This window comes from Hemitrygon akajei, chromosome 2 (assembly GCF_048418815.1).
Source record: "Hemitrygon akajei chromosome 2, sHemAka1.3, whole genome shotgun sequence".
NCBI classification, from domain to species: domain Eukaryota; kingdom Metazoa; phylum Chordata; class Chondrichthyes; order Myliobatiformes; family Dasyatidae; genus Hemitrygon; species Hemitrygon akajei.
The window spans coordinates 133650397-133722485 of NC_133125.1; positions in this window are offsets into that span (position 1 = coordinate 133650397).

Here is a 72089-nt window from a genome sequence, read left to right on the forward strand (position 1 = left end):
GAGAGAGGAGCACCAGAGGGAGATGATGATGGGCATGTAAAGAGATAAGGTGAGAGAGGGAAACTGGAATGGGGAATGGTGAAGGAGGGGCAATTATTAGAAGTTCGAGAAATCAACGTTCATGCCATCGGGTTGGAGGCCACCCAGACAGAATATAAGGTGTTGCTCCTCCAACCTGAGTGTGGCCTCATCGTGGCAGTAGAGGAGCCAATGGATTGATATGTCGGAATGGGAATGGGAAGTATAGAATTGAAGTGGGTGGCCACTGGGAGATCCTGCTTTTCTTGACTGACAGAGCATAGGTACTCAGTGAAGCAGTCACCCAATCTATATCACGTCTCACCGATATACAGGTGGACTCACCTGGAGCACTGGACACACTAGATGACCCCAACAGACTCACAGGTAAAGTGTTGCCTCACCTGGAAGGACTGTTTAGGGCCCTGAATGGTGGTGACAGAAGAAGTGAAGGGGCAGGTATAGCACTTGTTCTGCTTGCAAAAGTAAGTGCCAGGAGAGAGATCAGTGGGGAGGGATGAATGCACGAGGGAGTCGCATGGGAAGAGATAGCTGCGGAAAGTGTAAGGTTGGGGGGGGGGGGGTGAGGAAAAGATGTGCTTGATGGCTGGATCCCGTTTGACATGGCCGATGTTATGGAGAATTACACTTTGGATGCAGAGGCTCTTAGGGTTATAGGTGAGGTCAAAATGAACCCTATCCCTGGGAGGGTGGCAGAAGGATGGGGTGATGGCAGACAGGTGCAAAATAGAAGAGGTGTGGATGAGGGCAGCATTGAAGGTGGAGAAAGGGAAGCCCCTTTCTTTGAAGAAGGAGGACATCTCATTAGCTACCCTCACCTGTATCTCTTCCATTTCATGCACATCTGCCTTCAACACATCCTCACGCCACCCCACCGGGGATAGAGCCCACCAGCCTCCATGTCCAGTACTCAATTCTCCATAACTTCCATCATCTCCAATGGTATCCCACCACCAGTCACATCTTTCCGCTTTCCACAGAGATCACTCCCTACGTGACTCCCTTGGCCATTCATCCTTCTCCACTGATCTCTGCCCTGGTACTAATTCTTGCAAGCAGAACAAGTGCCATACCTGCCACTACACTTCCTCCCTCACTACCATTCAAGCTGCAAACAGTCCTTCCAGGTGAGGCAGCACTTCATCTGTGAGTCTGGTGGCATCATCTCCTGTACCCGGTGCTCTTGCTGTGGCCTCCTGTATATCAGTTAGACTTAACAAAGATTGGGAGACTGCTTTGGGAGAACCTACATCCTGTCCAGCTGGAAATGCAGCATCTCCCAGTGGCTACCCAATTCAATTCTTCTTCCCATTTCCATAATGTCATATCAGTCAATGGCCTCCTCTACTGCCATGATGCGGCCACACTCAGGTTGGAGGAGCAACACCTTATATTCTTTCTAGGTAGCCTTGAACTGGATGGCATGAACATTGATTTCTCATCTCTGGTAATAACTCTCTCTCTTCACCATTCCCATTCTCATTTCCCTCTCTCACCTCATCTCCTCACCTGCCCATCACCTCCCTCTGGTGCTCCTCCCCCTTCCCTTTCTTCCACGGTCTTCTACCCTCTCCTATCAGAATCCTTTTCTCCATCCCTTTATCTCTTACGTTTATCAGCTTCCCAGCTCTTTACTTCACCATTCCCCCCTCCCAGTTTTACCAATCGCCCACCACTTTGTATTTCTTCCTTCCCTCCCCCCCTCCCACTTTAGCCCTAACTTCTCATCTTTTTTTTTGAGACCTGATGCAGGATCTCAGCCCGAAACATTGACTGTTTACTCTTTCCCACAGATGCTGCCTGGCCTGCTGAGTTCCTCCAGCATTTTGTGTGTGCTGCTTGGAATTCCAGCACTGTAGAACTTCTCACATTTAATTAAAATGGAATTGGACACTAGATCATCTCTTTCAGTCACTGAACAAAATGACTTTGAACAGCATGTCAGTGATGCTATACTGAAGCCTACAGATATTGAATTAAAAACTTATACTGGAGAAAAGATAATTCCTGTGGGAATGACATACGTGGCAGTGAAATACAACAACCAACAAGCCAGCGTTGTGGGGGCATGATTGGCAGAGACAGCTACAACTTGATTGGAGATCCATCTACCATTTGCATGCCACATCCCTTGCAATAGAGTCAAGTGAAAAGTACTGGATGATGTTGCAGTAGTGTTCAAGGAAAGTATTGGAAAACTCAAATACATCAAAGGTAAATAGAGTTAAATGAAAATATCACGTCCTAGTTTTATATAGCCGGTTCAGTTCCTTATACCATCCATGATAAAGAAACCAGAAGCCACTGACATGGAGTTTGAAGAAATTATTTCTAAGATTGACTGGAGCCCTTGGCCAATGTCAGTGGTCCCAGTAGTCTAGAAGGATGGGTCTGTCAGGATCTGTGATGATTTTAAAGTCACCATTACCCAGTACTGGAAGCAGATCAATATCCTCTGGCCAGGATAGAGGACATCTTTGCAAACCTTTACGGAGGGAAACACTTCAGCAAAGTGGACTTAGCTGAGGCTTACTTATAGATGGAGATGGAAGAAGAGTCTGAAGTGTTTCTCACCATAAACTCTTACAAGAGCTTTATTGCTAAAATGGGCTTATTTTTGGAGTCGCATCTGCACTTGCACTCTGTAAGAAAATTATGGACTAAATGCTGCAAGGCCGTCCTGTTACTCAGTGTTACCTGAATGACATCACTGTTACCAGTGAGGATTACAAGGAGGATCTCCAAAATCTCAAAACAGTATGAAAAAGAATTAAAGATTATGGGCTCAGAGCATGATGCAACAAGTGTGAATTTTTAATCCAAGCATCACTTACTGTGATCATACCATTGACACACAAGGTTTATACAAGTGTGATGAGATAATTCAAGCAGTGGTGGATGCCCCAAGGCTGTCACAGTTGTGGTCATTTTTAGGATTTGTCTATTACGATAACAGGTTCCTGCCAAACTGCCATAGGTTTCACCTGCCAAGCAAAGCGACCACTCTTGTCAGGAAATGCATTATCCCACAAGAGAAAGAAACCTTCCACAGCAATTAAGTCTTTAGTTCTGAATGGGACAATTTAATATTTGTATATATATAGTACTAATCGGGGGGGGGTGTGAAGGAGGGGCTTGGCAATGGAACAGGAGGCTTCAAGCACTAACTCTTGGTAGACAAGGCAGTCAAGTGAGATTCCAAGACCAGGCAAACCAACCTAAACTCAGCCTGGATCACCTATTAAAAAGCATTCAACTTCATGCCCCACACATGGATACTGGAATGCCTTTCTCTGTACAAGGTCATCAAGACACTAAGGACCTTCATCAAAAACTCAATGGGCTGTTGGAGGACAATGCTAAATGTTAACTCAAAGCTAATAGCATAAGTGTCCATCAGATATGGAATATACCAGGGTAATGCTCTATCCCCACTGCTGTTCTGCATAGGCTTGAACCCCCTCAGCAGATCATCTCAAAGTGTGGATATGGGTACAGGATCAAGAGTAGAGTGGCCATCAGCCACCTCCTGTATGTGAATAACATCAAGCTGTATGCCAGAACTGAAAGAGACATTGACTCACTAGTCCACCTGACAAGGGTGCACAGCAGAGTCATCAGGATGTCATTTGGACTGGAAAAGTGCAGCCAGATGGTAGTGAAGAGAGGCAACCTCATCGAGACTGAAGGAGTCAAGTTACCTGAAGGCCACACACCAGATGTACAGGACAGCTACAGATACCTGGGGATCCTGCAGGCACATGGAAGCCCCAATGAGGACACAAGGAAGGATGCAACGTCCAAGTACCTGCAAAGAGTGTTTTTACTTTATTGCAATTTTGTACGCTGATACAATTGTATTTCTATGTTATATTGACTGTCCTGTTGTACATACTATTTACTATAATTTGCATGTGGCACTTTTAGACGGAGACATAACATAAAGATTTTTACTCCTCATGTATATGAAGTATGTAAGTAATAAAGTCAATTTAATTTAATTATATTTATACGATGGGTCCAGGACAGGTCTTCTGAGATAGTGACACCCAGGAATTTAAAGTTATTGCTCCTTGCCGCCTCTGATCCTCTGCTGATTATTCCCTCATGGACCTCTGGTTTCCCTCTCCTAAGTCTGAAATGTGTGTACATATACAAGTTGAGATGCATTCTTTATTGTGCTGGAGTTTTCTGGCTATGCAGGGAAGATTGTTGTATATTTAATATTTGAGTAATATTGAAAAAATTTTGTTTGATTAAGCATTCTTATTCGCTTTAATCATTCACCTACAGGTGAATGATTTAAAGGTAAAGGTACGTGAATGGCACAGCTCACCATGCCACCACATCACATGTGCACACCTCGCTTAAATTAAAAATAAAACCAGTCACATTATCTCTGAGCTCCTGTCTTTTCCTTTCAATTCGACTTATGATTTAGAGATACAACACCTAGCACTGAGGGTAGAAGAGGGGGAAGAGAACAGGAACGGAGGCCAGAGGAATAAGGGAAATCAAAGTGGGGATGGATGTGGAGGGTAATGGTTATCAGAAGTTAGAGAAATTGATGTTGATTCCATCAGATTGGAGACAACCAGGATGGAATATGAGCTTTTATTCCTCCATTCTATACCTGTCTTAATTTTGGCAGTAGATGAGGCTGCGGACAAACATGTCAGTGTGGGAATGGGAAATGAAATTAAAAAGACTGACCACTGTGAGATCCTGGCTATTTCAGCAGACAGAGTGATGAACAGCCGGAGAGCTGCAAACATCGGAGAGGGAGAGCAGTGAAAGAGGACCTCACAGTACAGATCTCACTGAGTGTCAAGAATTGATCTGAATTTTCTAGTCCCTCTTTGTTTACAGGCTCAAAATCTCTTGTTGCCTAACTTATCCTTTTGTCAGTGCATTAGCAACACACGGCTTTCTGTGGCCCAGGGAAAGGATCACCAAGCTCGTCTGTGGCTTTGCCATTAAATCAGACCTTGCAAGTGTACTCATGTCTCAGAGACAACCAAAAGGAAAGAAAGACACTTTCCTCTGAGAAGCCCCTGAAACAAATAAAAAACAAATGAACATCTAAGTTAAATGGTTCTGTGCACTGGAGCCATTTATCTTGTTGATATCTGAAAGAAGCAGGTTATCTGATAAAGACAGAGATGAAAGAATGGTGCAGTTGAAAAGAATGAAACAAGGCCCGTTGACTGAAATGTATACAGTCCTAAGGGGCTTGACAGGATGGATATGGAGAGGATGCTTCCTTTTGTGGGAGAGTTCAGAACTGAGAGTCATTATTGAAAAATATTAACTGTAGAAATGTTTCAAGATTCAAGTTTATTTGTCATGTGCACATTGAAACACACAGTGAAATGTGTCATTTGTGTTAAAGGGGCGGATTGGGGGACAGACTGTAAGTGTTGCCACACGTTCTGGCACCAAAATAGTGTGCCTACCATTTTCGGCAGAACAACACAGAATGCAGCAAGGAACAAATAACAACAGATTAAACAGGGTCCATTCCTCCAGGGAAGGCAAAATTAATGTCTACCGGAGGCTCACAGTTCTTTGGGTCTCTTCCTCAAAGGCCAGTGGAATCAGTGATGGAACACTGTAGATAGATTCTTTGTAAAAGGGAATAAATCATTACTGTGGATAGATGGGAATGTGGAAATGAGGTTACCACATGAAAAGCCATGATCATATTAAATGGAAAATCACATTTGAAGGACCAAGAGGCTTATTTCTGCTACTAATTTGTTTGTTTCTAAGAAACAGAAGCAGAAGTGGATTATTTAGCATTTTGTAACTTCTCTTGCATTCAAAAAGATGAAAGATAGTACTTTACTGCAGCCCACTTTATAGTATCCCTTGATTCTCTTAATATCTAAAAAGATATCAGTCTCTGTCTGGAACATCATCAATGACAGAGCCTCCACAGCCTCCAGGATGGATAAATCTGGAGATTTACCATCCTCTGGATGATAAAATCTCTCTTCAAAATCGTCCTCAATAGCTAACTCCTTATTTTCAAACTGTTACCCCTCCCCATCCCCAGTTTCCAGACAGGGCAACCCAGGGGAAACTTTGTATCTACTTTTACCTTGTTCAGGCCCTTGAGAAACTTTGCAATTTGTACTTGGTCTTTGCACTGAATAACAAATTTGGTCTAAAGTTAAAAATAGAACTGCATTACTATTTTGCCATGACATTCCTTGGGATTTGTAAGGTTTTGATTAGTATACAGGGACTTTTTTTGTCTGTTTTCAATACATTTATCCCTCTGGCTGCAATTCCAAAATTTATGTACGAGCAAATGTTGAAAGCTTCGGCAGAATACCTAAGCACAGATCAGTTGTTATTTTTTTTAAAGATCTGTTATTACTCTGGTGTCATTGGCTGCATTAGGGGTCAAAGAAATGGTGCATGAATTTAATGAGTACTTTGCATCAGCCTTCATTGTGGAAGAAACTAGCAGTGTGCCAGAGGTCCATGGGTGTCAGGGAGCAGGAGTGAGTGCCACTGCTATTACAAAGGAAAAAGTGCTAGGCAAACTGAAAGGTCTTAGTCACATGGACCAGATGGACTACATCCCAGAGTCCTCAGAGAAGTTGCTGAAGAGATAAAGGATACATTGGTCATGATCTTTCAGGAATCACTTGATTCTGGCATGATCCCAGAGCACTGTCATTGGCATCTTTCCTGTTCAAAAGTGACTGGTTGCACCTGAACCCGAGTGGCACCAGTATTTCCGCGGGCAGGTTTGTTAGAGCTGTTGGGGATAGTTTAAATTTATTTGGCAGGGGGTTTGAACTGGAGTGAAGGGACTCAGGATGGGATGGATGGTGAAAAAGTAAAGATAGCATGCAGTCAGATTGTTAGGAAGGGCAGGCAGGTGATAGGACTTAGTTGCAGCCAACAGGCTGAGTATCAAAACACTAGGGACACAGAATCAGAAAGGATAGCAAATACAGTACTCAAGGTGTTGTATCTAAATGTGCGTAGTAGAAGAAATAAGGTGGGTGTTCTTGTTGCACTATTACAGATTGCCAGGTGTGATGTTGTGGCCATCACTGAATCGTGGCTGAAGGATTGTTGTAGTTGGGAGCTGAATGTTCATGGTTACACATTATATCAGAAGGATAGGAAGGTAGGGTGGCATCTGGTAAAGAATGACATCAACTCAGTGGAAAGATGTGACATACTATCAAAAGATGTTAAATCCTTGTGGGTTGAATTAAAAAACTGCAAGGGTAAAAAGATTTTGATGGCATTTATATACAAGCCTCCCAATACTGGCTGGGAGCTGGATTACAGATTACCACAGGATATAGAAAAGGCATTTCAAAAGGGCAATGTTCTGTTAGTCATGGGAGATTTTAACCTGCAGGTCAACTGGGAAAATCAGGTTGGTAATGGATCTCAAGAAAGTGAGTTTGTTCAATGTCTTTGAGATGGCTTTTTAGAGCAGTTTGTCATTCAGTCTACTAGGGGATCAGCTATACAGGATTGGGTGTTATGTAATGAACCAGAGGGCGAATAGGGAGCTTAAGTTAAAGGAACCCTTAGGAGACAGTGATCACAAAATGATTGAGTTCAACTTGAAATTTGATAGGGAGAAAGTAATGTCTGACATAGCAGTGTTTCAGTGGAGTAAGGGAAATTACAGTGGTATGAGAGAGGAGTTGGCCAAAGTAAATTGGAAGGAGCTGCTGGCAGGGATGTCAGCAGAGCAGCAATGGTGAGCGTTTCTGGGAAAAATGAGGAAGGTGCAGGACATGTGTATTCCAACAGTGAAGAAATACTCAAGTGGCAAAATAGTACAACCGTGGCTGACAAGGGAAGTCAAAGCAAATGTAAAAACAAAAGAGAGGGAATACACAAAGCAAAAATTAGTCAGTAGATAGAGGATTGGGTATTTTTTAAAAACCTATAAAGAGCAACTAAAAGAATCATCAGAAGGGAAACAATGAAATACTGGTATGAAAGCAAGCTAGCAAATATTATCAAAGTGGATAGTAAAAGCTTTTCCAAGCATGTAAAAATTAAAAGAGAGATGAAAGTGGATATAGGACCACTAGAAAATGAGGCAGGAGAAATAATAACGGGGGACAAGGAGATGGCAGATGAACTAAATGAGTATTTTGTATCAGTCTTCACTATGGAAGACATTAACAGTGTGTCAGATGTTGTAGTGTATGTAGGAAGAGAAGTGAGTGCAGTTACTATTACAAGGGAGAAGGTGCTCAAATAGCTGAAAGACCTGAAAGTGCATAAGTCACCCAGACCAGATAAACTGTACCCTAGGGTTCTGAAAGTGATAGCGATAGAGAATGTGTTGGCATTAGAAATGATCTTTCAAAAATCATTGGACTCTGGCATGGGGCCAAAGACTGAAAAATTGCAAATGTTACTCCACTCTTAAGAAAGGAGGAAGGCAGCAGAAAGGAAATTATAGACCAGTTAGCCTGACCTCAGTGTTTGGGAAGATGTTAGAGTCAATTGTTAAGGATGAGGTAATGGAGTACTTGGTGACACAGGACAAGATAGTACAAAGTCGGCATGGTTTCCTTCAGGGAAATCCTGCTTGACAAACCTGTTGGAATTCTTTGCGGAGATTGCAAGTAGAATAGATAAGGTGAAGCAGTGGATATTGTATATTTGAACTTTCAGAAGACCTTTGACAAGGTGCCACACATGAAGCTGCTTACCAAGTTAAGAGCCCATGATATAACAGGAAAGTTACTAACATGGTTAGAGTATTGGCTTTAATAGTAGGAGACAGTGAGCGGGAATAAAAGGATACATTTCTGGTTGGCTGCCAGTGACTAGTGATGTTCCACAGGGGTTGGTGTTGGGATCACTTCTTTTTATGCTGTATATAAATGATTTAGATGATGGAATTGATGGCTTTGTTGCCAAGTTTGCAGATGATACAAAGATTGGTGGAGGGGCAGGTAGTTTTGAGGAAAGAGGTAGGATGCAGAAGGACTTAGACAGATTAGGAGAACGGGCAAGAAAGTGGCAAATGAAATACAATGTTGGAAAATGCATGGTCTTGCACTTTGGTAGTAGAAATAAATGTGAGGATTATTTTCTATTCAGGGAGAAAATCCAAAATATTGAGATACAAAAGGGTTTGAGCCTCCTTGTGCATAACACCTGAAAGGCTAGCTTGCAGGTTGAGTCAGTGGTAAGGAAGACAAATGTCACGTTAGTATTAATTTCAAGAAGTCTAGAATACAAGAGCAAGGATGTAATGATGAGGCCTCACCTTGAGTATTGTGAACAATTTTGGGCCCCTTATCTTAGAAAACATGTGCTGGCATTGGAGAAGGTCCAGAGGAGGTTCATAAGGAGGATACCGGGAATGAAAGGATTGCCATATGAGGAACATTTGATGGCTCTGGGTCTGTACTCACTGGAATTCAGAAGGATGAGGGGGAATCTCATTGAAACCTTTTGAATGTTGAAAGGCCTAGACAGAGTAGACGTGGAAAGGATGTTTCCCATGTTGGGAGAGTCTACAACAAGAGGGCACAGTTTCAGGATAGAGGTGTGCCCTTTCAAAACAGAGATGCGGAGAAATTTCTTTAACCAAAGAGTGCTGAATTTGTGGAATTTGTTGCCACTTGCAGCTTTGGAGGCCAGGTCATTAGGTGTATTTAAGGCAAAGGTTCTAGATTGGACATGGCATCAAAGGTTACGGGAGAACTGGGGTTGAGGAGGCGAAAAAAAGTTGCAGCCATGATTGAATGGCGGAGCAGACTCGATGAGCCAGATGGTCTAATTCATCCCCTATGTCTTACGGTCTTATGGACAGAAAAATTGCAAATGTCACTGCACTCTTTAAGAAGGGAGGAAGGCAAAATAAAGGAAACTAGAGGCCAGTTAGCCTGATCTCAGTGGCTGGAAAAGCATTGGAGTCTACTATTAAGGAAGAGGTTTTGAGGTACTTGGAGACTAATGATAAAATAAGTCAAAGTCAGCATAGTTTCTGTAGAGGAAAATCTTACCTGACAACATCTGTTAGAGTTCTTCGAGGATGTAACAAGCAGGGTGGACAAAGGAGAGGCAGTGGATGTCATTTACTTCGAATTTCAGAAAGCATTTGCTAAAGTGCCACACATCAGGCTGCTTAACAAGTTAAAATCCTATGGCATTACAGGAAAGATACTGGCATGGATAGAGGAATGGCTGACAGGCAGGAGGCAGTGAATGGGATTGATGGACCTTTTCTAGCTGGCTGCTGTTTGCTAGTGTTGTTCCTCAGGGGTCAGTATTGGGACTGCTATTTTCCACATTGTTGGTCAATGATTTAGATAAGGGAATTGATGGCTTTGTGGCAAAGTTTGTGGATGCTATGAAGATAGGCTGAATGGTAGGTAGTACTGAGGAAGCAATGTGATTACAATTGGCATTTATTTGAAGGGAAATAGAATATAAAAGCAAGAATATAATTCTGAAGCTTTATATGACACTAGTCAGGCCTCACTTGAACTATTGGCAACCGTTTTGGGCCTCATGTCTCAGAAAGAACATGCTGTCATTGGAGAGAATCCAGAGGAGTTCATGAGGATAATTCCAAGAATGAATGGGTTAACTTATGAGGAGCATTTGGCAGCTTTGGGCCTGTGCTCACTTGGAATTTAGAAGAATGTGGGGGGGATCTCATTGAAACCTACCGAATGTTAAAAGGACTAGATAAGCTGGATGAGGAGAGGATGTTTCCTGTGGTGGGGGTATCTAGAACTAGACGGCACAGCCTCAAAATTGAAGGGCGATCTTTTAAAACAGAGGAAAGGACAATTTTTTTTATCCAGAGAGTGGTGAATCTGTAGAATGCTCTGCCACAGGCTGCAGTGGAGGCAAGTCCGTGGGTATATTTAAAGCAGAAGTTGATTGTTTCTTGATTAGTCAGGGCGTCAGAATATGTCAAGAGGGTAGGTGTACGGGGTTGAGTGGGCTCCAGGATTGCATTGTTGGAAAGGTGGAGCAGACTGCGCCAGCATCCCTAACTCAGTCTCCGTGCCTGTGTCCTGCACTTGGGTTCTCCTCAGTCACTCCATACAACAGAACGAACTGGCCATAATGAACTCAGCAGACACAAATCCCCTGCAACAAGCCCTCACCAGCCAGGGCTCCCTACTGGGCCTGCACGATCAGCTGCTCCAGGATGTCATGGAGAACCTCCGTTCCCTGTCAGTGAATGTGAAAAAGGTCAGTGAACAGGTCGACCGAGTACCCGCTCATCTTACCACTCCGGGAACTCTGCCTGACCAGCCCAGAGAGCCTGCAGTGGCAACGCCCTATGTGTCGACAACACGACCGCTAAGAGAGCCGCACGTACCTGAACCAGAACCCTACGCTGGGGAAGTGCCGGGCCTTTCTGCTGCAAGGCCCCTTGGTGTTGGAGCAGCAGTCATCCATGTACGCCACGGACAGATCAAAGGTATCTTACATCATGAGGTTGTTGCGAGGAAGTGCCTTAGCGTGGGCCACTGCGATTTGGGATAATCAGCCAGAGACCTGCTCGTCATTCCCCACCTTCATCTCAGAAATGAGGAAGATTTTTGACCATCCTGTCCATGGTAAAGATGCTGCTAAGTGTCTACTCACCCTCCATCAGGGCTCACGCAGTGTTGCCCAATACTCCGTGGAGTTCCGGACCCTAGTGGCCGACTTGGGGTGGAATGATGAGGCACTCCAGGAGGCATTTCGGCAAGGCCTCTGTGACATGGTAAAGGATGAGTTGGCGGCTAGGGATGATACTAACAGCCTGGATTTCATTGATCTCCCTAGCCACCAGGCTGGACAATCGACTCCGAGAACGTCAGAAAGAGAGGACGAGTCATCCTACGCCTTTGGTCACCGTACATCACGCTTTACCATCTTCTCCCAGCTCTAACCTCTCTCCTCCTCCCGCTCCTAGAATAGCTCCCAGTCCAGCCATTTTCACCACCCCTGGAGAGGAACCAATACAGCTGGGACGGAACCATCTTTCTACCACAGAGCGACTCCGGAGATTCAGAGCCGGGGATTGTCTCTATTGTGGTCAGTCTGGCCATTTTTGTGCTACCTGTTCCCTTCGGCCAAAAGGGAGGGCTCACCAATAGAAAGGGGGATCCTGGTGAGTCAGACAACATTCCCTTCTGTCCCCCAAACCCGGATGTAGATCCAAGCTACTCTAAGCTACCACCCACAGTCCCTGTCTCTGTCTGCCTTGGTGGACTCCGGTGCTGAGGGGAATCTGTTGGATGAGGACATAACTTCCCAGGCCGGAGTTCCTCTGGGGCCAGTGAATACCCCTCTGAAAGCCCGGGCACTGGATGGAAGACTTCTGGCCCGAGTCACTCACTGTACACCACCACTGTCTTTGATTCTCTCTGGGAACCATCGGAAGCAGGTATAATTTAACCTAATTTCCTCTCCTTAAGCTCCTATAATTCTTGGGTACCTCTGGTTAAGCTGCCATAATCCCCACATTGATCAGTCCATGGGGAAGATAACCAGCTGGAGTCCATTTTGTCACTCCACTTGTCTACAGTCGGCCCTTTCCCCTGTAAAAGCCACCAAGATCTCGTCTGTCATTGAACCCCCTCCCCGACTTGTCCAGGGTTCCAACAGAGTACAACGACCTGGGACAAGTGTTTAGTAAGCAATGGGTCCTTTCCCCACACCTCCACACCGACCATACGATTGTGCTATTGACCTTCTCCCCAGAGCTCCTCTACCCACCAGTCGGCTGTATAACTTGTCCCAACCAGAAAGGGAAGCAATGGAGAGTTACATCAGTGAATCTCTTGCAAAGGGCATTATTCAACCCTCATCCTCCCTGATGGGCACAGGGTTCTTTGTGGGGAAGAAGGATGGTTCATTACCTTCCTGCATCGACTACCAAGGCCTAAATCATATAACCATAAAGAACAAGCCCTACCCCTCTACCCCTCATTCCCCTACCCCTCCACTACCCCTCATAAACTCCACTTTCGAACCACTTCACGGAGCCACCATCTTCTCCAAGTTGGACCTACGAAGCGCCTACCATCTGGTCAGAATAAGGGAGGGAGACAAATGGAAAACAACATTCAATACCCATCTAGGCCACTTTGACTACCTGGTCATGCCATTCGGCCTCACCAATGCCCCTGCCATCTTCCAAGCCCGGATTAACGATGTTCTAAGAAACTTTATTAACCATTTTGTGTTTGTTGATCTGGATGACATCCTAATCTTTTCCAGCAGTTCCAGGAAAACACCCATCATGTCCATCAGGTTCTACAGAGGCTTTGGGAGAACAAATTACTCATTAAAGCTGAGAAGTGTGGGTTCCATGTCCCCTCAGTCAGCTTCTTAGGGTACATCATCGAGAACAGGCAAGTGAGAGCGGATCCTGAGAAGATCCGGGCAGTGGTGGAGTGACCAAGACCCACAGCACACAAGCAGCTCCAGCGATTTCTGGGGTTTGCATACTTCTATCGTTGTTTCATCAGGGATTACCGTTGGGTAGTGGTGCCCCTTACCCAACTCACCTCACCTACAACCCCTTTTCATTGGGATCCCGAAGCTGACTCCACGTTCTCAGAGCTAAAGAGGTGTTTCATGTCTGCTCCCATCCTGGTCCAACCAGACCCCTCTTGTCAATTCATTGTGGAGGTCGACAGCTCTGGGGTGGGAGTGTTCCTCTCCCAATGTTCAGGCCTTAATCAGAAACTTCATCCCTGTGCCTTCTTTTCTCGCCTGCTGTCCCCTGCCGAATGAAATTATGATGTAGGGAACCAGGAATTACTGGCAGTCAATCTTGCTTTGGAGGAGTGGAGGCACTGGCTGGAGGGAGTGGGACATCCGTTTATCATCTGGACCGATCACAAGAACCTTGAATATATCCAAACTGCCAAACGCCTGAATTCCCGCCAGGCCCGTTGGGCGTTATTTTTTGGCTGATTCAGGTTTACACTCACCTATTGTCCGGGGTCCAAAAATGGGAAGCCCAATGCTCTCTCCCATTAACACTTTTCAGAGGAGGGCCTTCCCAAACCTGAGACCATCCTTCCACCATCCTGTGTAGTGGCTGCCCTCACTTGGGAGATCGAGGCCATAATCAAAGATGCCCAATGGGCCCAACCTGACCCAGGCGAAAGACCCTCCAATTGCCTTTTTGTGCCCAATTCCATTCAATCTCAGGTTCTCCAATGGGAGCACATGTCTCTTTTCGCCTGCCATCCCAGGATTGATCGGAAACTGTCCCTTCTGAAGAAGCACTTATGGTGGCTCTCCATGGACACTGACATCCATTCCTTTGTCTCTGCTTTTTCTGTTTGTGCCTGTGGAAAAGTCTCCCACCAACCACCTGCTGGATTGCTTCATCCCCTACCAGTTCCTAGCCGTCCTTGGTCTCACATAGCACTGGATTTTGTTTTGGGACTACCCATGTCACATGAGAACAATACCGTACTCACCGTGATGGACTGCTTCTATAAAGCTGTGCACTTCGTAGCCCTTCCCAAACTCCCTACAGCTCGGGAAACAGCCGACCTTCTCATCCATCACGTCTTCCGCCTTCACAGGATTCCTTCGGACATTATTTCTGACTGGGGTCCCCAATTCATCTTTCAAGTCTGGAGATCTTTTTGTCAAGCCCTTGGTGCCTCAGTGAGTCTGTCGTCCAGCTTTCATCCAGAGACGAACAGGCAAACAGAGCGAGCTAACCAGGATTTGGAAGCAGCACTGTGCTGCATAACGGCCAACAATCCGTCTACCTGGAGCACACATCCCGCTTGGGTAGAGTACGCCCACAACTCCCTGGTCAGCACTGCCACCGGAAGGTCTCCCTTCGAATGCTCCCTCGGTTACCAAGCCCATCTGTTCTCCGCTCATGAAGAGGACATTCTTGTGCCTTCTGTTCAAGATCTGGGAAAGCACATGCGCGGCCCTGCTCCACTCAGCCGATGCAACCGGAAGCTTGCCGATCGCCATCAGATTCCTGCACCTGAAATACCAACCTGGGCAGAAGATTTGGCTCTCTTCTAAAGACATCCCCCTCAAGAGTGAGCCCAAGAAACTCACCCCTCGCTTCCTGGGATCTTTTGAGATTGAGAGTATTATCAACCCCTCAGCGGTCCGACTCAAACTGCCTAGATCTATGCACATCCATCCTACATTCCACGTTTCCCAACTGAAACCGGTATCTGTCAGCCCTTTGTGCCCTCAGGCCAAACCCCCTCCACCCGCCCAGACCATTGACGACCACGCGGCGTACACCGTCCGGCAATTACTGGATGTGCTCCGCTGAGGCAGGTGCCTCCAATACTTGGTTGATTGGGAAGGAAACGGCCTGGAGGGACATTCCTGGATTCCCCTCTCCTTCATTTTGGACCCTTCCCTTATCCGTGATTTCCATCAGGACCATTCGGACAGGCCTGGTGATCGCCTGGATGCTTCCGTTTGGGGTGGGGGGGGGGGCGTACTGTCATGGCCCCAATTGTTAATCCCCTAACTTGTCCCTAATCTCCTTTGATTATGCCTTGATTCCAATCATTAATGTCCCATTTACTGCTAATTCGCTTGATGACAGCACACCTAGTCTCCATCAAGAACTGCAGTATAAGACCCTGGCGTCACAACCACTGGTCACCAGTTCGTTGGTCTATTCTCATGTGATAACTTTGTTTCCTGACCGATTAGAACCATTTGTTCTAAATTCAGCTCCAGTTTCAAGATATTCCATGAAAATCCTGTCTCCATGTCAAGACTCCACATCAAAGCTCCGTGTCAAGATTCCTCCTGTTTGCTGTTCAACGTTCACGTCTGCGCCAGCATCACCAACTCAGTCTCTGTGCCTGTATCCTGCACTTGGGTTCTCCTCAGTCGCTCTGTGCAACATCCCTACCATCAGGAACATCTTCAAAATTCAGTACCTCAAGAAGGCTGCACCAATCATTAAGGACAGCGTTATCCTCTATACCATCAGATTTGGGAATGATCCACAAAACAATAAACAGTACCTCACTATTTATCTCTCTTTTTGCATTATTTATTTATGTTTTAATATTTCTTGCTATAACCTATAATAATTGTTATGTATTGCACACTGTGGCAGCTGCAAAACAATTTTCACAATGTGTCAGTGATAATAAACCTAATTTTGATTTTGGCAAGCATTGTTTAGGGAAGATGAATATTGGTTTCACCTTCTCTTCTATTTCCTACAGATCAAATTGGCATTCCCTGTTGGAGAAAGGAGGGAAAAACTGCAGATCTCTCTTTCATCCGTCCTCCTCCTGTTTGGCACATAGGGTATTTCATGGACTGTTTTCCCTTTGAAGCCACATCCCATACATCAAAGTACAGGAGGGGTTAGTTCTGGTTTCCTGGCTCTTCTTTCTGATGCTGTTTGCTCAGCTGCCAGTTCAGACCTGTCCAATGGAATTGGTAGCATGCATACTGCTCCGAGTCAACTAAGAGCATGAGAACCCCAATATCCAGCTAAAGTATTAACGAAAAGAGATTGCATTCTCTCATGTAAAGTGCATGGGCAGGTGACAGTTTGTAGCTGTTCACTTCTGTTCAATGGAACTGAATATGTGGGCAGCTATGGTTGCATAGCGATTAGCAAGATGCTTTTGCAGCTTAGAGTCTTCCAGAGTTCAGAGTTCAATTACGACGCCATTTGGTAAGGAGTTTGTACGTTCTTCCTGTGGGATGGAAAGGTTTTCCCTGGGTGCTCTGGCTCCATCCCACAGTCTAAGAGATGTACCAGATAGTAGGTTAATGGGTTGTTTGAATTGTCCTGTGGTTAGGTTAGAGTTAATCGGGATTGTCGGGGGTTGCTGGGACAGCGTGGCTCATAGAGCCAGAAGAGGGAAAAGCTGACTCTGCACTCTGTCACTAAATTTTAAAAAAAGAAATAAATGTGAGCACACCAGCATCTGATATTCCTCTTCAAATTTGGCACTAGCTAACCATGATGAATTTCACTTCCTAGACCAAAATATTTGATCATCTCCCTCTCTGAGGGCCAGCATTGGGTCTAGCTGGATCCCACACAGAAGACAGGTCAGTGGCTATCTCCTCAAAGACACGGCTGACACTCTTACTCAAATATCTCTGTCTGCACATGGTACTGGTGCTCAGTGTGCCCAGCCTCATCATGCTGACTGTCTCTGAAGCAGATAATCAAGCAAATGTGGAAGGACTGCTACTGACGGAGCAAAATAAACACAACATTATTAACCTTGAACGTAATCATAATTAGCAAGCAACCAAAAATGTGAACTATATTCCCAGCAACCCTTATTTTATTTCCACTCTTTGTGTATTGTGTTCCATGTAACCTAAATGGCTACTGCAATAGGGTTTCATGATGAATTAATACTAACTGGACAAGCAGCACAATGTTGCTGTCTCATAGCTCCAGCAACCAGGATTCATTCCTGACCTGGTCTCTTTTCACGGAAAGTACTATGTGTATGGAATGCCTGGAAGGACGAGTAGAGAAGGGCTGTGATCTACCATCCAACACACCAGCAGCACATGTGGCTGGAGTAATTCTGGAACCCAATCAAGGAAGTCAGCACAGTCAGATCTCAGTCTTGCTCGTATCCATGTGGCTCCCATCTCATCCCAGCAGCCAACTCCCACTGGACTGCTGGAGATGAACATAAGAAGAGCTATTAAAGAGTTATTAAAAATGGTCATGTACAATAAATAAGCCTTGACTTGCCTTGGTTTTAACAGATAAAAGACATACTTAGAAAATAATTTATTCTCACTAGTATTGTTCTATACAGTATTATTATGTATTTTTATATGCATTATTATGTATTTTTATTCATCTTTCTTAACCAATACTGAAAATGATTTTTTAAAAGGCACTGACAATGGTTTGTAAACCTTGCGCTAATGCCTTCAACACTTATTCGTTAGCACCATACCCCTGTTGCAAACTCCTATTGCTATCTTATAGTGTCAAAAATAGAATGATGGACATTTCTTAAAACTCTATTAAAATCATTCTACGTTTTTGTACAGACTTTACAGCAGAGAAACAGACCATTCTGTACAATAATCATGTTGATATTTATGCCCCAAAATAACCTCCATCCATCCCACCTACCCCTTTCATTATATCCATTTATTCTTTATTTTCCTTCATATATTTTCTTAGTTTACCCTTAAATGTGTGTGTATTAAATCCATCTCAGATACTCCTGAAGCGAGCAAATGTCCAAGGATAAAGATGTTTCTGCAGAATTCTTTATTGAATTTATTATTAACTAACTGACATTCACATTCACTAGTGTGCCCTGAACATCTTCTGAATCCCCAAATGTCAAACTTTATCTAGGCAGCCCTCTGCCTTCTCTTAAGCAGAGAAGAGATGCTCTATACGGGGTTATTTGTCCGATTAGCTGGAGTCTAACCGAGAGACATCATTCTTTTGTAAGAGACCTTAAACAGAATAGCTGGCAATTCTTTCCATTGTTGTAAATAACACCTTGTAACAGATTCTATTACTGCACAATATCAACAACATTTGGTCTCCATGTTTGTACATTATTGTGTAATGTAATCTGTACCTGTTGACCACAATCACTTAATTGAATGTTCTGAAGATTTACATCACAGCATGCTATTAATTTTCAGATTGTAGTCTAGATTTCACTAAAGGCAAAGCAATTCCATCCAATTTAAGATATAATTACAGTTAATCAAGCATGTAGTTTGCAATCTTAACATCTTTTTTAACGTTATAGCTTTATAAATTAAAACTTACTGACTCCTGTCTGGTAGCTCAATGCAATGTACTATCATAAATTCGAATAACCATCTAATTCTAAGGCAGCATACAGATAAGATTCAAATATGTTGTTGTCTCATCGACTCTATAGTTTAGATATGTGGATTCAAATGTAATATCTCAAGGCAAGCTATTACCATTTATCATGTTTCAATGACATTTTTGTGACATAAATATATTCATTGGATGGCAAGAAGCTGCAGAGGGATACTGTTTCATTATTTACTCTTCTAAAAGCGCTCACTGCATACAAAATGCAAAATTACACTAGATTCATGAGTAATTATTTCTTTCTGTTTTCATCGGGCTTAATCACTTTTACATGCACAAAGTTTATAGACATTTCAGCATTCAAACCAAATTGCTTCAAAGTCATTATTAAGCATATCTGTTTCAAGATGTTTCTTTTTATATCCCCTTCACCTAACACATACAATCACACGGCTCTGAAACAGGCCCTTTGGCCCAATTCATCCATGTTTGGCCTGTATCCCTCTAAACCTTTCCTGTTCATTTCCCTGTCCAACTGTTTTTGAAACGTTGTTACTGTACTTGCCTTAACCGTTTCCTTGAGCAGCTTGTTCCATATACACACCATCCTCTGCATGAAGAAATTACCTTCCAAGTTCCTTTCAGATCTCTCTGCACTCACTTTAACCCTATACCCTCTAGTCTTTAGTTACCTTTCTCAGGGAAAAAGACAATGTGCATTTACCCTATCTCTGCCCTTTATTATCTTATACACCTCCATAAGGTCACCCCTGTTTCAGGTCTCCTCCATTGGAAGGACTAATGTTCTAGCCTGCCTACCTTGTTCCTCTGACTTAGGATATCAATACTTGTCAACTTTCTACAGTACTTCCATCACCTCGTGTGCCAAGTGTGAAGAAAGCAGGAATGTCTCTGTTTTCAAAGTTTACTGAAAATGTTTCCTCTTCTGCCTCTCTCTGTAGCTCACAAACTTCTCTAATCCTCACACCATGATGACACTGAGTCCCTGGCTCTCTCCATCTTCTCTCTGTTAACCCTGCTTTCTCTGCTTATATCTTATTCCTGAGCTCTCTTTTCTTGCTCTTGTTGACAATCAGCTCCTAACCTTCTATCCACTAATGCTTTCTGGCTTTTTCAAGGGACACGTCACACATGGACACAACAGAAAGGAAAGAAGGAACACACGCATGCTCTCTTTATGTGTGGGCTGAAGCTGCTTTGATGCAGGGATTGTCAACACAATTACTCAGCAACCTCTGTCTTTAATCATTTCATGTGCACAAGAGGAAAAGTTTTAAATTACAGTCGTGCGCAAGCATTACATTACAGTGTGCACAGAAACATATGATATGTGGTGAGGAAGGCAAATATGATGTTAACATTCTCTTCAAGAGGACTCAAATATAAAAGCAAGGATGTAATGTTAAGCCTCTGTAAGGTATTCAAGCACTGGTGAGGCCTCACTTGGAGTATTGTGTGCAGTTTTGGGCCCCATATCTTAAAAAGGATATAGAAAGAGGGTTCAAAGGAGGTCCACGAAAATGATTCCGGGATTGAACAGCTTGTCACCTTATGTTGTCATATAAGATGGCTCTGGCCTGTATTCACTGGAATTCAGAAGAATGAGGGTGACCTAATTGAAACCTATCAAATGGTGAAAGGCCTAGATAGAGTGAATGTGGAGTGGATGCTTCCTATGGTAGGAGAGTCTAAGACCAGAGGACACAGCCTCAGAATAGAGGGCGTCCTGTAGGAGTGGAGATGAGAAGGAATTTCCTTAGCCAGAAAGTGGTGAATCTGTGGAATTTTTTTTACCATAGGCAGCTGTGGAGAACAAGCCACATTTAAGGTAAAGGTTTATAAATTCTTGATTGGTCGACCTGAAAAGAAAAACAGATTGGCTATGATGAAATAGTGTAGCAGACTCGATGGGCCAAATGGCTTAATTCTGCTCCCATATCTTCTGCTCTTCAGGTCTTGTATATAGGAAAGCTGCTCGGTCAGGGATTGCCATAGTTCCTGGATTATCCAGGAAATGAAACTCAATCTCTTGACATCTCTACATGCAAATCTAGGAGAAATAATAAATCAGGAAATCTGGAATTGAACATTGAAGCAGGAGTTATCTCATTAGTATGTACTTATTAACACATACATTTCTGGTTGGTACTCCTCAGGCAGTGTTTAAAAAGTCAAGGCAAAGGGTGCTTAGCTTCTTCTGACTATTATTATTAACAAACTGGTGTTAGGCATTAATCACTATCTCCTACCATAACAGCAATTTTGTCTAAGACTGATTCAGGGATCAGGATGCAATTCCTGCCAGGGTTTGTAACCATAGACGTTATCTAGTACAAAAACCCAGATTTCACATTGACAATAATAGTGAAACAAAACAAAAAAGTCTTTAAACAGCTGTCAGCACAGTGCACTGTACCTTAGCAACAATCTGAAAATCCTTTCAAATAGACACTTAGCTTTACGTCAGGCACCTCAGTGTCCAATATGCTGTCGGTCAGTTTGATAAAACAGTAATTGTAGTGAAATTGATAGTGAAATCAATTATGGAATGAGAATACATAACTGAATCAAAACTGCTAGTTTTGCCATGGTGTGCATTTGCAGGACAGGAACCGAGTGGAAGAACTGCTGGCTCTCCCTGTCAGTTGCTGGAATGGGCTGAACACTGGTGCAGCAGAGGAAACCCACGCAGTCACAGGAGAATGGACAGACTCCTTACAGGCAGTAGCGGGAATTGATCCCAGGTCACTGGTACCGTAAAGCCATGAGCTAACCACAATGCTACCGTGCCACCCTGCGCCAACAAACTCGACTTGAACACCTTATGATGGAGGGCTTTATCCATGGGGAGTGCAGACAATGGCTTGACCCTAGGAGTGGGGAGGTAACAGAGATGGATACAAGAGGTCAGACATAGGGATACCGACAGAGTCTCGGAAGAATGTTTGAGTGACATTGTGACACAAACCCTCTCCAACACAATAACTCTGTTAAGGCACAAAATGAGAGCCCTCTTTAAATAATCATAGAATACAGAAAACCCATGCCAGTCACAATTAACTGACCAGATTAAACAGCAAGTACAAGAGCTTAACGACTTTCATCAAGACAACAACTAGTAAATATGAATGCTTGAGAGACTTAGAAGCCCAGTGCTCTATGGCAAGCTGCAGAGGCCTGCAGGCTCATAACAGCCTGTTTGTTATCCATCATAATCATCTTAAAACTCACCAGCAGCTAGATACCTTTTGAATGCAGTGGACATAATGTTCATGATTAGATGTTTTGTGTTATTCAAGCAAGAAATGGAGATTAGTGGGAAATTTAACAACGTACTTGCTCATCCCTAATTTCACTTTGAAAGGTGGTAGTGAGCTGCTGTAGTTCTTCCAGTGAAGTTGTTCTCATGGTGCTATCAGCTGAGTTTCAGGAGCTGGATACAGTGATGATGAAGGAATGGTCAGTCACCTTCAGTTAATGATGTTACCTGACATGGGAGGGGAATCTACAGGTGTGACATTCCTAAATAGTCCAGTTTACTTCCATTTTCCTTTGGAAAACCTGGCAGTGAGGAGCTAAGTGGACTAATATCAAGGATCCTGATCAACATCCAGATTATGCATGCAATTAATTTTAGTCCTAGCATCTTTTCAAGTTTCCGGACCAGATGCCCACTGTCCATTATTGTGAACGAATTTAAAAGAAAAATCACATTGTCATTACTGTTGTTGAGATTGATGTTTCTACCTCCACAGATGAGTGATTGTCATAGGCTCCAAACTGGAGAAATCAGCAGATCAAATTCAATTGTACCAATTCATTCCTATGACTGTCATATAACCATATAACTTCTCATATCTCTATATTAGAAATGTGTTAACAGATAAAGCCCTCCATCATATGGCGTTCAAGTCAAGTTTGTTGACGCAGGGTGGCATGGTAGCCTAGTGGCTAGCACATGGCTTTACAGTACCAGTAACCCAGGATCAATTCCCGCTACTGCCTGTAAGGAGTCTGTACATTTTCCTGTGACGGTGTGGGTTTCCTCTGGGTGCTCTAGTTTCCTCCCACAGACCAAAGTTGAATTGGATTGAATTGAATTGACCTTATTACTTGCACCCTTCATATACATGATGGGTAAAAAGCTTTGCGTTTCATCTCTGTCTAAATGTGCAATTTATAGTTAATTTATAATAAATAGTATTTACAACAGAATGGACAATATAATATAGAAATATAGTTGTGTCAGCATGATTTAATCAGTCTGATGGCCTGGTGGAAGAAGCTGTCCTAGAGCCTCTTGGTCCTGGATTTATGCTGCGGTACTGTTTCCCGGATGCTAGCAGCTGGAACAGTTTGTGGTTGGGTTGACTCGGGACTCCAATGATCCTTTGGGTCCTTTTTACACACCTGAATTTGTAAATGTCCTGAATAGTGGGAAGTTCACATCTACAGATGCCAGGATGCTCTCAATCGTGTCCCTGTAGAAAGTTCTTAGGATTTGGGGGCTCATACTGTATTTCATCAACCATCTGAGGTGAAAGAGGCATTGTCCCTTTTTCACCACACAGCTGGTATATGCAGACCACGTGAGATCCTCTGTGATGTTTATGCAGAGGAACTTAAAGCTGTTTACCCTCTCAATCCCAGATCCATTGATGTCAATAAGGGTTTGCCTATCTCCATTCCTCCTGTAGTCTTCAACTAGGTCCTTTGTTTTTGTGACATTGAGGGAGAGGTTGTTTTCTTGACACCACTGATGGCTTCTCTGTAGGTTGTCTCATTATTATTTGAGAATAAGGCCAATCAGTGTAAAGTCATCAGCAAATTTAATTAGCAGATTGGAGCTGTGGATAGCGACACAGTCATGGGTATACAGGGAGTAATGGAGGGAACTCAGTACACAGCCCTGAGGGGCACTTGTGTTGAGGGTCAGAGGTGCAGAGGTGAGGGAAAGTCTGTACTTTCTTACAACCTGCTGGCGATCAGACAGGAAGTCAGGATCCAGTTACACAAGGCAGGGTGAAGGCCAAGGTCTCTGCGTTTCTGGTTGTGCCTGGAGGGAATTATGGTGTTGAATGCTGAACAGTAGTCCAAGAACAGCATTCTCACATAAGCATCCTTCTTCTCCAGATGTGTAAGGATGGTGTGTAGAGCTGTGGCTATTGTCTCATCTGTTGACCAGTTGTGTCGGTAGGTAAGTTGTAGGGGGTCCAGTGTGGTTGAGAGGATGCTGCAGATGTAGTCTTTGACCAGCCTCTCAAACTATTTGCTTATTGCTGAGGTGAGTGTGACAGGATGCCAGTCGTTCAGACATGTTACCTTGGTCTTTTCAAGTACCGGAACAAAGGTGGATGCTATGAAGCAGCAGAGCACTCTACCGGTTGGTAGATTAATTGGTCTTTGTAAATTGTCCTCTGATTAGGCTAGGGTTGAATCGGAGGGTGGGGGGTTGTTAGCAGCACTGCTCAATGGACCAGAAAGTCCTGTTCTGCACTGTTTCACAATAAATAAAATAAATACATTTTGGCTTTGGTACAGAGGACAATAGTCCTGCTGCAGGTCAATGGAAGTAAGCAACTTAAATTGTTCATCATGGACTAGATGGGCTGAAGCGCCTGTTTCTCTGCTGTACTTTTCCTTGACACTATGACTTACGCACAAGTACTGTGAGGTACAGGTACAATGAGAAGCTTGCTAGCTCACAGGCACATACATAGGTATGCACATTGTAAAACACACAAAACGCTGGAGGAAGTCAGCAGGTCAGTCAGCATCTATGGAAAAGAGTACAGACGATGTTTTGGGCTGCTGAAGGGTCCATCAGAACTCAGGACCAAAATATTGATTGTTTATTCCCTTCCATAGATGCTACCTGACCTGCTGAGTTCCTTTATGTCTGTGTTGCTCTGGATTCCTAGCATCTGCAGAACCTCTTGTGTTTTTGATAAACATGATAGATATTTAACACTTAGTGATTAATTAAAAATCTTTCCTTGATTTCCTGAGAAGTGACAATGTATACCTCTTTAAATCTGAGTATGCTACTAATTTATCGGACGTCTGTACTTTCTTACAGCGTAGAAGGAAACCATTCAACCCATCAAGTCCATGCCAGCTCACAGAGAAAACCAATTCCCCCATTTATAATAATGAGCGGCAGGAAGTTGTAAACGCTCCAATCATGGGCAATGGCCTCCCTATCATCCAGCACATCTTTAAGGAGCAATGCCTCAAGAAGTGGCATCCATCATTAAGGACCCCCATCACCCATGATGTGCCCTCCTCTCATTACTAGCATCAGGAAGGAGGTGCAGGAGCCTGCAGGCACAAGCTCAATGATTCAGGAACAACTTCTTTCTCTCTGCCATCCGATTTCTGAATGGACATTGAACCCATGAACATTAAACTTTTTTTTCTCATTTTGCACCACTTATTAACTTAACTTTATGGATGTATATGCATATTTATGTTGGTCAATTTACTTCCCGACCCACCTGTCTTTTGGACGCAGGGCAAAACAGGAGCACCCAGAGGAGATGCACACGGTGATGGGAAGAATGCAAACTCTGCTCAGGCAGTGCCAGAAGTTAGGATCCAACTTGTGACACTGGCTTTGTGAGGTTGTGCCTGTGTAAACTGAGCTGTATTATATGTGGAACCTTTTATCAGACCACGTCCGTCTCCACAGCCCTTGTATGGCTATCAATAAATATCAAGGCATTTTAAATCACGTATTCAAAAAAAAGAGTATGTGTTGCAAAAGGAGCAGAAACAGTTAACTGAAGATAAAACAAAGACAATTGGTAAATTGCTTGATTATTGCCACATATACATGGGTACAGCAGTAAACGCTACTTTGCATACCATCCTCTTAGTTTATTTCATCCAGTCAGTACGTTGAGGTAGTACAAGGGAAAAAGCATAAGAGAATGCAAAATGTAGTGTTAGATCAAAGAAAGGAATCACAACAAGAGAATAGACTGGGAATTTAATTGAGCAGTGCATGCTATTTTTTGTAAGATGTATGACAGTGACTAAGTTAACAAATTTCACATCACATGCCAGTGTTAATAAACCTGATTCTGATTTTGACTGGAGATGATAAGTTAATTACAGACCCCGTTAGCACTGTTATGACGTACAAGTTGAAACTGATCTGTCTAAATGGACACACGCCGTGTTGTGAACGAGCAGACAATGGACTTGGTGTTGTTGCTGCACTCTGAAGTGAGCAAAAATAACATGGGTCCCAAGTAGTAAACCAATCAGGTACCGCAGTATACGAACAAGAACAGTCAGGCTGGGATATGCCTCTTCCCCCAAGCTGTGAGACTTCTGAACACCCTGCTAACACCAGTACACATTATTTATGACAGTGCCAGCAGCAGAAAACTGTTGTATATTTAACTATATGTCGTTATGTACTTTATGTCAACTTGTACATCTGCAAAATACCTTTTATCTGTTAATGTTATTGTGTTAGTATTATTTTTTGTGCTGTTGGTGATTGATGTACAGTAGATTCTGGTTAATAGGGCCATTGGTTAATTGGAACACCTGTTTATTGGGCCAACCCTTAAAGAACAAAAACTAATGGAGAAAATAGCCAGGATTCCTTTCGTTTATTTGGGACACTATGCCACTTAATTGAGACAGGAGACAGTTGCTGGACCATTTCTAACTAATGTTAGTCAAGCACACTTGCATGACCAATAGACCCTACACCATGCTTAGAGTGAACAGTTCTTTAATAGTTTTAGCTGCGTGTGTTTGTGTTCAAAAGGCAGTGATTTTTGTCACTGATAGTAAGAAATAAGCATTAAGACAACTCAGCACTGTTTGCTCACAGTGGTTTCAAGACCCGAGGCCTAGAGATGCCAGAAATGGCTAGGAGTGAGAATGAAATGATTTCACTATTTCAGTGAGTTAGGGACTTGGAAGTATTTGAAGGTATCAGCAATCATCTTGAATGGTACTCTGAAAATGAAGACTTTGAGGATGCAATCATCAAAAGCATTGTACGAAGGCAGTCCATTATCTGTACTAAGCATCTGTACTAATTTTGTTAATTTACAGTCAATTAAAAGAGCAGGGAAGATAGCTAAAAATTTGCCACTGGAAGTTTATGAAGGTTGGATTTGCCCCATCAGGCATGTCTGATGTGCCACGTGCCTGGCAGGATCTCCAAGCCACTGACCTGACACATGCGAAAACTGTACGGGCAGTCACAGTGCTGGTTAATAAGTTTCCCTGGAATGCCTATGGATAAATTCCTCCAATGATAACTATTGAGAATTAATATAGTTTTATAGTACTGCAGTAGTATTAGTAATGTTCTAATTTGTTCTGTATTTCATTTACAGATTTTTTTTTTACACAGTTGAATGATGGATTGTCTCCTACATACCTTTTTAACTATTATAATGGAATTTCAGCCAATTGGGACATCCACTTAATTGGGCAAAATGTACTGGTCCCAATGTATCCTAGTGAGCTGAAATCTGTTGCACTGTGATCTGCATCTTGATCCCTGAAGAACCTTGTTTCATTTAGCTGTATACATGTGTAGAGTTGAATGACAATGAACTTCAACTTGAATTTAGGGAGAAAACTGTGGCCCAGCTAAACAAGATTTAACGAGACAATCCATACTGCAATTACTGCTATACTCTCCACCACTGAAAACAAGCATGGAATCTCCTCTGAAGATGTATATGATCAGTAGACAGGAAGGATTTTTTTTAACCTGGCAGAGGTTTCCAAAAATAGATGACATTGGAGTAATATGGGGTGTAAGAGGAGATCTGAGGAAGAAGTTGTTCTCTCACAATGTAGTTGGAATGAGGAATGCACTGTCTGAGAATGTGGTGGAGGTAGGCACTCGTACAACAACTAAAAAACATCTGGATGAGCACTTACATCATGAAGGGGTAGATGGCTATTGAGAAAATGCTGGTAAATGGAGTTCATATTGGCTTTATATTGGCTCTCTTCCCTCTACTCCTTCAGTCTACATAAAGGATCTTAGGCTGAAGCAGCCACTGTCCATTTCCCTCCATTGATGCTACTTGGCTCACTGAGTTCCTCTAACAGCTTGCTTTTTGCTCTTGATCCATATTCTGCAATTCCTTGGGTATAGATAGGGATTTGATTGTCAGCATAGACATGTTGGGCTGGAAGGTTTGTTTCTCTGCTACATAACTCTATGATCCCACGTGTTTCATGGTAAACCTTTCTGATTCCTCTGATAGGACAGGTTGATAAGTACAGGTGATAGTTTAATTGGTCGTTGTAAATTGTCCCATGATTCCACTAGGATTAAATTGGGGGATTGCTCGGTGATGTGGCTTGAAGGGCCATGTGGGTCTGTTCTGCAATAATTAATTAATTCATTCATAACTATCACCTTGACAGGAGATCACACACGTTAGCTGATCCGTAAGTCACATGACTTCTCATAAGAGAATTCTTCCTTGCAGCTTCATTCAAAGCTGGAATCCATTTATACTTCAGCCCCATTTGAGCCCATACTTTCACACTTGGGAATTTCTCACCACTAAACTGTATCATCTCTTTGCAGAAATTTGCTGACTTACTATTCAATACTGTCATTTCATTGTTCATGGGAATTTTCTACACATTAGCCTTCCCAGACTTTTCCTTCTTCATTTTAATGAATACATGTTTGGAGTCAAAAACTACTGGATTGCAGATTGACAGTTTACAGTTGTGCGCTGTTAAAGTGTCTTGTGCTACCTTTAGCGTGAATGAAATCATTATTACAGTACTGTAATAAAGCCATTGTCCTTGACATCTGTGCAGAACTAATGACTCGAATGTTTTGTCTCCCACTAAAATAGCATCACCACTAAGCAAGCTCCATTCAGTTGGCACTTTATTGCAATATTGTTCCGTGAAACAAAACGGATTATGAGATTTTAAATGAGTCAGTGACAGAATGACTCTTCCCATTTTTCATGGCAGAGGTCAGTAATTATATAATCTTTCTGCACATACTTTCAACATCTTACTTTATTAACCTTTTGTCCGACTCGAAGCTATGAGGAACAACTCCATTATAAAATACAACAATTTGTTATATGCCTGTGACTTTTCATGCTGTTCCAGTAACCTCACTGTTTCAGACTTAAATCTTCTATAATAAAATGACAGCGTAATAGACTTACAGAGCAACTCCAAAATGCTTTTTTCTCCCCTTCCAGGGATGTTTGTCAAGTTTTTAAAAAATTTGTTTTCTGCTTTGCCCTGGATCTACTCTGATGTATCTTTATAAAAAATGTTGTTATCCAGTTTGACAGTGAAATGAAAAATTAATCGTGATAATATAACAAGAATTATGATATATGACTATTGCAAAAATAACATTATAAATAAGCTCTTTTTTGTACCTTCTGCATAGTTTCATTGCTTTTCTGATAGGACCATGGATCATGGCTGTGATAGCAACTGCTATTCTTCTAGATTTTATTATAAATCTACGATTGATAAAATATATATCTCTTAGGACAAAATGAAACTCATTTATTAAAGACAGTAACTACCTCTTAAATTAGACTTCGTATTAAAGTCTTTTGTTCTTGGCTCCAGAACTTATTTAATGCTTCAGTAAACTTTGTTTGTTTTAGTTCAGGATTTTAACCCCATTACTTCTCACAGCCATTTGGCCAGCACTCATATATGAGCTGCACTGTTGGAGTCTAGCATTTTATATTCTTTGATTTAGCTGAAGTTTAAAGGCTCTCTTCTTGAGTCTATTGAACATTATCGTTAATATACTTATGCTACAACAAGTGTATGGGACATTGGAAAAAAGTTGAATTTCCCCATGGGGATGAATAAAGTATCTATCTATCTATCTATCTATCTAATAGGCACAAAAGATACAGCAAATTCTGGAAAACATAAGCTACACACAAAAATTGCTGGACGGATTCAGCAGGTCGGTCAGCATCTATGGTGGGAAATAAACAGTCAACATTTTGGGCCAAGACCCTTCATTGAGACTGGAATGGAAGTAATAAGTAGAAGAGGTAAAGGGATGAAGAAGACGGAATCTGATAGGATAGGGCAGTGGAATAAAAGGAAGGAGGTGCCATCACCAATATCATCATTAGACTGTTATCCCCTAACATTAAGAACTCATTCACAAATGGCCTTTAGATGATTTATCATTCGTTCATCGTGTGCCGTGTCATATGAGTCTTCTTGCCAATTTTTTCTACAGAAGCTGTTTGCCATTGCCTTCTTCTGAGCAGTGTCTTCACAAGATGGATGACCCCGGCCATTATCAATACTCTTCAAAGATTGTCTGCCTGGTGTCAATCATCGCATAACCAGGATCTGTGGTGCTCATATGACCATCCATCACCTGCTCCCATGGCTTTACGTGACCTGGTGGGGGGGGGGGGGAGGTTAAGTAGGTGCTACACCTTGGCCAAGGGTGGCCTACAGGCTAGCAGAGGGAAACAGTACATCCTTTGGTAGAAATGTATCTCCACCCTGCCACACAAGATGATTTAGAGGCAATTAAGTACTTGTGACATATCCTGTTAGCTGTTGATCTTATTGAAAAACATAATTCTATATAATTCAAACAATGATCTGCACACTTAAAACACATTAACCAAAAGACTTAGCTCCCATTGTTAGTTGGAGTTAGTCTCACCTAATAATTGCAATAGTATTTTGTAACTAACTACAAGTGGGTGACTGTGTGACGGACTAACTATTGTGGGGTTTCTGGGACCAAGCAACTTGGAATATCTTCAATAAAACAAGAAGCAAAATTATGAGACATACAAAAAAGGATGATGAATGGATAAATACAAAGGTAAATTACAACCAGAAAATAAATGTACTCGAAAAACACTTTTGATGACAAATCAAATACAGTACGTTCAGGTTAATTGAGACACATTGGGACCAACACATTTTAGCTCAATTAAGCATCTTCCCCAATGGGCCACCCATTTCCTCTCTAAGTTCAAGTTCAAGTTCCTTCTCATTCAACCATACATATGTATACAGCTAAATGAAATAATGTTTCTCAGGGATTGAGGTGCAAAAAAATGACACAGTGGATTCCAGTTAATTGGGACACATCTGGACCAGTATATTTTGGCCCAATTAGCCAAAGTAGCTTCCCCAATTAGCCAAAGTTTCATGGATATAGTTAAAAGGTATTTAAAAGACAAACAATAATTTAACTGAATAACAAATTATGTAGACAATGCTGTTGACAATGGCATCTTCCAAATCTTCATTTTCATTGTAACATTCAAGATGATTGTCAACACCTTTAAATTCTTTGTATTCGCTAACTTGTAGTAGTTCCATCATGTCATTTTCACTACTGTCGCTTTTGTCATTCCCAAGCATGAATGCTTGAAACCACAATGAGCAAAACAGTTCTGAATTGTCTTACTGCTTATTTCTCACCAACTATCAGTGACAAAAATTGCTGCCTTTTGAGCACAAACACTCACGACTAATGCTATTTAAAAACTGTTCTGTCTAAGCTCAGAATAGTTTTTGACAGCAAGTGCACACGACTGATGTTAGAAATTGTTCAGGCACAGTCTCTTATCCCAATTAAGCAGCTGAGTTTCGCAAATAAACAAAGGGAATCCTGGCTACTTTCTCGATTAGCTTTTTGCTCTTAACAGTTACCCAAATAAGCAGCTGCCCCAATTAACCAATAGCGCACGTAACCAGATTCCACTGTAATTAAAACCTGAAGGAATGAGATTCAATATTTGAGCCATTGGTGTTAATTTTTTTCTTTCAGTTCTCACTTTGGAGAGACAAATCTTGGAGCTGCTGCTGAGGAAACTTCTAAGAGCAATCTTGGCAAGTAGGTAAGCAAATCCCAGGCCTTCAGCTAGGATACATGGTATAAAGACGAGTTGATATTTCAATAATTTCAGCTTTATTGGTCAATCTGTATCACAGGATGCTGAGGAAAAGCTTCCAAACTGCTGCCACGATAACGTGCTACACCAACCAATTACAAAAGGTTTATCTCTGCAGTACAGTCGTGTTAACTCGTGTAGTTCCAGTGACCCATGTTCAATTGTGACTTCTGATGCCATCCGAGTAGAGCTTGCATAGTTTCCTCATCCGTGTGGCTGCTCTGATTTCCTCCCACCTTGCAAGGATGTGGTTTTTAGCTACTATGATCTACCTCTAGCACATAGATAGAGGCATTAATGGACTCGTGCGAGAAAATTAAGTGAGGCGATGGAATTAAAGGGATTATTCTAAGAGCCAGCACAGACGTCTCAGCTGAATTGTCTTCTTCATTGTGGTTAACATTCTAGCTGGTATAATGTTTTCTCATTAATGATTTAAGCAAATTTCACATTTAATTGTGAACCTCCCTGTATTATGAAGCTCAATGGAAGCTAGAATATCAGCACTTCAATATCAGATTGGCCAGATTGTAATTTTCTGGGCCCCACATTGAGTTTAAACTGAGGCTTTATAAGGCTTTGGTCAGACTGCACTTGGAGCACTCTTGGCAGTTTTAGGCCCCTGATTTAAGAAAAGATATGCTGGCATTGAAGAGGATACAGAAGAGATTCATGAGAATGATTCTGGGAATGAAAAGTTTAACATATGAGGAACATTTGATGGCTCTAGGACAGTACTCACTGGAGATTTGGAGAATGAGGGAGGATCTCAATGAATATTGAAAATATTAGATAAAGTGGATGTGGAGAGGAAGCTTCATACAGTGAGGGAGTCTAGGACCAGAGGACGCAGCCTTGAAATAGAGGGACATCCACATAGACCAGAGATAAGAAGGAATTTCTTTTGCCAGAGGGTAGTGAACCTGCGAAATTCATTGCCACAGACAGATGTGGAGGATAATCATTGGATATATTTAAACCTGCCTTCTACCATTTCTGAGGCTTTTCTTTTTGCTCCTCACTTCCCACTTTCACTGCATCCTAAGACCTATTTGTATACAACTTTTGCCAGTTCTGATAAAAGACTTTTGACTTGATAATTGTCTCTCCACAGATCCTTGCCAGCTTATTGGCATTTTTTTAAATTACAGATTTTCGGCAATTTTAGTATTTTGCTTTTGAGTGTTGCCTTTATTACAACATCCCTTGTTGTTATATTCTTGGCACTTTCACCATTATATCTCAGGTATTACTATTACTTATCAAATCTGTAGAGCTATAGTCAGTTGTTCACAGGTGGAAGTCCTCAGTTATACTCCTGAACATTGTTTCTTTGGGCTAATTCCATTAAATATTCTGTATTCTTGCTAGAAGAGGGGTCTTCAACAAGATTCTGGCTGGAATATCCAGAAGAGATTCTTAAGTATGTGTTCAGGCTTCTTGGTCCCTGAGCTGTGAATTGCAGATGCTGTAAGCTGAAATCCACATTGTAAAGTTACTTGGACCCTGACCAACTACTATAACACTGATTTATCCCAAAAGGGAAATTTCATTTCCTTACACAAGATGTATTATGTTTCTTGGCGTAATATGTAGTAACTAAGATTAATGTTCCAGTTGCTGCTTGCTGACAAAAGGCTAAGTTCATTCAATTTATCAGGCCAGATGTAAGTTCACAGCATCTGCAGCAAGTGCAATACTGAAGTCACATCTGTCAACTTTATTGTAAAAAACATGCACCTAAGTTTGTACTTCTTTTAGGCTCACGTTTAGAGATTACTGCTAACAGGTCCATTCAATATTAGTGATTCCACCAGGGTAGCTGGTGTTTGTTGCCAGCGAAACCGTGGGTCACTTTCCCTCTTCAGGGCTCCCACCAGCTGCTGTTAAGCATGGTGCAGAAGTGTAGCGGCCTGCACAACACTTTGCAGTGCCAGCTGTAAGATTGGGACTTGATGCCTCCTGCTTTCTGTAAAGAGCTAATATGTTCTCCCTGTGACGGCGTGAACTTCCTCCAGGAGCTCTGCTTTTCTCCCACATTCCAAGGACATACTTTTTGGGTAAGTAACCAGATTCCACTGTAATTAAAACCTGAAGGAATGAGATTCAATATTTGAGCCATTGGTGTTAATTTTTTTCTTTCAGTTCTCACTTTGGAGAGACAAATCTTGGAGCTGCTGCTGAGGAAACTTCTAAGAGCAATCTTGGCAAGTAGGTAAGCAAATCCCAGGCCTTCAGCTAGGATACATGGTATAAAGACGAGCTGATATTTCAATAATTTCAGCTTTATTGGTCAATCTGTATCACAGGATGCTGAGGAAAAGCTTCCAAACTGCTGCCACGATAACGTGCTACACCAACCAATTACAAAAGGTTTATCTCTGCAGTACAGTCGTGTTAACTCGTGTAGTTCCAGTGACCCATGTTCAATTGTGACTTCTGATGCTATCCGAGTAGAGCTTGCATAGTTTCCTCATCCGTGTGGCTGCTCTGATTTCCTCCCACCTTGCAAGGATGTGGTTTTTAGCTACTATGATCTACCTCTAGCACATAGATAGAGGCATTAATGGACTCGTGCGAGAAAATTAAGTGAGGCGGTGGAATTAAAGGGATTATTCTAAGAGCCAGCACAGACGTCTCAGCTGAATTGTCTTCTTCATTGTGGTTAACATTCTAGCTGGTATAATGTTTTCTCATTAATGATTTAAGCAAATTTCACATTTAATTGTGAACCTCTCTGTATTATGAAGCTCAATGGAAGCTAGAATATCAGCACTTCAATATCAGATTGGCCAGATTGTAATTTTCTGGGCCCCACATTGAGTTTAAACTGAGGCTTTATAAGGCTTTGGTCAGACTGCTTTTCTCCCACATTCCAAGGACATACTTTTTGGGTAAGTGAGTTTTGGGCATGCTATGATGGCACTCCAAGCATAGCAACACTTGCCGGCTGTCCAGCACCATCCTCGCTGCTTTGATTTGACGCAAATGACACATTTTAATGTTTCGGCGAGCATGTGACAAAACAAAATAATCTTCATCTTAGTCTGAAAGGAATATGCTTTTGGTGATTTTAAGAATATCCAGCATCTTTGGAAATATGAAAAATACACATCAGAAAAATGTTACTTGGCCCACAAGAACATACTGTTGTGTTTTCCAGATTCACTCCGACCTTATCAATCCTATCAACACAACCTTATATGTCCTTCATCCTGAGGAATTGTTCCAACTTCACTTTCAACTTGTTTGTTGCATTCGACTACTTCTGCTAGTAACTTAAATACTCTAATGGACCTTTGGGGAAAAGAATTTCCTTTCGATTTTTGATACAGCAGAATGTATTATTTATATGTATAAATAATAAATTATAAATACATAAATAGACGTATAGAAGATAGAACATATAGCATTACAGCACAGTACAGGTCTTTCAGTCCAAGATTTTATTCTGACTCTAGTTCAAATTAACCATTCCTTCCTGCATAGCCCTCCTTTTTTCTATGTCAATCAAACAGTTTCTTAAATGCCTCTAATCTATCACCCTCTACCACCATCCCTGACAAAGCATTCTACATACCCACCACTCTCTGTGTAAAAGACTTATCTCTGACATTCCCCTATACTTTCCTCTAGTGACCTTAAAATTTCAGCCATTTCTGCCCTGGGAAAATGTCTTTGCCTATCCAGTTGATCTATGCCTCTTATCATCTCATACACTCCATCAAGTCACCTCTCATCCTCCTTTGCTTCAAAGGGAAAATCTCTAGCTCAGTCAACCTATCCTCAAAAGACATGTTCTCTAGTCCAGGCAGATAAATCTCTCTAAAGCTTCCAAGTCCTTCCTGTAGTGAGGCCGCAGAACAAAACAATATTTCAAGTGTTGTCTAACCAGGGTTTTATTGAGCTGCAACATTAACTTATGACTCTTTAACTCAAACCCCCTACTAATGAAGGACAACACATCGCACGCCTTGAAAACAATACCTATCAACTTGTGTGGAGGCTCAGAGGATCTATGGACACGGATCCCAAGATCCTTCTGTTCCTCTACACTGCTAATGAATAAACAAACTCAGATTCATCTTTATTCATCATATGTACATGAGCACGTACAGTGAAATGCACTAACAACCAGCACACTCTGAGCTGAGGGCAGTTGAGTGTTGTCACACATTTCAACGTCAACATAGCACGGCCACAATGTTACTCAGAAAAACACAAGGCAGCGGCAACGACAGAACAATACAAGATAAAATCAGCAAAACTAGCCCCTTTCCCAGCCGCTCACTGACACACCCAGACAGGCCTCCAAGCCCAGGACAGTCCACCTCCGGGCTTCCAGCCTTTGTGACCAGGAGTTCAACGATGGCCCGAGTGCAGAGGGAGGGATGCAGACATGGAATGAAGAGTCACTGAGTTTTAATAAGAACTGTACAGAACAAAGGAAAATAATAAATGCAAGGCCAAAAGAGCCACTAACTAAAAACTTTCAGACTAACTAAAACTTAACACTTCCACTGTGGCTCGAAAGCAGTTAATTAATGCCACTCACGTAACAGCATCTATTTAAATCATTAATCTTCTTTCCTGGAACGTGGATTAAGGTAAGCAGGGAGTATTGTCGTCACTGTGCTTCAGTCAAGACTTGACAAGAACTGAAACAAAAGGAAGAGAGTTAAATACAAAAAAGTGGATGGAATGTGTGCGTGACTGCTGTTTTCTTTCAGCTGCCTGCCTGTGAAAATGCACAGACTTCAGAGCAGTGTCTGTGCTTGCGACAGTTGTGGGCAATTTCTGCCCAAGCTGGTTAAGACTTCCAGGTTGTGGGGTTGGATGAGACAAGGCAGCACAGAGTTGTCTCCAGCTTCTTATTCATTCTGTCAGTCCAGCCATTAGATTGGGGTTGGAAACCTGCTGATTGGCTGGCTGTGGCTCCTACAAGAGAACAGAAAGCCTTCCAAAAACGGGATGTGAACTGTTGCCCTCGATCGGACACTATATCTAGAGGGAAGGCATGCAGCCGGAACCCTTGCTGAAAAATGAGGGTGACAGTCTCACGAGCTGACAAGAGCTTCGGGAGAGCAATGATGTGGGCTGCTTCAGAGAACGGGTCCACAACTACCAGAATGAAAGTGTCCCCATCTGATGGAGGCAGACCAGTGATGAAACCCACCAGGAGGTGGGTCCTGGGATGGTGAGGCACAGGCAGTGGACAGAGCAGACCAGCAGGATCTGGGTATGAGTGAAACAGGCAGAGACAAAGTCATGGGCATCTTGGGACAGAGACGGCTACCAAAATTATCTCTTTATAAATTCCAAGATCCATTGAACCCTAGGTAATCACCCAGATGAGAAGAGTGACCCCACTCCAACACTCTGGGGTCCACAGTGGTAGGGAAAAACAGCCAGTTGGGAAGGGGATGTTACTCCCACCTCCCCCCCACCCCCACTCCCAGACCTGGATATGACTGTTTCGCAGCCTTCATCTCCCCTTCTGTTCCCCAAATCACTGGTGCAGCTACACATGTGAAGAGAAGGATATCAGCTAGATTGCCATTGTCTTCAGAGATATCAAACTGGTGGAGAGAGCATTGAGCTTAGTATTCTTCCTGCCAGGATGATAATGAGGGTTGAATTAAACCATTATTTATTTATAATTTGGAGATTCAATGTGAAACAGATCCTTCCAATCCAATGAGAAATGCTGCCCAGCAACCCAGGGGTGCAGCTAATTATCTACTGAAGAGCTGTGGGAGAGTGCTGCTCCAATGACGACATCAGCAGCATCGATCTGAATAATGAATGGATGAGATGGTCTGGAAGGTGCAGCAATGGGACTATGGTGAAGCATTTCCAGAATGCTTAGTTTCCTTCACATCCACTAAAATCCTGAAGAAGTCATCTTGGTGAGTGGATTACTGGAGACACAATGGAACTGAAGTTTCTGATGAGTTGGCAGTAAAAGGTTGTATACCCCATTAAATGTCATTAAATGACGAGAGAGTGAAAAGACCCAGCCCCTAAGAGGAGGTGAACCAATCGATCTGTGGATTGTGCTGAAAGAGCCAGGGAAGGCCACGCACCAGTGGCAGTTCTAGTGAATCAATGAGAGCTGTTCACTCTCATTGCCCTCTAACACAGGTTATTGGAGTGCTGTGGAGAGGTGGATCATGCTGGAGCACAGAGGCCAACCATCCAAAGCCTTGACGTCAATATTCCCTCTTAATTGTTGAGTGGGAAATTCTCGTATTTCAGCCCAAGTGAAATCGATGTGGTTCCTAGCTGCAACGGAGTCAATAAATACTAGAAAATCATGCTTCTGCAACCCCCCACAACAGAGAAGCTGGGAACGCTATTTGTTTAGTGGAAAATGCTTGCATGGAGATTGACCTGTCAGAATTCCTCTTCTTGCTGACTGGTTTCCTCTTTCCTGGGACATAATTCCTGAAAGTTTCCTGAAGAGCCACAGCCGAGGCAGCAACCTGTTCCTGAGATGGGTGCAGGCCTTCCACCTGCAGGGGCTCCTCCGTTGTGTGTGTACTTGATGATGAAAGAGGGGTGAAGACAGGCAGTGATCTGATGAGTAGGATGCTCCAGGAGTTCTCTCTCTTCGCCACTCTGCTGCCCAGTTGTCTATTCAAATGACCAGGTTTATCATCCAGGCTGTCTTATTCATCACAGGCTCTGATCTCGTGATGGATCCCTGTGGTCCGCCAGTGCTGAAAAGCAGTGATGAGAGCTCTCTCGTTCCACTCAGTCTCAACTGCAAGAGTACAGAACTTTAATGTCTGGTCTCTCACTGACCCTCTCCCTTGGTGCAGAGCCAGGAGTCAGTGGGCATCCTCCTGATCCTGTACTGGAATGTCAAACACGCTCTTGAACTTGACTACAAATTGCTGGAAAGACTGGGCTGCAGGAGAACCTTGCTCTCATAGGGTGTTAAACAAGCTGAGTGGCTTCTAGGAGAATCACCACGGAAGCCAATTTATGTGCATCACATCCCTGAACCTAGCTGGCTGGGGCTTGGAAAGTCAGCTCACACTGGTTAATATATTTTCTGCAGCCAACAGGGTCACTGGAGTATCATGCTGGTGGAGGAATGCCTGGTTCAGGTCCGGGAGCAGCCAAGGGAATCAGGGCAATAGTGGCTAAGGCTGATGTGACAGTGATAGAGGAGAAACAGGCAGCGGCCGGCTTTAGGTGTGGGCTGTCCTGGAAGAGAGCTGCTGAATAATAACAGTGAAGTCTATAATGGCTGCCACCTGATTCTGGCTGTCTGTTGTGATGGGTTGAATCATGATTGCTAGTGCTGACATCTACTTTTCCAGCTTGGAATGGGCTTGCTGCTCTGCGAGTAGTTGTTGCACTGAGGGAACCATTTCTGCCAACCCACTGAAGTTAACTTCTCCCCCAACAGACCAATGAAATTCAGGGCTGATTTCAGCTGATCACTTCTTGCTGGGTGCATTTTGATGGTCAAGTCTTACAGTCAGGAGTTCAGTGATAGCCTAGATGCAGGGGCAGTGACGCGGACTCAGAATGAACAGTTCACTGAGTTTTAATAAGAACTGAATGAAACAAAGGAAAATTATAAATGCTAGACAAACAAGGCCACTAACTAAAACTCTCAGACAAAGTAAAACCCAACACTATCACCGTGGAGTGAAAGCAGTAACCTAGAAATCAATCAATACCACTCCTTAAACAACATTAATCAAAATCACTGAGCTTCTTTCCCAGAATGTGAACTAAGGTAAGCGGGGAGCATTGTCGTCATTGTACTTCAATCAATACTTGACAAAATAAGAGCATAGATAGGCTACTTGGCCCTTCAAGCCTGTGCTGTGATTCAATATGCTCATGGCTGCTATATGCTGGCCTCAAATCATCTTTGTCAATTCCCTATAACCCTCAATCCCTTGCTCTTTCAAACACTTCTCTCTCTGTACCATAAATGCATCTGATGATATGGTCCTCACCATACTCTGGGGCAGAGAATTGCTGAGATTCCCAGTCCTCTAACAGTAGAGCTTTCTATGAACCTCAGTATTAAATAACCATCCCCTTATTTTACAGCTATGCTCGTCTGTTCATGATTGACCTCCTCACGGAAATGCATTGACATTTACCTGTCATTCCCATAGATATTTGAATAAGGGAATGATGCACCATCAATAACTCTCTGAGACGTGAGGCGAGATATCGGCTTTTATTGACTGGAAGAAAGAACAAGCAGTAGTTGACCACCATACTACATCCTGGAGACTGAGGGCCGGGCTCAGGCCTCAATCGCCTTTATACCGGGGTCTGTGGGAGGAGCCACGGTCAGTGGGAGGGGCCACAGGAGCAGTCAGCAGGGGGCGTGTCCAGACAGGTATATGTAGTTCACCACATTCACCCCCCCTTTGTTTTAAAAGAGAGTCCCCATGGGGCGAAGTTTCTTACAAGTATATTTATAGATTAAGTCTATCAGGTGGTTGAATCTGTCGCTGCGATCTACGTAGCACCAGCTGTGATTGCACAGGTGCCGGTGGTGATTGCACCGGAGACGGTGGTTGTGCTGGTTCCGACCTAACTGGAGGTGTCAGCACAGGTGCCAGTGGTGATTCCTCATGCGTGTGTGAAGCGCCTGGTATATGCGCGTACGAGACGCCCAGTATAGGAGTGTCGTGAGGAGTCTGTGTAGGGCTCGGTGTGCGCGGTGTCACCTCGGGTACAGGGTTCATAGTTACTGTGGAGTGTTCGGGTCGTGTCCAGACAGGTATATGTAGTTCACCACAGGGAATGAGGAAGAAGAATTAACATTTTGGTTGAAAGATTCTTCATTACAGCTAGGATTGAGGAAAATAAAATAGGATTGTTTTAATTTGCAGAGAACGTGGGGAAGGATAGATAGGAAAAAAAGGAACATCTATGCATCCTTTCTCACCTCTTGTCCACTTGAAGCTAAGTCGTTTTCATCCTTCGGTAGTTCCGAAAAAGAGATTCAACCTGTAAGAGTAACACTGTTGTTTTGATAGATGCTGCCTGACCTGCAAACAGTTTCCAACATTTACTGTTTTCCTTTCAGACTTCCATTGTTTTCATTCTCACTTTCTTTGAGTTTCAGTTGGATCACTCTTAAAGTGAGGATGTATGTATGTATATATGTGTGTGTGTGTGTGTGTGTGTGTGTGTGTGTGTGTGTGTGTGTGTGTGTGTGTGTGTGTGTGTGTGTGTGTGTGTGTGTGTGTGTGTGTGTGTGTGTGTGTGTGTGCAACTGTTTTGAAACAGAAGCATCCAAATTTTGGACACCATAACATTCTGGACTGCGCTAGAATGCTGACCATTTGTCCAGTGGCTGGAATTTGAATGGCAGTATGGCAATTGTAGAAATTCAAGTCAAGTCAATTTTATTGTCACTTCAACCATAACTGCTGGTACCGTACACAGTAAAAACGAGATGTTTTTCAGGATCATGGTGAAACAGTACAAAAACTACACGGAACTATGTAAAAACAACATAGAAAAAAATTACACTAGAATACAGACCTACCCAGGACTGCATAAGGTGCACAAAACAGTGCAGGCATTACAATAAATAATAAACAAGACAATAGGCACAGTAGAGGGCAGTAAGGTGGTGTCAGTCTGGGCTCTGGGTATTGAGGAGTCTGATAGCTTGGGGGAAGAAACTGTTACATAGTCTGGTCGTGAGAGCCCAAATGTTTTGGAGCCTCTTCCCAGATGGCAGGACGGAGAAGAGTTTGTATGAGGGGTACGTGGGGTCTTTCATAATGCTGTTTGCTTTGCGGATGCTGTATGTAGTGTAAATGTCCGTAATGGCGGGAAGAGAAAGGCAGGAAGATGATCTTCTCAGCTGTCCTCACTATCTGCTGCAGGGTCTTGTGATCTGAGATAGTGCAATTTCTGAACCAGGCAGTGATGCAGGTGCTCAGGATGCTCTCAATACAACCCCTGTAGAATGTGATGAGGATGGGGGGTGGGAGATGGACTTTCCTCAGTCTTTGCAGAAAGTAGAGACGCTGCTGGGCTTTCTTTGCTATGGAGCTGGTGTTGAGGAAACAGGTGAGATTCTCTGCCAGGTGAACACCAAGAAATTTGGTGTTCTTAACGATCTCTACCGAGGAGCCATCAATGTTCAGCAGGGAGTGGTCGCTCCGTGCCCTCCTGAAGTCAACAACCATCTCTTTTGTTTTGTTCACATTCAGAGACAGCTTGTTGGCTCTGCACCAGTCCGTTAGCCGCTGCACCTCCTCTCTGTAAGCTGACTCATCGTTCTTGCTGATGCAACACACCACAGTCGTGTCATTGGCAAACTTGATGATGTGGTTCGAGCTGTGTGTTGCAGCACAGTCGTGGGTCAGCAGAGTGAACAGCAGTGGACTGAGCACACAGCCCTGGGGGGCCCCCGTGCTCAGAGTGATGGTGTTGGAGATGCTGCTCCCGATCCGGACTGACTGAGGTCTCCCAGTCAGTAAGCCTAGTATCCAGTTGCAGAGGGAGGTGTTCAGGCCCAGTAGGCTCAGCTTTCCAATCAGTTTCTGAGGAATGATTGTGTTGAATGCTGAACTGAAGTCCATGAACAGCATTTGAACGTATGTGTCTTTTTTGTCCAGGTGGGTTAGGTCCAGGTGGAGGGTGATGGCAATGGCGTCATCTGTTGAATGGTTGGGACAGTACACGAACTGCAGGGGGTCCAGTGAGGGGGGCTGCATGGTCTTGATGTGCCTCTTGACAAACCTCTCGAAATACTTCATGATGATGGATGTGAGTGCAATGGGATGGTAGTCGTTGAGGCAGGACACTGAAGACTTCTTCAGCACAGGGACAATGGTGGTGGCCTTAAAGCACATTGGAATGATGGTGCTGCTCAGGGAGATGTTGAAGATGTCAGTGAGAACATCTGCTAGCTGGTCTGCACATCCTCTAAGCACTCTGCCAGGAATATTGTCCTTCAATTCAATTCAAATGTATTCAAAATATGGTGCTAATCTCAAAGCAGTCAACCATAAAAGGATTAGATTGTCTTAAACATCAATCTTGGTTCAAGTCTGGGACGTGATACCCTTACTGGTCTTGCTCATGTGTCTCTCCAGATCTACCAATAGGTGGTTGATGTTCTCAGTTCAATGACAATTAAGCAAATAAAGATGAACCATTATTGCTTGTAACGGCAGTGATGCCCACATTTCATGACTGAGTACATAAACACTTTAACAGCTTCTTTTTGATTAATGTGCTTTACATTTCCAGTTGTTTAATTTGGAATTAACTGATCCTATATGATCTCAGAAACTATGCAGTTTATGATCTGATACTCAATTGGATAGGAAAATACCTGGGAATAGCAAGTGCAGTAGGCTTTACCTGGAGAGATAGGGGAGTGACAATAATCCAATTTTGCTTAAGAATGGCCTATGAATGATTGATCACTTTGCACTCCAATGGACTTTCTTTTTGTTCTGATGTTTTCCTTCGTTAAAGAAAAGAATATTAAAATGTAGATGCTGTTCCTGTGTGTGATGTCCATTTGATGCTATGTGCCCTGTGACACTGCTGCAAGGAAGTTTCTCATTGCATTTGTGGACAGGTGTCCTTGTGTATATGACAATAAACTTGACCTTGACTGATTTTGATGGCAATTACCATTGAAAGAACCATAGGAAAGTATTGACCATAGACCACAATCACTCTGAACATTTCATTGAAGTCAATAGAAATTACAATGTGGGACATGATACCCTGGAAGCTGTTAACCTCACGAAAGACTAGTACAAACAACCAAAGATTATGCCACAAAGATTTAATATTTTAACCAAAAGCTATATTGGATTTTTGAAGAAACCTATTAAATTGAAAGAGAGTTGATGATCTTGAACATACCGCCCACGGGAAAGTGGAAACAGAAACAATCAGTGCCTTTAATGGATAATTTCATCGGCACTTATAAATGAATAATATACAGGGGAAAGAGTGGGGGAATGGGACTAATGGGATTTCTCTTCTGAGACTGGTGGAGGAGGTGGCCTTGTTTGTGCAACAACAAGTCTGTGCCCCTGTGACTTATTTTGCACCGTTCATTTGAGAAAGGGCAGAACAACTCTATTTGCTTAGAAGTTACTTGTTTATTCTTCATTTTCCAACGATGCTGACGATTTTCAGATGAAGAAGCATCTTATAATATAATTGAGAAATAGCTTTGCCAATTACCTCGTTGCAAAGTTTGTCTTTCAACTCTGATAAAGTATTCATTGGTGCTGATTACAAGGCATGATGTTCATTTAATCAGTAGCATTGATGATTGCTTAATCAAAGTAATGACACCAAAATAGATCGACAAGTAAAAATGCTTATTATGTATACTTACCCAAAATGTCTATTGAGAAAATCAAGTTCTTGATACAATCCGTAGCAAGTGTAGCCAGATTTCTTTGTAGATATTCGGGACAAAATTCTGCTCTCAAGTCATCAAGGTCCAGAGCTTGACAGAGCTCATTGAAATATTGGCTGTATTGATGGCCTGAAGTTTGTTCCAGAGGAATTTCCTCTTGAATGCCCACACTTATCTGGACCAACGTGAAGTGTGCACCTTAATGACCCTTGATCTCTGGGAGTATTGGTGAACTGTATCGAGATCATGTAGTGATTGAGAACAATGGAGATCTAAACCCCACCCCTTCCAAAATCTCACAACATCCTTTAAAAGGGACCTGAATGAAGAAATTCAGAGATATTCAAAATGTTTCAAGAATGTTTCAAATAATTAAAAATAAACACTTAAATCATTTTAAAATTAAAAGCCATTAATATGCTAAAATATAATTAAACATTTCAAATTGGAATTAATTTAGTATTGTCACATGCATCTAGACATGTTATCCAGACATCACTCCATACATAATTACATCAAAGTAATAAAAAGGAAAACAAAATATAGAGTTGCAGCTACACCACAGATAAAATACAAGCAAACAAATAAATTGCAAGGGCCATGATATGGTAGAAAGGGAAATGAAGAGTTCATCATTTCATCTTTTAGTCTGGTCTCTTCAGATCCACTGGATCAAACTTGTCTGGTTCAGGCTATTATAAGTTAATGATTCAAAGTCAAAGTCAAATTTGTGTTTATTATCATATGCACAAGAAGATGTATGCACAGGTGTAATGGAAAAATCTTTGCAACAGCATCAGAGGCATACAGCATTTACCACCTGATTCAGGAAGAGCTTCTGTCTCACTGTTATAAGACTATTGAATGTTTCCCTGGTATAATAAGATGGGCCCTTGACCTCACAGACTGTCTGTGACCTTGCACTTTAAGGCACTGCCCTACATCTAATGTATACTGTAACATTTTATTCTGCACTCTTTTATTGTCTTACATTATACTATCTCAATGTACCATTGCAATGAATTGATCCGTATGGACAATATGCAAGATCATTGAATTGAATTGACTTGATTACTTGCATCCTTCATTTACATGAGGAGTAAAACTTTTTATGTTACGTCTCCGTCTAAATGTGCAATTTATAATAAATAGTAGGTACAACGGGACGGTCAATAAAACATAGAATTACAAATGAATGAATCAGTCTGATAGCTTGCTGGAAGAAGCTGTCTTGTAGACTGTTGGTCCTGGCTTTTATGCTGTGGTACCATTTCCCGGATGGTAGCAGCTGGATCAGTTTGTGGTTGGGGTGACTCAGGTCCCCAATGATCCTTCAGGCCCTTTTTACATACCTGTCTTGGTAAATGTCTTGAATAGTGGGAAGTTCACAGCCACAGATGCACTGCACCCAGATACATGTGGTAATACTAAACCATTTTACCAATTTACATGGCGTTAAGTAAGCTCATTCCAAGATTCAATGCATTAACCATTGACAGCTACATTTGGTGGCTTCATCCAATTTCCAAAGTGGGCAGAAGAAGGACTGTGATGGAAGAAAGCACCAGAAGATGTGTACGTCCTCAACATGACCAATACTTAGCTTAAATCAGGCACGTGCAGAGCTGTAATTCCTGGGGTTAGGGAATGTAATGCATTTGTGATGCATTTTTGAAGGACAAACCAGAAGACTGAGTACAGGATTAATGGTCAGTTACTTAAGAGTGTGGATGAACAAAGGGACCTTGGGGTTCAAATCCATACATCCCTCAAGGTCGCTGCACAGGTTGATAGGGTGTTTAAGGAGGCCTATGGGATGCTAGGCTTCATTAACGGGGGATTAAGTTCAAGAGTAGAGAGATCATGTTGCAACTCTACAAATTTGTGGTGAGACCGCACTTAGAGTTTTGTGTTTATTCTGGTCACCTCATTATAGGAAGGATGTGGAAGCTATGGAGAGGGTGCAAAGGAGATTTATCAGGATGTTGCCTGGTTTGGAGAACAAGTCATATGAAGCAAGGTTAGCAGAGCTGGGACTTTTCTCTTTGGAGCATAGAAGAATGAGAGGGGACTTGATAGAGGTCTACAAGATTATGAGAGGCATAGATAGGGTGGATAGTCAGTACCTGTTTCCCAGGGCACCAATAGCAAACACCAGAGGACATATGTACAAAATTAAGGGAGGGAAGTTTAGGGGAGACGTCAGGGGTAAGTTTTTTACACAGAGGTTTGTGAGTGCCTGGTATGACTTGCCAGCAATGGTGGTGGAGGCCAAATCATTAGGGGTATTTAAGAGCCTCTCGGACATGCACATGGATGAAAGAAAAATGGACGGTTATGGGGTAGTGTGGGTTTAATACCTTTTTTTAAAGGATTATATGGGTCGGCACAACATGGAGGGCTGAAGGGCCTGTATTGTGCTGTAATGTTCTATGGTTCTATGGTTCTATGGTAAGAAGCTTTAACAGGCCCTTAGGTACTCAGGGAGGCTCCTTCCCAACTCTGCACTCACCTCTCTTTCTCTCTCACACACCCCTCTTGATTCCAGAAATTGCTGACTGGTCAATTAGTGAAGGGCATTCTCAAGCATCTCTCATTGCAACCTCTTGCCTATTCCACCCACATTGCCTGTTTGCTGGGGTATCCACTTGGCCAGTTGTGAATCGGTAAATGAATAACCTTGTTATTGCATTGCTGCTCAGCCCTCAATGACCTATAGAGCACCTCAGTTCCAAGCTTTCTCATCCATTTTCAGACCTCCCCACTTCTCTGAGAATATTGAGGTCAAATTCACTACAACCAGGATACTTAATCAAGAAATAAGTGAACTTATTTAGGAAGCCCCAAGAGAAACTGGAAATAGAATGTGCATCACTTTGTCACTCACATCCAAAATTTGCCCAAATCAACCTGATTAATTTAATTTTATACCTTTGTAAAGTTCTTCAGAGGTTAATGAAATTTCAGTGTACCAGCTTTGAACATAAGAATATCATAAAAATAAAGAGCAAGAGAAGGCCACAGAACCTCTCAAACTGGCTCCTCTCAACAATGAGGATATAAGGGCTGTACTCTAGGCCTGAGGTCCTTCCTCCATAAATATTGCTTCACTTACAGAGCAAAAATCTGTCTACCTGACCTTATAATTTCATTTCCATTATTTGCTAGGCTTGAACATTCTAAATATTCATGACCAAATTCTTTCTCATCTCCATCTTAAACTGGTAACCCAGAAACTATGCAGAAGTACAAATACTGGAAATTTTAAATGAAATCAGAAATTACTCTAAATGTCCACCAATCAGGATATATTCATGGAGAAAGAAACTAAATTAATATCCCAATTTGATGTCTCTCTCAGGGATCAACACAATTAACCCTTTCTGTGCTGCATAAATGTACCATTCGTGGAATAAGATTTTTTTTAAAGTGCAGGGAAGCATGATGGTTAAATACCTGTCATTGTGAGTATTTGTAAAGTTCTTCCATATGACCAAAATATCATTATAGCAGAATTAGGCCATTTGGTCCATCGAGTCTGCTCTGTCAGTCCATCATGACTAATTTATGATCCCTCTCAAGCCCATTCTCCTGCCTTCTTCTTAGTAACATTGATGCCATTATTAATCAAGAACCTATCAATCCCCAATTTAAATATCCCCAATGACTTGGCTATCTGAACTGCCTGTAGCAATGAATTCCACAATTCATCATCATCTGGCTCAAGAAATTCCTCCTCATCTCCATTCTAAATGGATGTCCCTCTATTCTATTTCCTCTAGTCCTAGACTCCCCCACTATAAGAAACATCCTCTCAATGTCCATTCTATCTAGGACTTTCAATATTCAATAGGCTTCAATGAGATCCCCCCCCCCCCCCCAATCTTCTAAACCCTCATGAGTACAGGCCCAGAGTCAGCAAACATTCCTCATACAATAACCTTTTTATTCCTGGGATCATTATTGTGAACGCTGTCTGGAGTTTCTCCAAATCTGTAAGTATTTGCCTGTGGATTGGGAAGCTGAGCCTTGTGGAGGAAGGAAAAACTTATCGAGGCTTTTTAAGACAATAGATGAATGTCGCTGGTGGTCCAAATCATGTGTGAAGGTGGAAAATTGTCTATGGAACTGCAGGAGATAGCTGAGGTACTTAATGAATACTTTGCTTCAGTATTCACTACGGAAAAGAATCTTGGTGGTTGTAGGGATGACTTACAGCAGACTGAAAAGCTTGAGCATAAGACATTAAGAAAGAGAATGTGCTGGAGCTTTTGGAAAGCATCAAGTTCAATAAGTCACTGGAACCAGATGAGATGTACCCCAGGCTACTCTGGGAGGTGAGGGTGAAGATTGCTGAGCTTCTGGAAATGATCTTTGCATCATCAATGGGGATGTGAGAGGTTCCGGAGGATTGGAAAGTTGCAGATGTTGTTCCCTTATTCAAGAAAGGGAGTAGAGATAGTCCAGGAAGTTATAGACCAGTGAGTCTTACTTGAGTGGTTGGTAAGTTGATGGAAAAGATCCTGAGAGGCAGGATTTATGAACATTTGGAGAGGCATAATATGATTAGGAATAGTCAGCATGGCTTTGTCAAGGGCAGGTCATGCCTTACGAGTCCAATTGAATTCTTTGAGGATGTGACTAAACATATTGATGAAGGTAGAGCAGTAGATGTTGTGTATATGGATTTCAGCAGAATATTTGGTAATGTACCCCATGCAAGGCTTATTAAGAAAGTAAGGAGGCATGGGATCCAAGGGGACATTGCTTTCTGGATTCAGAATTGGCTTGCTCACAGAAGGCAAAGAGTGATTGTAGTCGGGTCATATTCTGCATGGATGTTGGTGACCACCGGTGTGCCTTAGGGATCTGTTCTGGGACCCCTTCTCTTCATGCTTTTTATAAATGACTTGGATGAGGAAGTGGAGAGATGAGTTTGTAATTTTGCTGATGACACAAAGGTTGGAGGTGTTGTGGATAGTGTGGAGGACTGTCAGAGTTTACAGTGGGACATCAATAGGATGCAAAACTGGACTGAGAAGTGGCAGATGGAGTTCAACCCAGTTAAGTGTGAGGTGGTTCATTTTGGTAGGTCAAATATGATGGCAGAATATAGTATTAATGGTAAGACTCTTGGCAGTGTGGAGGATCAGAGGGATCTTGGGGTCCGACTCCATAGGACACTCAAAGCTGCTGTGCAGGTTGACTCTGTGGTTAAGAAGGCCTACAGGTGCATTGGTCTTCATCAACCATGGGATTGAGCTTAGGAGCCAAGAGATAATGTTGCAGCTATATAGGAACCTGCTCAGATCCCACTTGGAGTACTGTGCTCAGTTCTGGTTGCCTCACTACAGGAAGGATGTGGAAACTATAGAAAGGGTGCAGAGGAGATTTACAAGGATGTTGCCTGGATTGGGAAACATGTCTTATGAGAATAGGTTGAGTGAACTTGGCCTTTTTTCCTTTTAAGAGACTAATGGATAGGTACATGGCGCTTCAAAAAATAGACGGCAATGGGTAACCCTAGGTAATTTCTAAAGTAAGGACATGTTTGGTGGAGCATTGTGGCTGAAGGGCCTGTATTATGCTGTAGGTTTTCTATATTTCTTTGTTTCCATGTTCCTATGAACCTGCAAGTTGTCCGAGATGCCTGATCAGTATATATCTTTCAATCAACATCATTGACACCAGTTTATGTTGCAATTATAACCTGGGTGTTTATGCAAACTTTTGTGTAAAAAGTGACTGTACTGTTTATTACAATATGACAATGTGTATCATATACTACATGCTGCATCCGCAGAGGAAACAGCATTATGAAGGACCCCTGCACCCCTCATACAATCTCTTCTCCCTCCTGCCATCTGGGAAAAGGCTCCGAAGCATTCCAGCTCTCACGACCAGACTATGTAACAGTTTCTTCCCCCAAGCTATCAGTCTCCTCAATACCCAAAGCCTGGACTGACACCTTGCCCTACTGTCCTGTTTATTATTTATTATAATGCCTGCACTGTTTTTGTGCACTTTATGCAGTCCAGTGTAGGTCTGTAGTCTAGTGTAGCTTTCTCTGTGGTTTTTTTTATTAAGTAGTTCAGTCTAGTTTTTTGTACTGTGTCATGTAACATCATGGTCTTGAAAAACGTCTCATTTTTACTATGCACTGTACCAGCAGTTATGGTGGAAATGACAATAAAAGTTGACTTGACATGACTTGATAATACTACCTGACTAGTTGTTGAGAAATGTGCTACATAAATACAAGTCCTACTTCTTTTTAAAGAGACAATGGAAAGTACCAATGAAATCATGAAGTAAGTAATATGTTGAGAGAATATTCAATATTTTGGAAGAAGTAAAGTGGAACTTGAAGACATTCTATCAGAAGTATCATAAATGACCACATTATTCCCTTGAAACAGTTAAACTTGTTACCTGTCCCTGCCTTATCTGTTACTGTTCAAGTTCAAGTTGATCGTTGTTATAAGAATACATGTCCAGGGTATAAGTGCCATGAAAACTTGTGTTCAGCAGCAACAGCAGCAGCATACACTCTACTGTGCTTAAACGATTTCTTATGTTAACTGTTCCAGCCTGGATTGGACTGGTAAAGGCTCACACCTTTGAGAACTCTCAATCGTTTCAACTTTAAATGGAAGAAAATATGAATTTCTACTTTCAAATTAATTACAGTATTGAAACTTCAGATTGCCAACAACTCCTATATAGGTCTGCATGAGGGAAACGAGTTTGCTGACTCTCTGTCAGGCTGCGTGCTGTTAGGTTTAATGTTATGACTGGGCTGGATATATGGACCCAGACAATCTGATTCAGGAGCAGTTACTACCCTACAGCATCAGGCTCCTGAACTGGTGTGGGAGAAGGATCAAATAATAATAGCAATAATACAAGCATAAATACAGTAAGTAATAAATTATACTGAGAACTTTAGTTCCTGATATTATTTAATATTTATTATTATTGCCTTTTCACAGCTTGTCTCCATTTGCACATTGCTTGTTTGTCCGTCTTCCTTGTGTGTAGGTTTTCATTGATCCTACTGTATTATATCTTATCTACTTTGAATTCCTACAAGAAAATTAATCTTAGGGTAATAAATGGTGGCATATACTGAGTGTACTTCAATAATAAATTTTGTAGCCTGGGAAAAATACACACTGAGCACAACAAATGGTTTTTCAAGTCTTTAATTCCTTTATCTGTTTTAGATATTTTAATGCAGAAAGAGGGTTTCAAAATAAAACCTGTGGAAAATCAATTTATAAAAAAACACAGTTCCTGCTGTTACAATCTCAACTTAATTTCTATCCACACACTGTGAATCAACTAGTTATGTATTCAATTTGAAAATGAATAAAACAAAATATACAAAACTACCATGGCAGTGGCAATTTTTGGCACACACGCACTTAACTTCCAAACTCGCTTAACTTCGTATAGGCGAGACCCTAAAACTCACGCTACAGTCTGATAAGAAACAGGCAGCTATTTTAGCATAATCAGGGCAAATACACAAGTGCATTTTAAAAATTAAAAAAAATTCTACAGTCCGCTGGTTATATTCTTCCCAGCAAACAAGTAAGCATCTCCAATGACCTGCTCATTGCAAAGGTCCTTTTAACCTCTTTAGCTGCTTCTCTGAATAGAACTGAACCTAGACTAGCCAGTATCGGTGACACTGCTGAGGCCACATCTAGGACTGATCTTGGTTCGTGATGTGGGTTAGAGAGCTGTCCAGCATTTATTCTTTCACTCCTGCTGGGTGCTGCAACAAGAGGATTACCAACATATGGCCATGTTTCAGCTGTCACAGGCACTATTGTCCCAGCTCCAGAAGATATGGTGTCACGGCTAGGGTCAAGATTCTCTACACCCTGTTCTGACAAATCTACTACCAATATCACATCATCCTCTGAATCCTCAGAATCTGATTCATGTCCTGGGGAGGGCTAGCCTGAATCAGAGGAGTTTGCAGTCTCACTTGAAGAGCTGGGTTTGGTAGGTTCTCACAGGGCCTCATGTCTACCCTGTTCATGTTTTTTTTAGGGCCCCCCTCCAAAGGTTCCACAGTTTACGCATTGTCTGGTACCTCTACAGCTGATTTCCAAACATTCTGGATCTTATTGTGGTCTAATTGTCTGTTCCTGAGGTAAACCAGCATATTTACATTAATCTCAGGGCAATGAATTGTATCCTCCTGTGAGGTAATGTGTTCTGTAGCCTTCTGTTTAGAGTATTCTTTTGCTCTGGCATGCGCATCACTCAGTTATTTCTGCTGTGTGGCTAACCAGTCATATTTCCTGTCTACAGACCATTCTCGCCCCAGCAGAGCATCCACTGGCAAATGGGGATCAACACTGAACAGTAGGTAAACAGGGGAATATCCGGTGGTTGCGTGAGGTGTCACATTATATGCATACACTAACTCGGGTAGATGCTCTGGGCACCAACGTTTCTTTTCTGGAGGCAACGTACTCAACAAATCATGCATCGTCCTGTTGAAACGCTCACACTGAATGCCACCAGAAGGATGATGGGGTGTGGAACGGCTTTTCTTGACCCCGTACAGTTTGCAAAGCTCAGCTATGTCCTCGCTTTTGAAGTTACAGCCCTGGTCAGAACACAACCTCTCAGGAACGCCGTACTTCATAAACCATTCCCTCAAGAGCAGCTTTGCTGTGGTATCTGTCTTTTGAGTCTGGGTGGGAGAATGCTTGGGTTAATTTTGTAAGAACGGCTGTGACCATTAAGACATTCTCATGCCCATCAGCTGCCGGCTCAAGCACAGTAAAATCTACAGTGGGCGGCCTAGAAGCAAGAAGTGATTGCATGGGGGGACAGATCTTAGGGTGCGGCACCTTAGCTAACACAAAATGTGGACAATTCTTGATCCATCGTGCCACATCCTTGTGCATGCCCAGCCAAAAACATCTGCTTCTCAACAAGTGCAGGGTACGATCTGTGCCTTGATGGCTCACAGAGCCATGTACATACCCTAGCATTTTACTCCTCAAGCTGGTAGGTAGCAGAAGCTGATAACACTCCCCATGCTCCTCATCCTCAACCACACAATGCAGTAACCTCTTATGCTCCCAATGCTTTAACAGAGACAAAACAGGTTTAGGCAAACATTCACGGTCCTTGCCATTCAACCTTTTTTTTTGTCCCGTAAGTTCTGAAGACCCTTTACACAGGGTTTTGGTGTTGAAAAGTGTGCAGGTCTCCAACAGACTAACCCGGGAGGGTTGCGGTGCTTCCTTGCATCAGACCACTTACCTTGCTAGTACCAGCTTCAAGAGCTCAAATTTGCTTAACTTTACAGCTTTTAAGACCAGCGGTCACCAGTGCCGGGTCAAGAGCAGTGCTACAATTGTTCAGACTACAGATCGCCACAGATCCATCAAACTCAGCATCCTCTGTGATAGGCTCAGGTTCCTCTGCAAATGGCTGCCTAGATAGAGCATCAGCCATGGTATCTCACTGACAGCTGTGAGATCCATCTGTGCTCAATTGCTCCCAGCTTGGCAGTTTTCAAGTGGGATAACGGATTATTGTGAGTAATTGCAGTATATTTGGAACCCAATAAGTAACCACGAAATATCTCTACTATAGCCCACTTAAGTGCGAGCAGCTCTAATTTCATGCTGCTATAATTCCTATTGTTCTTATCTGCATTTCTCAATCGTCAGCTTGCGCATGCAATAACCCTCTTTGACTCTCCTTGTTGCTGATATAAAACAGCTCCTAGTCCATGACTGCTTGCATCAGTCTCCACCATGAAAGGTTGTGTGAAATCATCAAAGGCGAGGATTGGTGAGCTAGTCAGCTTCTCACTGAGTAAGTCAAAGGCAGTTTGACAGTCTTCCATCCAAGGCTGCTTAACAGCTGTTTTTTTTTACCAGGACTTGCTGATTTAAGGCACAAATTCACTGCATCATGCAGCAGACATGCAATCTTTGAGAATCCCTGAATGAATCAGCTAAAATAATTACAAAAGCCAAGAAATTATTTAAAGTATTTGACCACAGATGGTACTGGCCACTGCTGAACAGCCAAGACCTTCTCGGGATCTGTGCCTATCCCCTTGACTGATATCTGGTGGCCTAAGAACTTGAGCTTTGACTGCAGAAAATAACATTTTTTCAATTTCACCTTCAGGCCAGTCTCCTTGAGGCGCTGAAGCACAGTGCCAAGCCTCTCCAAGTGCTCCTGGAAAGTCTGTGAATATACCAGAATATCATCCAGGTACACCAGCGTAATTTGGAAGACTAAATCATTCATGGTTGCCTGCATGAGTCTTGAAAAATCGCTGGCCCATAGCAGACCCTAGAAGGCATGCAAAAATATTTATAAAGACCAAACAGAGTCAAAAAAGCAGTCTTATGCCATCACACTCCTTTACCACCACTTGGTGGTAACCACTCACAAGTTCTAGTTTTGAGAAAAATTGCACTCCCTGCAGGGTGTCAAAACTCACATCAATACACGGGAGCGGGAACGCACCCTGTTTTGTTTTAAGATTCTGCTTCCGGTAATCTACATACAGTCTTATGCTATCATCAAACTTCCATACCAACACTACAGGTGAGGCATATGCACTATTGGTCTCCTCAATCACACTCTTCTTCAACAACTTTGAGATGAGTTCTTTCAATTCACTGCACTGATTAGGTGGAAGGCAACAGTATGGCTGTGAAATGGGCTCGTATTCAATTAAATGAATTTCATGCTTGACCTTGTCAGTGTACCCAAGGTCTTCATCCTCGACTGCAAAGACTTCCTGGTAGAGGGGTGTTAAATGGCTCAAGTATTATCTTATGGTCAGTACCAGCATCTCCATTAGCCTTCCTAGCCACAATAGTATCTACAAGTTCAGCAGGTATGTACTCAGTATATTTTCCCGATACTTGGACTACAGCTTTCTTTTTGATAGTCTGCATCTGCACTTTCTGGAAAACATCTCTCCAATCAGAATCCTATTTTCCTTCTAGGGTCACGTCAAATTCTGTGTAGACAATTTGTCTACATTGGCTTTAATGTTCGTGTCTACAATGTACGGGACAGGTTGTTCAGTGCTTGCAGGATCTCTGACTACTAGAAAGCCACTCCATCGCCTGAACCTCCAGCTCTAGATATCTAAGGTAAGGAATATCAAGACTGTTAGTGGCTGATAACCTAAGCCAGCTAGCAGTGGACAACATATCCTCATCCTCTCCTTTCAGGTGTTCTTGAAGGAACTGCTCAGTCACAGTGCTCACTTGACTACCTGTGTCCAACAGATAATGGACAGCGACACCTGGTATCTTAAACTCAATGACAGGATATATTCCTATGGCATGTTGTAGTAACTGGTCCCAGGATGGCTGTTACATTGTCTGAGTCTATGAGGTTCCCCCAAATTGCTCAACTCATAACAGTGTGAGAACTGGAGGATTCAGGCTCTATATATATCCCTTGCTCTTCATTTCTGCGGGCAAATCTTGGCCACATGCCCCCACACCTGACACCTGAAACCTATTAGTTGCCCATCCTCTGTGAACCTAGGCTGTATCTTAGGTCTGCTGTTAGTAGCATGTGCAACACCTCTCTGTACAGTAAGATCTTTCACAGCTTGAGTCAACTCATGGATGGCTTTGCCCTGCTCTGCGACTGCTTTAAGGACAGACTTGGATTCCTCAGCTTTAAGTGTTGAGCACTGTGCCTGGCTACTGCCCTGATATATATACTGCACTATATCTTCCCTGATATAGGTGAGCAAGTCATCAGCCTGGTCTTCCTCAGCATCACCTCGCATATTTGCTATTACTACCATACGTGCACCCCAAGCAGTGACATAACAAAGTCATATCGATCCTGGTTAGACTGATTCCCAGCACAAAGCACCCATTCAACTTCAAGAAAGCATTAACAGACCTCCTATCTTTCTCAACGTCTCCCATAAATGGAACAATCTGTCCTTCCCTTGGAACATATACATGGGACCATTTGCTTAATTTATCTATAGTTGCCATGGCTTCCTCATTCCTACTATGCCATGCTCTAATTTGTTCATTCAACTTAGGTTCAGTCTGGATGTAGCATTATGAAAATTCAAGTATTTAAAGTCTCTAGAACAAGCCTAAAAAAGGGGTTGGTGACGTCTTTTGCAGAAAACTTCACAACTGCAGATACTCTGGATCACCATCATAGTTCTATGTACTGGCGTCAGGCCCGGATGTTCCAGCGCAGTCTATGGCTCTACCATAGCGACCGTGTGATAACAGGCTCTCCTTCCGTACAATGGGAATGGCTGGCCTGTCCTTCACCACTACCGTATTATGTATTGTATACTGTACTGCGTAAAAATTTCAAAAACCCTCTAAACTGGCTTGGAATTACACCACTCATGCTACCAAGTTTTGTAGTCTAGGAAAAATAAACACTCAGGACAACAAATACCATTTCAGGTCCTTTATCAGCTTTAGATGTTTTAGTGCAGAAACAGGGTACCAAAATAAAAACAACAAAATGAATGAAAAAAAACCACACAGTTCCTGCTGTTGCAATCTCAGTTTAATTTCTGTCCACGCACTTGTGTACCAATTAGTTGCATAAGCAGTTGTAAATAAATAAAACAAAATATACAACATTAATATGGTACTGGCAATTTTTGGTACACAGGTGCTTAACTTCCAAACATGTATAGGCTAGACCCTGAATCGAATTCTCCTCATTCATGCTACTAGGCCAATAAGGAACTTTGCACAACCACGCCATCCAGCACCAATACCTTACTCACGAAAATCTGGGAAAAAGCAGCTCCCAGCACTCAGTGTTCTCTCTGGAATATTGTAGCTCGTTTTCCTGCTCTGTATGTGCATAATGACATCACAATTTTCTCTTAAAGGAACATGCAGCTATTTTGGCATTACCGGGGTGAATACACAAGTACACTTTAACAATAAAAAAATAACATTCAGCAGTCAACTGGTTACATAAATCTACTTTGAACTATGTTTAAATGATTTAAATGTGCCTAACTGTGTTGCTGAAGAATTTGAATTCAGAGAATTAAATGAACTCACAAAGCTGGAGAGCAATTTCAGCCACCGTGTCTCTGCCAACCTTTGCTCATCAATGCTAATCCCATCTTCCCGTATTAAAACTATGTCCTTCTATATTTTGCCCTTACATACATGAGTCTGTCTAAATGACTTTCAAACAAAATGATTGAACTTGATTTTGCCACCTGCTCTGAAAGTGAGTTTCAGATATCAACAAATTTCTGTGTAAATATCTTTCCCCTCTGATCCTCTTTAAAATACTTACTCTTAAACCTTTGCACTGCTGTATTTGATAACCCCCCCCCCCCCACCCTGGGGAAGAGGTGCATCAGATGTTCAGGGAGAGGCTTGTCATGTCCATTCTGGGGTAGCTCACTCTCCCTTGGTCCCCACCGGACACTCAGCTCTCACTTGTGGCTCCAAATTGCTTTTTGCACGCAATACCAGCCACAACCCGATACACCGCCCTGACAAGCAGGCTAAACCAGGTGAGGGTAGCCGGCGACCTCTTACCCTGGAATGAGGGTCATGCCTATCATAGCATGTGAAGTCAGCTCCAGCTATCTGACTGGGGCAGATTATTAGTGAGACCTAACAGCCTTGAAGGCTGTTCTGCAATGCTTTGTGGAGAGTGAAGGGCACAACAAGGTTCAAAAGAGGTAATGTTTATCCACTGCAGCCAAGGAAGACCCCCGTTTGTGATCACTACTCCTACCACTAGATCCGGACTTTTGAGTTTGAGAGGGTGGAACTGTTCCAGTACAATTGCTTTTCCACTTTAAAAAACTCTCCTGCACAGATTCCTGACATCATTGGATATGATGGACAACCACCACTATGGGAAAATATTTTCTCTAGCCACCCTGTCTTTGACTCACATAACTTTATATACTTCTAGCAGGTCATACTCATTCCAAGGAAAGCAAGCCCAGTCTATCCAATCACTCCCAATGATTGAAGGCTTCCAGGAAACATCCTGGTGAATCTCCTCTACACTATCTTCAATACAATCACATCCTTTCTATAGTGAGGCGACAGGAAATGCTCTCATGGCTTCAATAGACCAACCAATGTTTTTAATAATATGGAATTAAACATAGTCTCAGTAACAATAATCAAGAAATAACCTCATATTTACAAAAAAAAATAAACTATTGGATTCACTAATGTCCTTCAAGAGAGGAAATGTCTCATCTTTTACTTGATCCAGCCAATAACTGACCCCAGGCCCACCAATGTGATTGACCCTTCATTACCACCTCGGTTGAGGAATAATTTGGAGTAGAAGATAAATGTCTCAGGAATGAAATGAGTAGTCGTCATAAACTCATTTCTGCTTCATTGTATTCGGTCTTCATGTTGATATGGCACACATTTATAAGGCGGTTGATTGATTGGGATATGGATAGTCACAAGCAGGAGTATCAGGCTGTGTAGAGGATGGTGAAAGTTTTTCTAACTACTGGAAGAAGAAAAGTCAAATTTTAAGAGCTTCAGTCAGAAGTACTACAAATGATTATGTTATTACCCTATATGTTATATTTGCTTCTTTACCAGAATGAAGACATTTATTAAATATTCTACTCTGGATCTTTGCCCAGTGTGGATGTAATTTAATGGTTTATTGGTTTATTAGTGTCACATGTGCCAAGTTACAGTGAAAATCTTGTCCTGCATGCTGTTCATACAGATCAAACCATTACACAGTGCACTGAAGTAGAAAAAGATAAAATAATCTCAATGCAGAATAAAGTATAAAAAATACAGAAAAACATGCAATGCAGGTAAATGGTAAAATGTAAGATCATGACAAGGTAAAACGTGAGTTCAAGAGTCCATCTTATCATTAGGAAGACATATAGTAGAAACATTACATTCACAGATTCCTCAACATTCTCAAGGAACTCTTCCATCCGTTCTATAATCTCTTTGACCTCCTACCATCAGGCAGAAGTTACCATAGTATACAAACAAGGACTATTAGGCTGGGTAACAGCTTCTTTCCTTATATTGTGAGACTTCTGTGAGACCACTCAGAACATGTTAATTATGACAGGGCCAGTAACATTATACTGTTGTATATTTAACTAATGTCATATATGCACTTTGCAACAACCTGTATAGCTCTAGATTTTGTATTATCTGTTCATATTCATGTGATAATATTATTTTACATGCTGGATGTCATATATGTACTGTGTTTTGAACATTGGTCCCATAGTAATGTTGTTTCATTTCACTCTATACATATGTATGGTTGAAAAGCGATAAACTTCAACTTGAAGAGGTCCATTCAAGAGTATGATAAGAGAGATAGAAGCTGTCCTTTCAGGCGTTTGCCTGATGGAAGAGGGGAGAAAAGAGAATGTGCAGGATGGGTGGGGTCTTTGATTATGCTGGCTTCATTACTGAGGCAACAAGTACTAGAGTTGTTGGGAGTGGTTTAAACTAATATGACAGGGAGGTGATAGAGCTGAGGATGAGCCAGCAGGTTTACAAGTAGATGATGGGTGTAACTGGAATGTAAGGGAGGACAAGCCAGTGATTGGGTACAAATGCAGACAGAGCAAAGAGTTAAATTGCACCACAGAGTCAAAATTCAAAAGGGTGAAGAATGTGGGACTGAAGATGCTGTATATAAATGTGCATAGCGTTCAGAATAAGGTGAACAAACACATGGCACAATTACAGATTGGTCAGAATGAGCATCACAGAGTTGTGGCTGAAAGGCCATTGTTGGGAGCTTAACATTAAAAGGTATCCAAAGAACAGGCAGGAAGGCATAGGCAGTAGTGTGGCTCTGTTGGTAAGAGATGGAATTGTATCTTTAGAAAGAGGTGACATAGGGTCAGAGAATGTTGAATCTTTGTGGGTGGAGTTAAGAAATTGCAAGGGTAAAAAAAAATTATAGGAATCTCAGATAAGCCTCCAAATAGTAGCCAAGATGTGGGGCTGACATTGCAAAGGGAGATGGAAAAGGCATGTAATAAGAGTAATGACACAATTGTAATGAGGGACTTTAATATGCAAGGGGATTGCGAAAATCAGGTTGATGTCGAATCGCAAGAGAGGGAATTTGTTGAACACCTACAAGATGTTTTTTAGAGCAGCTTGTGCTTATGCCTACTGAAGAAAAGGCTATCAGATTCGGTGTTGTGTAATAACCCAGATCTTATTAGGGAGGCTAATGTAAAAGAACCCTTAGGAGACAGTGATCATAATCTGATTGAATTCATACTGCAACTTGAGAGGGAGAAGTATAACTCATGTGTATCTGTATTGCAATGGAATAAAGGGAATTACCGAGGCATGAGAGAGGAGCTTGTCCAGGTGGATTGAAGGAGGACACCAGCAGGGATGATGGCAGAGCAGAGATGGCTGAAGTTTCTGGGCGAAGTTCTCAAGGTGCAGGATAGCTATGACCCACAGAGAATCAGAATCAGAATTAGGTTTATTATCACCGGCATGTGGACATGAAATTTGTTAACTTAGCAGCAGCATTTTGACGCGATACATAATCTAGCAGATTGAAAAAAATAAATAAATAAACAATTAAATTAATGATGAATGATGAATAAATTTTTTTAAACATTCAAAAACAGAAATACTGTATATTAAAAACAAAAGTGAGGTAGGTTTCAAAGATTCAATGTCCATTTAGCGAATTGGATGGCAAAGGGGAAGAAGTTGTTTCTGAATCGCTGAGTGTGTGCCTTTAGGCTTCTGTATCTCCTACCTGAATGGTAACAGTGAGAAAATGACATTCCCTGGGTGCTGGAGGTCTTTAATAATGGATGCTGCCTTTCTGAGACACCGCTCCCTAAAGATGTCCTGGGTACTTTGCAGGCTAGTACCCAAGATGGAGCTGACTAGATTTCCAACCTTCTGCAGCTTCTTTCGGTCCTGTGCAGTAGCCCCTCTGTACCAAACAGTGATGCAGCCTGTCAGAATGCTCTCCACGGTACAACTATAGAAGCATTTGAGTGTATATGTTGACATACCAAATCTCGTCAAACTCCTAATGAAATATAGCCAATATCTTGCCTTCTTTATAACTGTATCGATATGTTGGGACCAGGTTAGATCCTCAGAGATCTTGACACCCAGGAAACTGCTCACTCTCTCCACTTCTGATGCCTCTATGACGACTGGTATATATTCCTTTGTCTTACCCTTCCTGAAGATTACAATCAGCTCTTACATCTTACTGATGTTGAGTGCCAGGTTGTTGCTGCGGAACCACCCTGCTAGCTGGCATATCTCACTCCTGTACACCCTCTCGTCACCAAATGAGATTCTAACAACAATGGTTAAATCATCGGCAAATTTATAGATGGTATTTGTGCTATGCCTAGCCACACAGTCATGTGTATATAGAGAGTAGAACTATAAATATATAGTGAGCTAAGCACACACCCCTGAGGTGCGCCAGTGTTGATCGTCGGCAAGGAGGAGGTGTTATCACTAATCCGCACAGATTGTGCTTTTCTGATTAGGAAGACAAGGATCCAATTGCGGATGGAGGTACAGAGGCCCAGGTTGTGAAACTTCTCAATCAGGATTGTGGGAATGATGGTATTAAATGCTGAGCTACAGTCAATGAACAGCATCCTGACGTAGTGCTTGTATTGTCCAGGTGGTCTAAAGCCATGTGAAGAGCCATTGAGATTGACAGACGAACAGACAAACAGACAGACAGACATACTTTATTGATGCCGAGGGAAATTGGATTTCGTTACAGTTGCACCAACCAAGAAGAGTGTAGAAATATAAAACCATAAATAATTAAATAATAATAAGTAAGTTATTCCAAGTGGAAGTAAGTCCGGGACCAGCCTATTGGCTCAGGGTGTCTGACACTCCGAGGGAGGAGTTGTAAAGTTTGATGGCCACAGGCAGGAATGACTTCCTATGACGCTCAGTGTTGCATCTCGGTGGAATGAGTCCCTGGCTGAATGTACTCCTGTGCCTAACATTATGGAGTGGATGGGAGATATTGTCCAAGATGGCATGCAACTTGGACAGCATCCTCTTTTCAGACACTACCGTCAGAGAGTCCAGTTTGACCCCCACAACTTCACTAGCCTTACAAATGAGTTTGTTGATTCTGTTGGTGTCTGCTACCCTCAGCCTGCTGCCCCAGCACACAACAGCAAACATAATAGCACTGGCCACCACAGACTCTTAGAACATCCTCAGCATCGTCCGGCAGATGTTAAAGGATCTCAGTCTCCTCAGGAAGTAGAGGCGGCTCTGACCCTTCTGTTGACCTATTGTGGTGATAGGCAAATTGTAATGAGTCCAGGTCCTTGTTGAGGCAGGAGTTCAGACCAGTCATGACCAATGTCACCTACCCTGTGACCGGGTTACCAAACCAGCAGAAATGGAATACAACTAAGCCCATTTGCTGAACTTCCAAACAATTCATTAATTTTAAGCAAGTCATTAATTTTATCTTCAAGATCTTTAATTCTATTAGTTTCCATAATAACACCAGCAGATGGTCTGTCCAAATCACAAACTTGAACAACATCACCAAGTTGTTTATCCTTAAATTCCAAAACAATCTGTAACAGACTAGCAGGCACCTTGTTACCAGACCACTGTCCCTTCAGCATGGTCAACGGTCCTGAAACCACTCCAGATGTTAAATTTACCTTATTCAAAAGTCCAGTTACACTTTTCTCAATATCTTCAATGAAATTCACCTCACCAGCTTTCATCTCAGCACTAACTTATAGAACACCTTCTAACACAAGTGACTGAGAATCCTCACTTTCCACTGGTGCCAGGGTTAACTTCTTACTCACTGATCCAAGTCCATCTGACACGAAAGGACTGCATTCCCTTTTAACCAAGTCAGACACCTCAGACCTTTCCTGAGTCTCTACACAAGGTTCAGTACCCTGTGAATCCACAGGTACTTCAACAACCTGAACACAGGCAAACAGGACCTCTGCCTCTTCTAGGCTTTCAATACCAGTCCCAGTTTCAAATTCCAGGTTCCCCAATCCTCCCAGCTACTGTCCTCTGACCCCTGCTGATAAAGGGACAGTAAAAACATCTCAGCTAAATCAAGGTTCATCTCAGCTAAATTAGTATTTGTTTCAGCAGCCTTTTTCGTCATGCTTCTGGTTACTGCGCAGGCGGGGTAAACTTCTGAATCTATGGGCAGGTCCTCAGCCCTTACAGGCTTACTTGCGAGCTGAACTGTTGGGAACACATCCACCCCTGCCAGGTCATTCCCGAGTAAGACATCCACATTGCGTATCGGGAGTGCAGACCGCTCCCCTATCGTGACTGGTCTGGATACTAAGTCACATTTCAAAAATATTTTATGCAACAGTACAGCCTCGGTCCCTTTACCAATCCCTTCTATCACATTCACGTCACCAGTCTCTGTCTCAGCACTGAATTCCAACACACTGCTTAGAATTAAGGACTGAAAAGCCCCAGTGTCTCTCCAGATTCTCACTGGGACTGGGGTTGACCCCTCCTTCACAAATACCAACCCAGTCAAAAGAAATTACTCACATCCTTCCTGAACTCAGCTTGACTCCTCCTCCTTTAGTGGCCTTTCAGCTGGCTTAATACAGGCAGTCGGGGTTGGCGCCTTTCCCTTTCCTTTATCTCTTTTGGGAGCAAAACACTTAGACGCTACGTGACCAGCTTTCCCACAATTATAACACGTAAAACTGGGGAACTTCCCTTCAGACTGATTCTTATCCTCTCACCCCTTTCCGCTAGTCCCCGGCTTACTCTCTGACTTAGCCGGTGGGCTCTCTCTACCATCCCTACTACCCCTCTGGTAGTTCTGGCTCCTGGACTTCTTTAAGTCTCTGAACTTTTGTCTACCCGCGTAGACTTTAAGCACTGCATCTTTCACCGTATCATAATTCCTTGACTGTTCAAAGGTCAGCGTAGGTCAGGTCAGGTCAGGTCTGGACACCCTATGAGCCTTCCCTTTCAACACATATGGCAACATGATAGCCCACTTATCCCTTGGCCATTGTCGAGTCTGTACCACCTTTTCAAAGTGCAAGAAATACCGGTCTACCTCAGCTGTATCAAAGGGTGGTACTAACTCAATTTATTGGCTGATATAAAACGGTACCACCAGCTTCTTATGCCTATTACCCGCAAACTCCATTTCTGCTGCTTTTGTTTTGTTTTCCACACAACCAAATCAGATAAGGGAATTTACCCCAATCAATTCAAACAGCCCCCAAATTTGTCATTCAAAGTCCCAGATGAGCCCCGAATTTGTTATGTACCCCATGACCAGGTTACCGAACCGACAGAAATGGGATACACGTTGGAGTCTGGTATTACTATAACTAATAGTGTTTATTAGTAAACTAAGTAATACAGTACTATAAAATGCAAATATATGAAACAGGTTAGCAATGATATATACAGAAGTGTGGAAATAGGAAAACCATGCTCTTTCAAAGTCTAGGGGTAAATGGATAGTCTTATGATGGTGAAGAGTTCAGTTCAGTTCAGTTTAGATTGAGGTAATTCTGGTGTAATGTTGGGGAGAGAGAGAGAGAGCGAAAGGAGATGCCGTTGCCGTCGAACCTTCCATTGTCTTCTTGTCCTGTTATGGTCACCGACTATGACCCCGTACGACCATTCTTCAATGGTGGACCAGTCAGCCAGGCAAGGGTGGACACACAAACAAGTTGCCACTGGTTGCACCTTCACACGCTGTGAACCACTGATTGATTCCGCGAATCAATCCTCCAAACCCCCATCTTCACGTGGGTGCACAACGCTCTTTCAGTGTCCCATGGTGTGTCTGCTTGTGTCTTCACAGACCTGCTTTTTATCATCACTTGCTGGACACTGGCTGTCTATCAAACTGGTTCCACCTTGTTGTCTCTGCAAGAATCTTCCAAGCAGGCAAAACTGTCCTTGGAGCAAAGGTAAACAATCAGCCAAGGAGCCATAATAGTAAATCATGTCTCCTTCTCTCTCTCTCTCTCTCTCATCTGCACAGGATGCCTCCCCCCTCTTCTTCTCTCTCTCTCATTAGCAGCATAGTTCACGGGGGGTCAACTCTGCACCCCATCTCAACTTGGTTTGCTCATCACACCAACCTCTCAAAGCATCTCATTGCTGTAGATGTGAGTGCTACCGGGTGAAAGTCATTAAAGCAGCCCACATTATTCTTCTTAGGTACTGGTATAATTATTTGCTTTTTGAAGCAAGTGGGAACTTTGGCCCGTGGCAGTGAGAAGTTGAAAACGTCCTTGAATACTTCTGCTAGTTTGTTGGCACAGATTTTCAGAGCCTTACCAGGTACTCCATCGAGACCTTCTGCCTTGCGAGGGTTCACTCTCTTTAAAGTCAGTCTGACATCAACCTCTGAGTCGAAGATCACAGGGGGGGGGGTCATCAGGTGCATCTTCACAGTTGTAGTTGTGTTCTCCCTTTCAAATTGGGCATAGAGTTCATCTGGTAGTGAAGCATCGCTGCCATTCATGCTATTAGGATTCACTTTGTAGGAAGTAATGTCTTGCAGACTCTGCCAGAGCTGATGTGCATCTGATGTTGCCTCCAATCTCATTCAAAATTGTCTCTTCACCCTTGAAATAGTCCTCCGCAAATCAGACCTGGCTTTCTGGCACAGGCTTTGGTTGCCAGACTTGAATGCCACAGATCTAGCCTTCAGCAGATGACGTACTTCTTGGTTCATCCACGACTTTTAGCTTGGGAATGTACAGTAAGTCTTTGTGGGCACACACTCCTCCACACAGGTTTTAATGAAGTCAGTAACAATTGCAGCATACTCATCCAGGTTTGAACATGAATCCCTGAATGCAGTCCAGTACACCAAATTCAAAGTAGTCCTGTAGACGCTCCTATGCTTCCCTAATCATACCTTCTTGGTCCTCACTGCTGGTGCTGCAGTCTTCAGTCTCTGCCTATAGTCAGGGTGTAGAAGTATAGCCAGGTGATCAGACTTCCCAAAGTGAGGGTGTGGACCAGACTGGTAGGCATTTTTGATGGTGCTGTACCAATGGTCCAGTGTGTTGTTTCCTCTGGCATTGCAAGTGATCAGTTGATGGTAATTGCTTAGTGATTTTTTCAGACTGGCCTGGTTAAAATCTCCCAAAATGATGGTGAAGCCATTAGGGTGCGCTGTTTCGTGCATGTTGATCCCATTACTCAGATCATCTGAAGCCTGCTTGACATCGGCCTGAGGTGGAATGTAAACTGTTACCAAAATAATCCCAGAGAACTCCCGTAGTAGGTAAAAATGATGGCATTTTATTGCTAGATATTCCAGGTCTGATGAGCAGAATTGGGACAGCACTGATACATTTGTGCACCAAGAAGAGAAAGAAGTTCTAAAATGGCAGGGGTAGGCAACCGTGACTGACAAAGGAAGTTAAGGACTGCACAACAGCCAAGAAAAGGGAATATAAGGTAGCAAAAGTGAATAGGAATTTAAATGATTAGGAAACCTTTAAAATCCAACAAAAGGCTTAAGAAAGGAAAAGATGAAAAATGATGGCAGACTAACCAATAATATAAAGCAGGATACCAAAAGATTTTTTTTGTTATATAAAGAGTAAAATGGAGGTAGCACTGATATTGGATCACTGGAAAGTGATGCTGGTGGGGTAGTAATGGGGACAAAAAAATGACAGATGAACTAAATGGGATTTTGCATCTGTCTTCACTGTGGAAGTCTCAAGCAGTGTGTCACTGGTTCGTGAGCATTAGGGAGCAGCGGTGAATGCCATTGCTATTACAAAGGAAAAAGTGCTAGGCAAACTCAAAGGTCTTAAGGTGGTAAGTCACCTGGACCAGATGGACTATGTCCCAGAGTCCTAAAAGGGGTTGCTGAAAAGATAATGCATGTATTGGTCATGATCTTTCAAGAATCACTTAATTCTGGCATGGTCTCTGAGGACTGAAAGATTGCAAATATCTCTCCACTCTTTAAGAAGGGAGGAAGGCAAATGAAAGGAGATTAGAGGCCAGTTACCCTAACCTTAGTGGTTGAGAAAGTGTTGGAGTCTGTTGTTAAGGAGGATGTTTCGAGTTACTTGCCAACTAAGTCAGCATGGTTCTGTAAAGAGAAATCTTGCCTGACAAATCTGTTAGAGTTCTTTGAGGAAGTAACAAACAGGGTGGGCAAAGGAGAGGTGGTGGATGTCATTTACTTAGATTTTCAGAAGGCATTTGGTAAGGTGCCACACATGCGGCTGCTTAACAAGATAAAATCCTATGATGTTACTGGAAAGATACTGGCATGGATGGTGGAATGGCTGACAGGCAGGAGGCAGTGAGTGGCAATAAAAGGGGCCTTTTCTGGTTGGCTGCCGGTGACTAGTGATGTTCTTCAGGGGTTAGTATTAGGACCACTGTTGTCTGTCAGTGATTTAGATAATGTAATTGATGGCTTTGTGGAAAAGTTTGTGGAAAATACAAAATTAGGTGAAGGGGTAGGCAGTGCTGAGGAAGCAATGAAATTGCAGCAGGACTTTGACAAATTGGAAGAATGGGCAAAAAAGTGGCAGATGGAATACAGTATTGGGAAATGTATTATAATGCATTTTGGTAAAAGGAGCAATAGTGCTGACTATTATATAAATGGGAGAAGGTTCAAATATCAGAGGTGCAGAGGACTTAGGAGTCCTCATGCAGATATCCCAGAAGGTTAATTTACAGTTTGAGTCTGTGGTAAAAAGGACAGTTGTAATGTTGGCATATATTTCAAGGGGAATAGAATACGTTTGTATAAAAACAAGGAGATAACACAGAGACTTTATAAGACACTCGCCATGTCGCACTAGGAGTATTGTCAACAGTTTTGGGCCTCATATCTCAGAAAGGATGTGTTGTCATTGGACAGAGACAAGAGGAGGTTCACGGGGATGATTCCCAGAATGAATGGGTTAACATATGAGGAGCATTTGGCAGCTTTGGGCCTGTGCTCACTGGAATTTAGAACAATGCTTAGGGATCTCATTGAAACCTACCACACGTTGAAAAAACTAGATAGGGTGGATGTGGAGAGGATTTTCCTTTGGTGGGGGCATCCAGAACTAAAGAGCACAGCCTCAAAATTGCAGGGCAACCCTTTAGAACAGAGCTAAGGTGGGATTTTTAAAGCGAGAGCGTAGTAAATCTGTGGAATGCTCTGCCATAGACTGCGGTCAAGGCCAAGTCCGTTGGTATATTTAAGGCGGAAGTTGATTGTTTTCTGACTGGTCAGGGCATCAAGCATATGGCGAGAAGGCGTGTGTATGTGGTTGAGTGGGATCCAGGATCACCCGTGATGGAATGGTGGGGCAGTCTTAATGGGCTGAATGGCCTAATTCTGCTCCTATGTCATATGGAATAATGGTATTATGGTCTAAGTAGTGTAGACAGAGTCCATAAGACCATAAGACAAAAGAGCAGAAGTCGGCCATTTGGCCCATCGAGTCTGCTCCATCATTTCATTATGTGCTGACCCAATCTCCCCTTTAGTCCCATTCCCCCGCCTTCTCACTATAACCTTTGATGCCCTGACTACTCAGATACCTATCAATGTCTGCCTTAAATACAACCAATGACTTAGTCCACGGAGGCGAGGCTGGTTCCTGTGATGTCCTGAGCTGTACCCACAACTCTGGTCACGTGCAGAGCAATTGCAACACCAAGTTATTATGCATTGACAGAGAATGCTTTCTATGGTGCACTGATAAAAATTGGTAAGAGATGATGCGGGCATACCAGATTTCTTTAGCTTTTTATTAAATTATGTTGGGGGTCCATGATCAAAGACCCCCACCATGCTGCTATTGGGAAAGAGGTACGGGAGCCTTAGGTCCCATGCCACCAGGTTGAGGCTTTGCTTTGTTTTATCCCCTTTTCCACTCCTGCAACTAACCTGAAAGCCTTTGCTCGTGGAGGTGAAAGTCCAGAAGATTATGAAGAATGAATCATCTTTAATCAAAGAGATGAAACTTTAAAAAATTGCTTGAAGGATGAGAGGAATGTGAAGTCACAAAGGATTGAAAGAAACAATTGGAAAGATTTTGAGACTTCAGCAGCTTAAAGCACTGAGTGGAAAGAAGAACAATGCCCATGAGGCCAGATATCTTCTGCTGATTTAAAATTATAGGGTCAGGAAAAGCTGGAGAACTGAGGAGAGCATAGGGGGAATCAACAATAAAAGAAAAGACATGCTTTCAGCTCAATCGTTGAAAAACAATTGGAAAAGAAAAATAAAGTAAAGAAACACTGGATGCCTATACACTTGTCTTAACACTGCAACAGGCCAAAACTCTCATGTTCAGTGGTTTGTCTGTGCTGAGTTGTCTAGTGAAAGGGCCCTCTTGTTTGGTCACAAGATCGACAAGTAAGGGATAGGTATAACAAGCCAGCTTCTGCTCCTGATCCCTAATGGAAAATGATGCTTCGGGTGTACATGGGCGGATTACAGCTGAGCAGAGGATTAAGCTTGAAGATGAAGATCTCTGCAACAAGAGGCACAATTTCTTTTCAGCTAGGAACTGCTATAAGATTAGTGAACACAGGCGTTCAGGGCAGCAGTGGCAATGTAAAGGAAAGCAAAAGGTAAACTGAAGGAAGCAAAAGAACATATTATAAATGTGATAATGTATGAATCTGAGAAAATCTTCGTAATACTCACACTGCTGCTTGTATAATTTTCATCACAATATATAAAATAGTTGTTAAAATAAGATGTATTGAATCTGCAGATGCAGTTTAATGTGCATAAATGTGAGGTTATCCACTTTAGTGGCAAGAATAGGAAGGCAGATTACTATCTAAATGGAGTCAAGTTAGGAAAAGGGGAAGTACAACGAGATCTAGGTGTTCTTGTACATCAGTCAATGAAAGCAAGCATGCAGGTACAGCAGGCAGTGAAGAAAGCTAATGGCATGCTGGTTTTTATAACAAGAGGAATTGAGTATAGGAGTAAAGAGGTCCTTCTGCAGCTGTAGAGGGCCCTGGTGAGACCCCACCTGGAGTATTGTGTGCAGTTTTGGTCTCCAAATTTGAGGAAGGACATTCTTGCTATTGAGGGAGTACAGCGTAGGTTCACAAGGTTAATTCCCGGAATGGCGGGACTGTCACATGTTGAAAGATTGGAGCGACTGGGCTTGTATACACTGGAATTTAGAAGGGAGAGGGGATCTGATTGAAACATATAAGATTATTAAGGGATTGGACACACTGGAGGCAGGAAGCATGTTCCCGCTGATGGGTGAGTCCAGAACTAGAGGCCACAGTTTAAGAATAAGGGGTAGGCCATTTAGAACAGAGATGCGGAAAAACTTTTTCACCCAGAGAGTGGTGGGTATATGGAATGCTCTGCCCCAGAAGGCAGTGGAGGCCAAGTCTCTGGATGCATTCAAGAGAGAGTTAGATAGAGCTCTTATAGATAGCGGGGTCAAGGGATATGGGGAGAGGGCAGGAATGGGGTACTGATTGTGTATGATCAGCCATGATCACAGTGAATGGTGGTGCTGGCTAGAAGGGCCGAATGGCCTACTCCTGCACCTACTGTCTATTGTCTATTGAATCCATAATAGCAGTTACATTGGTGGTATAGCTAATATCAGCATAAAGTTCAAAAACTTTCACAACTCTTTCATTTCCGTAAAATAACCTAATTAGCCTTTTCTGTGTACTTTTGATTTAGAACAAAGATGCACCTATGTGGCAATATTCATTAATTTTCTTGCTGTTCTTCAGTGATTTGGATGATGGAATTAATGGCTTTGTAGCCAGGTTTGCAGATGGTATAATGATAGGTGGCAGGGCAGGTAGTGTTGAGGAAGCAGGGAGTCTACAGAAGGACTTAGATTAGCAGAATGGGCAAACCAGTGGCAGATGGAATATAGTGTCAGGAAGTGTATGGCCCTACAGCTTGGCAAAAGAAATAAAGGGTAGACTATTTTCTAATTAGGGAGAAAATTCAAAAATCAGAGGTGCAAAGGGACTTGGGAGTCCTCATGCAGGATTCCCTGAAGGATAACTTAGAGGTTAAGTTTGTGGTAACAAAGGCAAATGCGATGTTGATATTCATATTGAGAAAAGTAAGATATAAAAGAAAGGATGCAGACTTTGAGACTTCAAAAGGCATTGGTCAGACCTCGTTTAGGATTTTGTGATCAGTTTTGGACTGTATCCTTATCTAAGAAAAGATGAGCTATCATTGGAAACATCCATAGGAGGTTCTCGAGAATGATTCCAGGAATAAAATGCTTATCATATGAGGAGGTTTTGATGGCTTTGGGTCTGTGCTTACTGGAGTTCAGAAGAATAATGGGGATCTTATTGAAACCAACTAAATATTGAAGGGTTTAAATATAATGGATGTGAAGAGGATGTTTCCTACAGCAGGGGGTCTACAGTAGGTCAAGAGGGCCCAACGTCATAATAGAGGGAATTCCATTCAGAACAAAGATGAAGAGGAATTTCTTTAGCCAGAGCGTGGTGAACCTGTGGAATTCATTTGCACAGATGGCTGTGAAAACGAAGTCATTGGGTATTTTTAAAGCAGAGTTTCTTAGGTTCTTGATTAGTCAAGGTGTCAAGGTTTATGGGGCAAAGGCAGCAGAATGAGGTTATGAGGGATAATGAATCAGCCATAATGAAATGGCAAAGCAGACTATATGGGCTGAATGGTCCAATTCTGTTCCTATGTCTTGTCGTCTTATAGCTTTATTATTATTTTACCTTCAATTCACTGTTGTAATGAATTATGTGCATGGATGATATGCAACACAAGATTTTTTTTAACAAATCCCCATACATGTGACATTAATAAACAGATTTATCAGTTTATCAACTTACCAATTTGCTCATCT